The following is a 72,089-nucleotide window of genomic DNA, read 5'->3' as shown; positions in this document are numbered from 1 at the left end:
ACTTTGCTAGTTCCATTCCTATGGCGCGGCGCTTCTTATCTCCAAAGCGTCGCATAGCTTGCTTCACCGGTTTAGCCCCCGGATTTATGTTGAGGTAGTGCTCGGCGAGTTCCCTAGGTACTCCGGACATGTCAGAAGGTTGCTATGCGAAGATATCCATGTTAGCGCGGAGGAACTCGACGAGCGCGTCTTCCTATTTGGGGTCCATGTTGGCTCCGACTGAAACCTGCTTGGAAGAGTCGCCTTTAATGAGGTCGTGCTTCTTGGTTTCTATCGCGGCCTTGAAGGAGGTTTTCTGCTCGGAGATCTGCTTCTTGGTGGTCTGCATCTCAGTCGGATCCACCGCGGCTCTGTAGCCTTTCAGCTCTTCTCCAGATATCACAGACTCTGCGAAGGCGGCTTCGCCCAACTCGCACTCATGAGCCTTTTTATAGTCTCCGGATACGGTAATCATACCTTTAGGACCCGGAATCTTGAGCTTGTTGTAGATGTAGCACGCTCTTGCGTGGAACTTGTGGTAGGTGGGCCTGCCGAAGATGACGTGGTAGGAGCTCTTGAAGGGCACAACTTCAAACGTGATCTTCTCTTCGCGGAAATTATGAACATCGCCAAAAGCCACGGGAAGTGTGATGCTGCCGAGGGAATTCGCCTTCTTACCCGGAACTACGCCATGAAACTCAGTGGTGCTGTGTTTGAGCTGTTCCTTGGTGAGGTTCATCCGCTCTAGAGTCTCCAGGTACATGATGTTCAGGCTGGCTCCGCCATCCATGAGGCACTTGGAGAAGTCATACCCGTCTATGCGGGGACTTACAACCAAGGCGTAGCATTCCTTTGGCACAATTGCGGGGTGATCCTTCCTATCAAATGTGCGCGGGATTTCCGACCACCTGACGTACTGCGGCACAGCCGGAACTATGGCGTTCAGGATCCGGGTGGCTGACTTGGAGGCGCGTACCGTTGGTGTCCCGAGGAAAGTGTGGTAAGCCCCCACGCTCTTTTTATCGAATGGATTGGATTTACCTGCGGATCCTGCCTTGGGATCCGGCGAGTTATCATCCTCATCCATCGCCTCGGAACTATCTTCCTCTTTGTCCTTGTTCTTGCCCTTGCCACCTTTGCCGCGTGGGCGGTGCTTCCGGGCGCGCTTGTAACCTGCCTCCGGGTCGTTTTTTAGATCATTGACCCACTTGCAGTTGCGGTTGGTGTGAGTGGACTTCCCTGTAACCGGATCCAGATGGGCCAGGCAGGGCATGTCTCTGTACTCCTCGTAGGTTTGCGGGGCGCGGGATCCGCCAGCTGTGACCTCGGAGGTATGCTGCTGACCCCTGCCGGCTCCGCCTCCACGTCCACGTCCTCTTCCGCCTCCTGAACCTCCGCGTTGAAACGCCATGGCGACCATCTCGGATCCGCCACTCTTCTGGTCATCAGGGTTCTTGCGCTTATGGCTGCTGCTGCTACCGTTGTCACGGTTTTTCTTTTGTTGATGCAGGGGGATTGCTGTAGCCGCGAGATCACCGCCTGCGTCGTCATCGGCGGCAGTGTGATCGCTGGCGATGGTGATCATGTCGTCCAACGTCAGTTTGTTTGCATTGACCAAGCAAGTTAGCTTGTGTCGCAGCAATCCTCCTCGCTGCAAGCCCCCAATGAAGGCGTGCATTGTTGTGCGGTTGTCGACGTTCTCGCACTCGTTTCTGCATGCCAACCATCGGGTGAGGAAATTCCTCGATGTTTCGCCCTTCTTCTGGATACATGCCTGCAGGTCGCTTGTTGTGGCAGGTCTCTTGTAGGTGCCCCTGAAGTGTTTCTCGAAAGCGTTCTTCAGGTCAAACCAGCAAAAGATGGAATTCTTCTCGAGGTCGCTGAGCCAGATCCGGGCTGGACCTACAAGGTACAACTGAAGCATGCGGCAAGCGATGTTAGGGGTTCCTCCGGCGAAGGTTACCGCATTATAGTAATCCTCAATCCAGGTATCCGGCCTTTCGGTGCCATCATAATGCTTCAGATTTCCGGGTAGCTTGAGGTTCATCCTTGGCTTTGGTTCCTCTTGAATCATCCTGCCAAAGCACTTCGGACCAATGTAGTCGGTTCTGTATTCGTTAACGCGATCCCGCGCGTCGCGCGGGCCGTGGCGAGGGGACTTTGAGCGAGAGCGAGATCTCCGGCCATTGCCTCCGCCTCCACCTCCGCCGCCACCGCTGGGTGGTGGTGAGGGAGACCTGCGAGGTGGGCGGTCTGATTTCTTGCTTCCGCCATCTGATTCTCCTCGGCCTTCCCGGTGCTGGCTCCGGCTCCTGTGGCTGTCTTCGCCATGGCGCTGGCTGCCCTGGTCGTTCCGGCGAGGCTCCGGGTCGTGGCTCCGGCGAGGCTCTGGGTCACGGCTCCGGCGAGGTTCTGGGTCGCGGCTCCGGCGAGGCTCTGGGTCGCGCTCCTCATTCCGACTCCTCCTGGGCTCGGGCTCATGAACATTGTTCTGGTTCCGGCGAGGGTCCGGCGAGCGCTCCCTGTTTCTGTTTCTTGGCAGCACGTTGTCGCGGATAATAATTCCACCATGCCCTGGGGGCCTGGTGTTTCCGGCTGGACTACGGCGGCGAGGGGGTCGCGGGTAACCGTTGGGCGGAGGAGAAGGATTGCGATATTTATCTCGCCCAGGATACATTGCATCCTTTCCCTTCCTTGGATCTGACGAAGGCGTCTTTGACGGAACGGGGATCGGATTTGGGTGTTCCCTGGTTCTTCTTCTGCGCTCCGAGGATCCAGTGTGTGATTCGTCATCGGGATGCCGATCGGCGCGGGCGTCCTTCTGCGCGGTAGATACACAGTTATCTGGATTGGATTCCAATGTTGTGGGTGTACTTCATGGGTGTACCATCGACAGTGCCTAGATCCGGCAAGCCCGGGTGGCCCACAGACGGTGATGAGGCATGTGGCCCATCGGGCGGCCCAGTTGCTGTTGATCATGCAGGAAGAAGTCCAGCCCAGGATCAGCAGGCCGGATCCGTACCGACCTAGGAGTGACCCGGATCCAGGGAGGCCCATGAGGAACCCGGATCCAGTACGACGTGTATGGAAGGCGGATCCGTGACGTGCACGGCAAGATATTGTACCGTAGCTAGGCTATCTGTAATCCGGCTAGGACTCTCCTTGTAAACCCTAGATCCGTGCGCCTTTATAAGCCGGATCCCGGGAGCCCTAGAGGCACAACCACAACTCATTGTAACAACGCGAAAGCGCCCAGATAATTCCAGACAAGCAGCAGTAGGCCCTGTCATCGTGCAGGTGTTCCGAAGCTGGGTAACTCGCGAACCACCGTCCCGTGTGCACTCCGCCCTATGGCCCCTACTTCTTCTCCCCCTCGTGAGGATCCCTCCTCCGAGGTACCGTCGATTAGGCAACGACAGTTGGCGCCCACCGTGGGGCCTGTGGCGTCTGGAGGCCGGAACCGGGAGGGTTCCGCCATGGGAAGCTACGACGACACCATCGCTGTGGGGCGCGTCCTTTACGCCGGAAATCTGCCGATCGTCCCTTCGGATGAGTGCTGGATTCCGGCTAGGACAAACCCCGTCAAGCTCTCCATCGTCCCAATTGGCGGCATACACATCTTCATCGGGGAAACCGTCGATTCCGACGGAAACCCAGCAGTAAATGCGCGAGACGCGACCGCCGCAGAGCTGGACGCTGTCGCGAAGATCCGATCTGAGATGCAGGAGCTTCCCAAAGAAGATTCCGCCTTGGATCTGGAAATTTCAAAGCCCACCCCATCCGCCCCGGAGCCGGAAACAAAGGTGGAAGACCAATACAGATCCGCCTGGGTTTCCCAGGTGTTAGAAAAGCAGAGGTGCCACTTCGTACACTTCTTGGCCCATACCGCCGGAACCGCCCCTCAAGAAGACGGAGCTGGTCCTGAGCAGGTAGAGGCACCGGAAAACGGCGCAGATCCGGATCAAGCTCAGCTTGTCGGAGAAAGCGAAGCTCCGGTTGAAGAGTCGATTTTGGGCAATCTGAGCCCAATTTCCGGCGACACCCCGTCCATGGAATCTGATGACTTCGTTCGCAAGATAAGGGAGTACGGATACGGCGATCAGCCTGAAGTCGACTCCGCCCAGCCCAAGCAGGTTCTCGCAACGGTAGCGGCCCCGGGACAAAGCTGGATCCGGAGACCAAGTCAGCCAATCGACCCCCAACCATCCCATCAAGGATCTCCAATGTCTCGGGTGCGACCCCAAAGGGATTCTCCCTCGGAGGAAATCTTGTCGGCGAGAGGAGGTGGCCGCGCGAGCAGTTCTTAACACACCTATAACCCCGGGCGACGCCGCAGATCTGGAGGCCCTAGAGACCGCCAGAAAGGAAATGCTGGCCACAGCCAAGAGGCTCGCCGATACCGAAGCTGCGTTAAGGATAGGAAGGGCAGATCATGCAGCCTGGACGGAAAACTTTGAGAGACAGGACCGCGAGATTGCTGCCACACTCGAGCAGGTCAAGAGCATGAGGGCTGAGTGGGAGGTAAAGATGACCTATGCGCAGGCGGAGGCCGATCGAATTGTTAGAGAAGCAATTCCGCCTCGCAGAATACCCTTCAACACGCCCGCAGATCACCAGCCATGGAAACTCCCAAGGACAACATACGTAAAGCAGCGGAATTGCTGAAGAAGAAGGACGAAGAAGTTGACATCAACTATCTCCGCACACTTGTCGCTTCAGCAATGCAAGAGCAGAGCAAGGCAGATACTTCGCGCAGGTTGGAATCCAATCCGGATAACTGTGTATCTACCGCGCAGAAGGACGATGAATCGCACACCGGATCCTCGGAGCGCAGAAGAAGGGCCAGGGAGCACCCAAATCCGATCCCCGTTCCGTCACAGACGCCTCCGTCAGATCCAAGGAAGGGAAAGGACGCGATGTACTCCGGAAGAGACAAATACCGCAACCCCTCACCTCCACCCAACGGTTACCCGCGACCCCCTCGCCGCCGTAGTCCAGCCGGAAACACCAGGCCCATAGGGCATGGTGCGCTTGTTATCCGCGACAACGTGCTGCCAAGAAACAGAAACAGGGAGCGCTCGCCGGAACCTCGCCGGAATCAGAACAATGTTCACGAGCCCGAGCCCAGGAGGAGTCGGAATGAAGACCGCGGTCCAGAGCCTCGCCGGAACCGCGATCCAGAACCTCGTCGGAGCCGGGACCCGGAGCCTCGTCGGAGCCGTGACCCGGAGCCTCGCCGGAACGACCAGGGCAGCCAGCGCCAAGGCGAAGGCAGCCACAGGAGCCGGAATCAGCACCAGGAAGGCAGAGGAGATTCAGATGGCGGAAGCAAGAAGTCAGACCGCCCACCTCGCAGGTCTCCCTCACCACCACCTAGCGGTGGCGGCGGAGGTGGAGGCGGAGGTAATGGCCGGAGATCTCGCTCTCGCTCAAAGTCTCCTCGCCACGGCTCGCGTGACGCGCGGGATCACCTTAACGAGTACAGAACCGACTACATTGGCCCAAAGTGCTTTGGCAGGATGATTCAAGAGGAACCAAAGCCAAGGATGAACCTCAAGCTACCCGGAAATCTGAAGCATTATGATGGCACCGAAAGGCCGGATACCTGGATCGAGGATTACTACAATGATGTAACCTTCGCAGGAGGAACCCCTAACATCGCCTGCCGCATGCTCCAGTTATACCTTGTAGGTCCAGCCCGGATCTGGCTCAGCGACCTCGAGAAGAACTCCATCTTTTGCTGGTTCGACCTGAAGAACGCTTTTGAGAAACACTTCAGGGGCACCTACAAGAGACCTGCCACAACAAGCGACCTGCAGGCCTGCATCCAGAAGAAGGGCGAAACATCGAGGAATTTCCTCACCCGATGGTTGGCATGCAGAAACGAGTGCGAGAACGTTGACAACCGCACAGCAATGCACGCCTTCATTGGGGGCTTGCAGCGAGGAGGATTGCTGCGTCACAAGCTAACCTGCATGGTCAATGCAAATCAACTGACGTTGGATGACATGATCACCATCGCTAGCGATCACACCGCCGCCGATGACGACGCAGGCGGTGATCTCGCAGCTACATCAATCCCCCTGCACCAACAAAAGAAGAACCGTGACAACGGCGGCAGCAGCCATAAGCGCAAGAACCACGATGACCGAGAAGAGTGGCGGATCCGAAATGGTCGCCATGGCGTTTCAACGCGGAGGTCCGGGAGGCGGAAGAGGACGCGGACGCGGAGGCGGAGCCGGCGGGGTCGGCGGCACACCTCCGAGGTCACCGCTGCCGGATCCCGCGCACCGCAAACCTATGAGGAGTACGAGAGACATGCCTGCCTGGCCCATCTGGATCCGGTTACAGGGAAGTCCACTCATACCAACCGCAACTGCAAGTGGGTCAATGATCTAAAGAACGACCCGGAGGCCGGATACAAGCGCGCCCGGAAGCACCGCCCTCGCGGAAAAGGTGGCAAGGGCAAGAACAAGGACAAGGAGGACGATAGTTCCGAGGCGATGGATGAGGATGATAACTCGCCGGATCCCAAGGCAGGATCCGCAGGAAAATCCAACCCATTCGACAAAAAGAGCGTGGGGGCTTACCACACTTTCCTCGGAACCCCAACAGTACGCGCCTCCAAGTCAGCTACCCGGATCCTGAACGCCATAGTTCCGGCTGTGCCGCAGTACGTCAGGTGGTCGGAAATCCCATGCACATTTGATCGGAAGGATCATCCCGCAATTGTGCCGAAGGAATGCTACGCCTTGGTTGTAAGTCCCCGCATCGATGGGTATGACTTCTCCAAGTGCCTCATGGATGGTGGAGCTAGCCTGAACATCATGTACCTGGAGACTCTAGAGCGGATGAACCTCACCAAGGAACAGCTCAAACACAGCACCACTGAGTTTCATGGCGTGGTTCCGGGTAAGAAGGCGAACTCCCTCGGCAGCATCACACTTCCCGTGGCTTTTGGCGATGTTCATAATTTCCGCGAAGAAAAGATCACGTTTGAAGTTGTGCCCTTCAAGAGCTCCTACCACGTCATCTTCAGCAGGCCCACCTACCACAAGTTCCACGCAAGAGCGTGCTACATCTACAACAAGCTCAAGATTCCGGGTCCTAAAGGCATGATTACCGTATCCGGAGACTACAAAAAGGCTCATGAGTGCGAGTTAGGCGAAGCCGCCTTCGCAGAGTCTGTGATATCCGGAGAAGAGCTGAAAGGCTACAGAGCCGCGGTGGATCCGACTGAAATGCAGACCACCAAGAAGCAAATCTCCGAGCAGAAAACCTCCTTCAAACCCGCGATAGAAACCAAGAAGCATGACCTCATCCCAGGTGACTCTTCCAAGCAGGTTTCAGTCGGAGCTAACATGGACCCCAAATAGGAAAGCGCGCTCGTCGAGTTCCTCCGCGCTAACATGGATATCTTCGCATGGCAACCTTCTGACATGTCCGGAGTACCTAGGGAACTCGCTGAGCACTACCTCAACATAAATCTGTAGGATAACGTTGCATAGAAAACAAAAAATTTTCCTACCGCGAACACGTAATCCAAGCCAAGATGCAATCTAGAAGACGGTAGCAACGAGGGGGTATCGAGTCTCACCCTTGAAGAGATTCCAAAGCCTACAAGATGAGGCTCTTGTTGCTGCGGTAGACGATCACTTGCCGCTTGCAAAAGCGCGTAGAAGATCTTGATCACGATCGGTTCCGGCGCCACGAACGGGCAGCACCTCCGTACTCGGTCACACGTTCGGTTGTTGATGAAGACGACGTCCACCTCCCCGTTCCAGCGGGCAGCGGAAGTAGTAGCTCCTCTTGAATCCGACAGCACGACGGCGTGGTGTCGGTGGCGGTGTAGAAGTCCGGCGGAGCTTCGCTAAGCTACGCGGGAAATATGAAGTGGAGGAGCAAAGCTAGGGTTTGGGAGGGGGTGGCCGGCCACTCAAGGGGGGCGGCCAAGCTATGGTCTTGGGGTGGCCGGCCCCCTCCCTTGGCCCCTCATTATATAGGTGGATCCCAAGTGTTGGTGTCCAAGTCTTCGAATAAGACCCGAAACCAAAACCTTCCATAGGAGGGGGCAAACCTAGCCCAACTAGGACTCCCACCCAAAGGTGGGATTCCCACCTCCCATGTGGGGGGTGGCCGGCCCCCTATGGTGGAATCCACTTGGGACTCCACCCCCACTAGGGCTGGCCGGCCATGGAGGTGGAGTCCCTTGTGGACTCCACCTTCCTTGGTGGTTTCTTCCGGACTTTTCTAGAACCTTCTAGAACCTTCCATAGAACCTTCCGCGACATTTTATTTCACATAAAATGACATCCTATATATGAATCTTATTCTCCGGACCATTCCGGAACTCCTCGTGATGTCCGGGATCTCATCCGGGACTCCGAACAAATATTCGAACTCCATTCCATAATTCAAGAACTACCATTTCAATCATCCAACTTTAAGTGTGTCACCCTACGGTTCGAGAACTATGCGGACATGGTTGAGTACTCACTCCGACCAATAACCAATAGCGGGATCTGGAGATCCATAATGGCTCCCACATATTCAACGTTGACTTTAGTGATCGAATGAACCATACACATATATTACCAATTCCCTTTGTCTCGCGATATTTTACTTGTCCGAGGTTTGATCTTCGGTATCACTCTATACCTTGTTCAACCTCGTCTCCTGACAAGTACTCTTTACTCGTGCCGTGGTATGTGGTCTCTTATGAACTCATTCATATGCTTGCAAGACATTAGACGACATTCCACCGAGAGGGCCCAGAGTATATCTATCCGTCATCGGGATGGACAAATCCCACTGTTGATCCATATGCCTCAACTCATACTTTCCGGATACTTAATCCCACCTTTATAGCCACCCATTTACGCAGTGGTGTTTGATGTAATCAAAGTACCTTTCTCGGTATAAGTGATTTACATGATCTCATGGTCATAAGGACTAGGTAACTATGTATCGAAAGCTTATAGCAAATAACTTAATGACGAGATCTTATGCTACGCTTAATTGGGTGTGTCCATTATATCATTCACACAATGACATAACCTTGTTATTAATAACATCCAATGTTCATGATTATGAAACTAATCATCTATTAATCAACAAGCTAGTTTAAGAGGCATACTAGGGACTTCTTGTTTGTCTACATATCACACATGTACTAATGTTTCGGTTAATACAATTCTAGCATGATATATAAACATTTATCATAAACATAAAGATATAAATAATAACCACTTTATTATTGCCTCTAGGGCATATCTCCTTCAGTCTCCCACTTGCACTAGAGTCAATAATCTAGATTACATTGTAATATACCTAACACCCATGGCATACCGGTGTTGGTCATGCTTTGCCCTAGGGAGAGCTTTAGTCAACGGATCTGCTACCTTCAGAGCTGTGTGTACTGTGCAAATCTTTACTTCTCCATCTTCGATGTACTCGCGAATCGAGTGGTAACGCAGCTTGATATGCTTCAGCCTCTTGTGTGACCTGGGCTCTTGTGCATTGGCGATGGCACCCATGTTATCACAGTAAATGATTAATGGGTCCAATGCACTAGGAACCACACCGAGCTCTACAATGAACCTCTTCATCCATACCGCTTCGATGAAGCCTCTGAAGCCGCTATGTACTCGATTCTGTTGAAGACTTCGCCACCGTGCACCGCTTCGAGCTTGCCCGACTATCGCGGCACCATTCAATATAAACACGTACCAGATTGTGACTTAGAGTCATCGGGATCGGTGTTCCAACTTGCATCGGTGTAACCGTTTACAATGAGCTCTTGGTCACCTCCATAACAAAGAAACATATCCTTAGTTCTTTTCAAGTACTTCGGGATATTCTTGACCGCTGTCCGATGTTCCATTCCTGGATCACTTTGATATCTGCAGTCAAACTAACGGCATGTGCTATATCCGGTCTAGTACATAGCATGGCATACATGATAGATCCTACTTGCTGAGGCATAGGGGATGTTACACATCCTTTCTCTTTCTTCTGCCGTAGCCGGTCCTTGAGTTTTACTCAATACCTTGCACAGTAACATAGGTAAGAACCCTTTCTTACTTTCGTCCATTCTAAACTTCTTTAGAATCTTGTCCAGATATGTACTCTGTGATAGCCCTATTAGGCGTCTTGATCTATCTCTATAAATCTTGATGCCTAATATATACGATGCTTCACCAAGGTCTTTCATTGAAAAACTATTATTCAAATAACCCTTAACACTGCTTAATAGTTCTATATCATTTCCGATCAATAATATGTCATCTACATATAATATCGGGAATGCTACGTAGCTCCCACTCACTTTCTTGTAAATACAGGCCTCTCCATGACACCGTATAAACCCGAAGTCTTTGATCACCTTATCAAAGCGTCGGTTCCAACTTCTTGATGCTTGCTTCAGTCCATAGATTGAGCAGCTGAAGTTTGCATACTTTGTCGGCATTTTTAGGATCGATAAAACCTTTGGGTTGTACCATATACAACTCTTCCTCAATGTCTCCATTAAGGAACGCCGTTTTGACATCCATCTGCCAAATCTCATAATCGAAAAATGCAGCTATTGCTAACAAAATCCTCACAGATTTTAGCTTCGCTACAGGTGAGAAAGTCTCATCGTAGTCAATTCCTTGAATTTGTCGGAAACCCTTTGCGATAAGTCGAGCTTTATAGACAGTAATATTACCATCAGCATCTGTTTTTCTCTTGAAGATCCATTTATTTTCGACAGCCTTTCGGCTATCAGGTAAGTCTACCAAAGTCCATACTTTGTTATCATACATGGATCCCATTTCGGATTTCATGGCTTCTTGCCATTTGTTGGAATCTGGGCTCATCATCGCTTCTTCATACGTCGCAGGGTCCTCATCATTGTTATCTACAATCATGACATTTAGACAAGGATCATACCAATCAGAGTGGCACGTTCCCTTGTCGATCTGCGAGGTTCGATAGTTTCCTCGTTCGAAGTTTCATGATCATTATCATTAGCTTCCTCTCATTGCCGGTGTAGGCGATGCAGTACAACTTCCGATCTGCGCTACTCTGATCAACGAGTATAGATTCATCAATCTCATCGAGTTCTACTTTTCTTCCAGTCACTTCTTTAGTGAGAAATTCTTTCTCAAGAAAGGTTCCGTTCTTAGCAATAAAGATTTTGCCTTCGGATTTGTGATAGAAAGTGTACCCTATAGTTTCCTTAGGGTATCCTATGAAGACGCATTTCTCCGCTTTGGGTTCTAGCTTGTCCGGTTGTAACTTCTTTACATAGGCTTCGCAACCCCAAACTTTCAGGAACGACTTAGGTTTCTTATTAAACCATAATTCATACGGTGTCGTTTCTACGGATTTTGATGGTGCTCTATTTAAAGTGAATGCGGCTGTCTCTAATGCATAACTCCAAAATGATAACGGCAAATCAATAAGAGACATCATACTACGAACCATATCTAAGAGAGTTCGATTACGACGTTCGGACACACCGTTTCGTTGAGGTGTTCCCGGCGGTGTCAATTGTGAAAGTATTCCGCATTTCTTTAAATGCATGCCAAACTCATAACTCAGATATTCACCTCCACGATCAGATCGTAGAAATTTGATCTTCTTGTTACGTTGATTTTCTACTTCACTTTGAAATTCCTTAAACTTCTCGAAAGTTTCGGATTTATGTTTCATGAAATAGATATACCCATATCTACTCAGATCATCTGTGAAGGTTAGAACATAACGATAACCACCGCACGATGCTACGCTCATTGGTCCACATACATCTGTATGTATGATTTCCAATAAGTCAGTAGCTCGCTCCATCATACCAGAAAATGGAGTCTTTGTCATTTTACCCATTAGACATGCTTCGCATCTATCAAGTGACTCAAAGTCAAGTGATTCAAGTAATCCATCGGTATGGAGTTTCTTCATGCGTTTCACTCCAATATGACCAAGACGAGCAGGTGCCACATATAAGTAGAATTATCATTAAGTTTAATTCGCTTAGCATCAATGTTATGTATATGCGTATTACTACTATCGAGATCTAATAGAAATAAGCCATTCTTTTGTGGTGCTCGACCATAAAAGATATTATTCATAAAAATAGAACAACCATTATTCTCAGACTTGAATGAATAACCGTCTTGCATTAAACAAGATCCAGATATAATGTTCATGCTCAACGCAGTACATAATAGCAATTATTTAGGCTTAAAACTAATCCCGAAGGTAGATGTAGAGGAAGTGTGCCGACTGCGATCACATTGACCTTGGATCCGTTTCCAACGCGCATCGTCACTTCATCTTTCGGCAGCTTGTCGTTTATTCTTTAGTTCCTGTTTCGAGTTACAAATATGAGCAACCGAACCGATATCAAATACCCAGGTACTAGAACGAGAACCGGTGAAATGAACATCTATAACATGTATATCAAATATACCTTCTTTCTTCTTCTTGACAAGGCCGCTCTTCGGATCAGCCGGATACTTGGAGCAATTACGCTTCCGGTGTCCCTTCTCCTTGCGATAATAGCACTCAGCATCGAGGCTTAGGGCCGTTCTTAGGTTTCATAGGAGGCGTGGCAGCTTTCTTGCCACCCTTCTTGAATTTTCCCTTAGACTTGCCCTGTTTCTTGAAACTGGTGGTCTTGTTGACCATCAACACTTGGTGCTCTTTCTTGATCTCAATCTCGGCAGCTTTTAGCATGCCAAAAAGTTCAGGTAACTCCTTGTTCATGTTACGCATATTGTAGTTCATCACAAAGTTCTTGTAACTTGGTGGCGATGATTGAAGGACACGATTAATCCCCGATCTGTTAGGAATCACTATTCCCAAGTCACTGAGTTTCTTCGCATGCCCGGTCATGGCGAGCATGTGCTCACTAACGGAGCTGCCTTCTTCCATCATACAGCTGAAGAAATGTTTCGATGCTTCATAGCATTCCACTGCCGCATGAGTCTCGAATATAGCTTTCAGCTCATTCATCAACTCATGAGGATCATGGTGCTCAAAACGTTTTTGAAGATCGGATTCCGGATCGCACAGATGGCACACCGAACTTGAGAGTACCGAGTTTTCCGAGTCGCGTAAACAGCTTTTACTTCATCGGATTCATCTTCTGCAGGAGGGTCACCTAGCGGTGCATCAAGCACAAATTGCAGATTTCCGCCGAGAGAGGAAGATCCTCACATGACGGAACCGGTCGGTGAAGTTGCTACCGTTGCTCTTAAGTTTCTCTTTCTCTAGGAACTGATTAAAATTGATTGGGGACGCCATCTCTACAACATATATTTGCAATAGTTTAGACTAAGTTTATGACAAATTGAGTTCAAATTTTAATTCAACATAATTAAAAACCTAAGTGAACTCCCACTCAAAACAATATCCCTCGCATTGTCTTAGTGATCACACGAACCAAATCCACCGCACCTAAACCCGATCATCACGAGAAAAGGTGTGATTTCAATGGCGAACACTCAAAGTGTTCATCATATCAACCATATGATTCATGCTCTACCTTTCGGTATCACGTGTTCCGCGACCATGGCGGTACAAGCTAGGCTCGTCAAGGCCACCTTAGTATCCGCATGTGCAAAAGCTGTCTTGCACCCGTTATATGTACTTATTGAATCTATCACACCCGATCATCACGAGGTGCTTCAAACGACAAGACTTGGCAACGGTGCTACTAAGGATGAACACTTTATTATCTTGAGATTTTAGTGAGGGATCATCTTATAATGCTACCGTCGCGATCTAAGCAAAATAAGATGCATAAAAAGGATTAACATCACATGCGCTCATATGTGATATTATATGGCCCTTTTGTTCTTGCGCCTTTGATCTTCATCTCCAAAGCACGGATATGATCTCCATCATCTTCGTGCATGATCTCCATCATCGTCGGCGTAGCGTCAAGGTCAATGGCGCCGTCTTCATGATTGTCCTCCATGTAGCAACTATTACAACTACTTTGAAATACTACTCAACATGAAATTTAAAGACAACCATAAGGCTCCTGCCGGTTGCCACAATACAATAATGATCATCTCATACATATTCATCATCACATTATGGCCATATCACATCACCAAACCCTGCAAAAACAAGTTAGACGTCTCTAATTTGGTTTGCATATTTTACGTGGTTTAGGGTTTTCGAGAGAGATCTAATCTACCTACGAACATGAACCACAACGTTGATACTAATGTTTTCAATAGAAGAGTAAATTGAATCTTTACTATAGTAGGAGAGACAGGACACCCGCAAAGCCTCTTATGCAATACAAGTTGCATGTCGAACGAGGAACAAGTCTCATGAACGCGGTCATGTAAAGTTAGTCCGAGCCGCTTCATCCCACTATGCCATAAAGATGCAAAGTACTCAAACTAAAGATAACAAGAGCATCAACGCCCACAAACCATTGTGTTCTACTCGTGCAACCATCTATGCATAGACACGGCTCTGATACCACTGTAGGATAACGTTGCATAGAAAACAAAAAAATTTCCTACCGCGAACACGTAATCCAAGCCAAGATGCAATCTAGAAGACGGTAGCAAACGGGGGTATCGAGTCTCACCCTTGAAGAGATTCCAAAGCCTACAAGATGAGGCTCTTGTTGCTGCGGTAGACGATCACTTGCCGCTTGCAAAAGCGCGTAGAAGATCTTGATCACGATCGGTTCCGGCGCCACGAACGGGCAGCACCTCCGTACTCGGTCACACGTTCGGTTGTTGATGAAGACGACGTCCACCTCCCCGTTCCGGCGGGCAGCGGAAGTAGTAGCTCCTCTTGAATCCGACAGCACGACGGCGTGGTGTCGGTGGCGGTGTAGAAGTCCGGCGGAGCTTCGCTAAGCTACGCGGGAAATATGAAGTGGAGGAGCAAAGCTAGGGTTTGGGAGGGGGTGGCCGGCCACTCAAGGGGGGCGGCCAAGCTATGGTCTTGGGGTGGCCGGCCCCCTCCCTTGGCCCCTCATTATATAGGTGGATCCCAAGTGTTGGTGTCCAAGTCTTCGAATAAGACCCGAAACCAAAACCTTCCATAGGAGGGGGCAAACCTAGCCCAACTAGGACTCCCACCCAAAGGTGGGATTCCCACCTCCCATGTGGGGGGTGGCCGGCCCCCTATGGTGGAATCCACTTGGGACTCCACCCCCACTAGGGCTGGCCGGCCATGGAGGTGGAGTCCCTTGTGGACTCCACCTTCCTTGGTGGTTTCTTCCGGACTTTTCTAGAACCTTCTAGAACCTTCCATAGAACCTTCCGCGACATTTTATTTCACATAAAATGACATCCTATATATGAATCTTATTCTCCGGACCATTCCGGAACTCCTCGTGATGTCCGGGATCTCATCCGGGACTCCGAACAAATATTCGAACTCCATTCCATAATTCAAGAACTACCATTTCAATCATCCAACTTTAAGTGTGTCACCCTACGGTTCGAGAACTATGCGGACATGGTTGAGTACTCACTCCGACCAATAACCAATAGCGGGATCTGGAGATCCATAATGGCTCCCACATATTCAACGTTGACTTTAGTGATCGAATGAACCATACACATATATTACCAATTCCCTTTGTCTCGCGATATTTTACTTGTCCGAGGTTTGATCTTCGGTATCACTCTATACCTTGTTCAACCTCGTCTCCTGACAAGTACTCTTTACTCGTACCGTGGTATGTGGTCTCTTATGAACTCATTCATATGCTTGCAAGACATTAGACGACATTCCACCGAGAGGGCCCAGAGTATATCTATCCGTCATCGGGATGGACAAATCCCACTGTTGATCCATATGCCTCAACTCATACTTTCCGGATACTTAATCCCACCTTTATAGCCACCCATTTACGCAGTGGTGTTTGATGTAATCAAAGTACCTTTCTGGTATAAGTGATTTACATGATCTCATGGTCATAAGGACTAGGTAACTATGTATCGAAAGCTTATAGCAAATAACTTAATGACGAGATCTTATGCTACGCTTAATTGGGTGTGTCCATTATATCATTCACACAATGACATAACCTTGTTATTAATAACATCCAATGTTCATGATTATGAAACTAATCATCTATTAATCAACAAGCTAGTTTAAGAGGCATACTAGGGACTTCTTGTTTGTCTACATATCACACATGTACTAATGTTTCGGTTAATACAATTCTAGCATGATATATAAACATTTATCATAAACATAAAGATATAAATAATAACCATTTTATTATTGCCTCTAGGGCATATCTCCTTCAAAATCCGGGGGCCAAACCAGTGAAGCAAGCTATGCGACGCTTTGGAGATAAGAAGCGCCGCGCCATAGGAATGGAACTAGCAAAGTTACTAGAAGCAGGTTTTGTAATAGAAGTTATCCATACCGATTGGGTCGCGAATCCCGTCCTTGTACCCAAAAAGAACACTGAAATACTAAGAATGTGCATCGATTACTCTGGCTTGAACAAACATTGCCCGAAGGATCCGTTCCCCTTGCCGCGCATTGACCAAGTCATTGATTCGACGGCGGGGGCGGAACTTCTGTGTTTTCTTGATGCGTATTCCGGGTATCATCAGATCCGGATGAAGGAATCCGACCAAAAGGCGACTTCATTCATTACCCCCTTTGGTACTTACTGCTATGTTACTATGCCTTTTGGTTTGAAAAATGCAGGTGCTACTTACCAACGTACGATGCAGCGGTGCCTGAAGGACCAAATTGGCCGGAACGTGCACGCTTACGTCGACGACATCGCGGTCATGACCCGGAAAGGATCCGACTTGATCAGCGATCTCACAGAAACCTTCGACAACCTCCGCAGGTACAAGATGATGTTGAATCCGCTGAAGTGCGTCTTTGGCGTGCCAGCCGGAAAACTCCTTGGCTTCATAGTCTCTCACAGAGGCATTGAGGTTAACCCGGAAAAGATCAAGGCAATCCTGTGCATCAAAAGGCCAACTTGTCTCAAAGATGTGCAACGACTAACTGGTTGTGTTGCGGCAATCAGTAGGTTTGTTAGCCGTCTTGGCGAGAAGGCACTACCTCTGTACAAGCTGCTGAAGAAAACAGACAAATTTGTCTGGGACGACGCAGCTGATGCAGCTCTTCGAGGGTTGAAGGAAATACTCACCTCCCCACCTATCTTGGCAGCTCCAGTAGAGTCAGAGCCAATGCTCCTTTATCTGGCAGCTACCAACAAAGTCGTCAGCCTCGTCATCGTGGTGGAGCGAAAGGAAGAAGGTCATGAATATGATGTCCAGAGACCTGTCTACTACATTAGCGAGGTGCTGACGGAATCAAAACAGAGATATCCTCACTTTCAGAAGCTAGCTTATGGCGTGTTCCTAGGCAGCCGGAAGCTGAGGCATTATTTCCAAGAGCACCCGATGCGATCGTGAGCAAGGCTCCGCTGTCAACAATTCTCAACAACGCCGACGCAACAGACGTACGGCTAAATGGGGCATCGAATTATCCGCCTTCGACATCGCTTACAAGCCAAGGACTGCGGTAAAATCTCGTGTTACGCAGATTTCGTTGCAGATTGGACGAAGCTCCGGATGCAAGTCTGGAGCCGGAACCGAAACATGGGTCATGCACTTCGATGGATCCAAGCAGCATCAAGGCTCGGAGCCGGAGTCACCCTGAAGTCCCCTACCGGAGAAGAACTGCAGTACGTTCTGCAGATCCACTTCGAAGCCACAAACAACATGGTGGAATACGAGGCTCTACTACACGGTCTGCGCATCGCTAAGGAAATTGGGATCAAACACATCATATGCTGTGGAGATTCCGACCTGGTGGCACAACAAGTAGCCGGAACCTGGAACGCCAGAAATTCCGTCATGGCGGCCTGCGCGAAGTATCCGCCTTGCTTTGCTGCTGCATTGCTGAAGCGACAAGTGTGCGGAGGTAGTTGATATCGACCTCTTCGTCCTTCTTCTTCAGCAGCTCTGCGGCTTTTAGCATGTTGTCCTTCGGAGTTTCCAGCGGCCGATGCTCTGCGGGCGTGGCGAAGTTGATCCTGCGAGGCGGAATTGCTTCTCTAACAATTCGATCGGCCTCCGCCTGCGCATAGGTCATCTTTACTTCCCACTCTTTCGCCATGCTCTTGACCTGCTCGAGTGTTGCTGTAATTTCACGATCCTGTCTGTCGAAAGTTTCCGCCAGACCTGCAGCTTTCTCCCTTTCTTCCCTTAATGCGGCTTCGGTATCGGCGAGCTTCTTGGCTGTGGCCAGCATTTCCTGTCTAGTGGCCTCTAGAGCCTCCAGATCTGCGGCGTCGCCCGGGGTTATAGGTTTGTTAAGAACTGCTCGCGCCACCACCTCCTCAGCTGACAGGATTTCCTCTGAAGAAGAATCCCTGTGGGGTCGCACCCGAGACATTGGAGATCCTTGTTGGGATGGTTGAGGGTCGGATTGGCTGGTTGGCTCTTCAGATCCAGTTTGTCCCAGCGCTGCTACCGTTGCGAGAACCTGCTTAGGCTGGGCGGAGTCGACTTCAGGCTGATCACCGAAACCGTACTCCCCTAGCTTGCGAACGAAGTCATCAGACTCCATGGAGGGGGTATCTCCGGAAATTGGGCTCAGATTGCCCAAAATCGACTCTTCAACCGGAGCTTCGCTTCCTTCGGCAGGCTTAGCCTGATCCGGATCTGCGCCGTTTTCCGGTGCCTCTACCTGCTCAGGACCAGCTCCTTCTTCTTGAGGGGCGGTTCCGGCGGTATGGGCCAAGAAGTGTACGAAGTGGCACCTCTGCTTTTCTAACACACAGGAGACCCGAGCGGATCTGCATTGGTCTTCCACCGTTGTTTCCTGCTCAGGGGCGGATTGGGTGGGCTTTGAAATTTCCAGATCCAAGGCGGAGTCTTCCTTATGAAGCTCCTGCATCTCAGATCGGATCTTCGCGACAGCGTCCAGCTCTGCGGCGGTCGCGTCTGCGTTACTTACCAGTGGGTTTCCGTCGGAATCGACGGTTTCCCCGATGAAGATGTGTATGCCGCCAATTGGGACGATGGAGAGCTTGACGGGGTTTGTCCTAGCCGGAATCCAACACTCATCCGGAGGGACGATCGGCAGATTTCCGGCATAGAAGACGCGTCCCACAGCGATGGTGTCGTCGTAGCTTCCCATGGCGGAACCCTCCCGGTTCCGGCCTCCAGACGCCACAGGCCCCACGGTGGGCGCCAACTGTCGTTGCCTATTCGACGGTACCTCGGAGGAGGGATCCTCACGAGGGGGAGAAGAAGTAGGGGCCATAGGGCGGAGTGCACACGGGACGGTGGTACGCGAGTTACCCAGCTTCGGAACACCTGCACGATGACAGGGCCTACTGCTGCTTGTCTGGAATTATCTGGGCGCTTTCGCGTTGTTACAATGAGTTGTGGTTGTGCCTCTAGGGCTCCCGGGATCCGGCTTATAAAGACGCACGGATCTAGGGTTTACATGGAGAGTCCTAGCCGGATTACAGATAGCCTAGCTACGGTACAATATCTTGCCGTGCACGTCACGGATCCGCCTTCCATACACGTCGTACTGGATCCGGGTTCCTCATGGGCCTCCACGGATCCGGGTTACTCCTAATATCGGTACGGATCCGGCTTACTGATCCTGGGCCAGACTTCTTCCTTCATGATCAACAGCAACTGGGCCGCCCGATGGGCCACATGCCTCATCACCATCTGTGGGCCACCCGGGCTTGCCGGATCTAGGCACTGTCGATGGTACACCCATGAAGTATACCCACAACAGTCCATATTTACGACATTCAATCTATATAGTACTCTCTCCGCTCTAAAATATATGCATTAGTCAAAAGTCAATGACCTCTATTGTTTGGCCAAACTTATAGATAATATGAACATCTAGAATACAAATCCATATCAATAGATGACCTTTAAATATAGTTTCATGGTGTACTGAAATATTCATATATATTTTTGTAATTTGGTAAAACTTGAAGTTGTTTTACTTAGCACAAAATTAGAACCACGGAGTAAAATTATTTTGAAAAGGGAGGAATAAGTACATGGTGTCACCACTCAGAAAAGAAAATTCCAGCAGGATATGAGCTTCCATGGTTACCGACAACTGGTTAATCCGGCCGAACTAGTATCGGGCGGGCACAACGGGCAGCAGAGAAATTAGTCAGATGCGCGCCATTTGACCGGTCCAAAACACCGATGCGCGCCATTTTTCTTTTGGTTGGTGCGCACCAGTCCAGCTCGGGGCGCCAAAAAAGTACAGTACGAGTAGTAAAAAACAGTGTCCCTCTTTAGATGGTGTCTTCACGTGTCGCCCTTCTGCTTCCGGCGACAGTGGGACGCTGTCACTCTGCCACTCCACTGAAATAGATCATCGCACCCAAGGAGGCGATGCAGTGAACTGTATGGTTTGGTAGAAAACATAAATAGCGGAACCGTTCCTTACGAGTTACGAATCTACCATTTCCAAACGATCCATTTTTGTCTGTCGGACCGGCGAGGATTTATGGTTCTAGATTGGGAAGACGTGGTCCACTTTTAGAATGCCCATAAAAAAGTGCTAGCCAGGCCGAGAATGCACTTTTGTAGCTCGGGCTACCCATAGATCATTTTCTTAACGTATGCAAATTTCATTTTAAATATGTTAAAAAAATCAAAAAATAATGTGTTGTAGACAATATTGTAACCTACAAGTGTGTAAATTTTCAGAATGAAATATGGTGTATTTTGGGCTTAGCGAAAATAACAAATATTTATTTCGGAATTGGTGAACGGTAATAAACAGTAACTAAAATCTAGATTTTGTCATTTTGTGAGATTTTTTATTTTTACTGAGGGCAAAATATAATGTATTTGAGTCTGAAAATTTACACACCGACTGATTACAACATTCTCTGCGTCAACATATTCTTTTCGAAATTTTCGAAAACTTTGATATCAAATTTTTTTGAAGTTTGCAAAAAGAAAAAAAAACGGACTACATGTAACGCGGGCTACATTTGAGGTTTTCGTAGCCAAACCATCACTTTCAATACCCGGCGAGAACCAACATCAAATAGCTAGAAGGACAGTGACATACCCAACTCGTTAGAGATCAAATTTCATATTTAATACTTTCATGTTTGGATTAGCTTTTCAGACTCTGTATTTTGGAGATGCTCATAGGTAAGGTGTACTTACTTTGATATGAGTGAGTACGTGTACACATTTGTGAGCATCTATATTTGTACTATGTTTCGCAAAACAAATCTAGTAAGCTATTGTGATACAAGTTATTACAAAACTAACACTAAAATAAACGAGAAAATATTGAGGTCTTCAAGCTCTTTTTTCTTCAAAGATATAATCTTGCATTTTTCTGAGGGCTCCAGTAGAGAAAACGACATAAATTCCAAGCAATAAACATTTATATACCAATGGAGGTTCTTTGATTTGTTTTCAGCATCAATACAAAGGCTACGCGCTCGTTGACACCTTCGATCTGGCTTACGGATGTAGTATAGTAACTTATTTTCCTCAAAGATCTAGATTTATCGAACCTTGGAAAATAGTTGATGATGGTTATGAAAAGTTTATCTTGCGTTTACTAAACCTTTCCAGTTTACTATGTATCTAAGGTTGTATCGATGGATGGAGATAGGCCGGGGTTGAATTTTCAGCTATAGCTATATATGCATACATATGGGATAAAGATAAAGTTAAGCGCGTTCATGTGATATAATAAAATATAATTCATGGGCAGCACATCCATAAATACTATGGGCAGCACATACATAAATACTACTGCCCTTGGAAGCCACAAGCATACCATACAGTCTCTTGGCCCAACCGACACTGTTTACCACTTATCTCACCTCAAATCTTGAATAATTCTCGAGCTTTTGGGTACCTGACAAGTTCTTGATTGAGGTAAGAGACAATGATACAAAATATAAATCTTCTATTGAAATCACAACACAATATTTCCATGTATTCACATAATTGTTGCGAGGCTAATCCTCAACTCGCATTCCGTGAGAACTACTCACTCATAATAACAAGATCAATAAAAGAAAACATTGTGGAATTACTTAGACTGATACCAAATAATTTTACAAGGTCACCAATCGTGAGGATATCCTAGTTACAAGCTATGCCTATGACTATGAGATGGAGATGGAAATGGGGATGATGAACAATGGTGAATGTGAAGCGGTGGATCTTCCTCGATATGTTTCTGATGCAATTGAAGAATGGCGGCTCTCTATGCGGCGGCTGGAGTCTTGAAATATATAGGCGCCTTCACGAAAATTGATTGGTGACCTGGCGAAGGCAGTACCAAGTGGTAAGGACATGAGATACGGTTAGGTCACAGCCGTACCGGTGCTCGTTAACACTACATAAATCAGCTTTTCAATCCCGGTTGACTTATGAGTATTGGAAACTCGTGATTCTTTCCTTTTAGCTCCAGATTTCACCATAAAAAACTTGGTTCCTGTATCAAACAAGGGTTTGCATATTTTTGCAATAATTAGCCATTAGTTACAAGGCTAGAGAGATTTTTTTTAGTTATTTGACTTAATATACGATTTAAACGCGGAGAAAGATGGTTGTTTTCACAGCCATCACTCGACGCATCCATTAAAACAATTAACCAACTTCGGTAGAAGTACCAACACCAATATTTGCGAAACAGTCACTAGGAAGACGATTGTACAAACAACACCATTACCGAATACGTAACATCCGGGACAAAACTTGTGAGGACCATCATCCTCTTGACAACCTTGCAAGAAATTCCAAAATCGATCTCGCGAATCAAGATCTGATAGACCGTACCAATAAAATTCTAATCTTGATGCCGTGAAGGAGATTTGTCGTCAAACGATGGATCGAATATCACTGACTGTATACGATGACATCTCCCTAACAAGGACATGGAAAACAAAATGGCAACCATAGCTCATCAAAATCTCTTGAAAAAACCAGTTTTTATTAAAAAATCAACTCATAGATCGGGTTCCCCGCCCTTCCTAACATCGGTGAAGCTAGCCGAAAACTAACTTATGGAGGAGGCCGGGGTGGAGGCAGCAACTAGGTTTAGGGTGTGTTTGGTTCAGCTTTTAGAACCAACTTCTGCGGTGGAAAAGCAGAACGTCAACCAAACGGGTAAATTCCCGTAGCAGATTCTGCAAACGCAGCTGCTTCTGCTAATGTAATTTTCGCAGCAGGGAGACCCCAGCTTCTATCGCGGTGAGATTCTATTCTTTGATGGAAATTACCCACTGCCACTGGTAAGTCATGCCGATTGGGGCATATTTTGGCTCATATGTTTATAGGCACTACAAACAAAAATAGAAAAATACTGGGTGTACAACCAAACATTCTATGTTCGGTCACAAAGTTCCGTGGGAAAAATATTTTATGACGCCTATGTAAAATAGATAAAAAAATTGTGTGCGAATATAGAATATTTTGATGTGATAACTTTTAGACATTTTAAAATATAATTTAGGCAGGTGAAAAATAAAGCGACATAAGACGTGGAGCCTACACCCAAGCACAAGTCCTTGGTTGTAGCCTCGGGGGCTACTTCCATCGGGAACGCTGTTCGCGTGCCCGATGAAATTATAAAAAAGAGAGAGAGAAAGAAGAAGAAAAGATGATATTTCGAGTTATATACATAACTCTACATATACTCCCATCGGGAGAGAAATATAAGTCATCCGTTGACTCAATAAAATGTGCTATTCCAACAGCCGAAAAAGCACTCGACAATATATTCTCAGAACGCCAAAGTTGCGAACAATTTCTGAATGCCGCAAAACTTTGCGAAGGTAAGACCCCGGATCCGTTCTGTGTGGCGTGGCGCCGTCTCTGACGTCGGTTTGCTACTTTTATCCGTATCAACAGATACGAAGAAAAATCCTAACTTACGCGTTAGGTACCCGATAAATATGACTGGGACTTGACAGAATGGTAAGACCTTAAGTGGCACCTGTCAAAGTTTACACCAGTATCCCGAGATCATGTCCAGGGATGTGATCTTGAAGTAGGTTTTTGCGGATTTCCACTAGAGCAGTTAACTAGTACCTGATCCGTCAGATGAACTAGCCCCAACTACCATTATCCATGTACAATATAGAAATTTGTATGCGAAAACATATGATAAAGTTTAGAGTTATCGAATAAAAATAAAGGTGGAGATTTTCCCTGATTCTACGATTCAAGCAAAATCTCGGGGGCTACTGACATAGGCATCCCCAATAGGCCTGCCGAAGATGGTACCCGGGGTTTATTGAAGGCCCACGACCCGAAGGATAAGAAGAATTCGGAAGCCCAACTTGTTAGTTAAGGAAAGCTAGAGTTGTATTAGGGAAGAACACTTGTAATATTATGGGAGGAGTTGGAAACCTTCCCGAACTCTGTAACTTGTACATCAAGAATCCCTCGGCTCCGCCTCCTATATAAGGGGGAGTCGAGGGACAAAGAAAGCATCGAATCATTGTCTCAAAAACCCTAGTTTTCATATCGTCGAGTACTTTTCGGCTGAAACCTTCGAGATCTACTTGCCCTCTACTTCTAACTAAACCCTACTCTACAACCCATAGGCATTGACAAGTTAATACCTTGTCAGTGGGCGCTATCTATATTTCCATCTTGGGTTACACTTTTCCCTACAGAGTCTTAATTAGCATGTTACTATGTGACCACCAATTTTAAGGGACAAAATTGCCCACTTCATGTCATGGACTAGTTGTGTTTTAGGGTCTCAAGTGGAGATAAAAAAAAACCATGTTACCATCGTATCACATGACCCAATAATGACTCTACAAAGTACTCGCCCCGCTTCAATGGATAAAAGCTATTTTTTATAATAAAAAGTCAAACAATGTAACATTTAATAAAAAAATAAAAATAAAATCATGATATTTAATAGATATAATATGTACATATATTTCATGGTGTATTTAATGGTGTTGATTTTGGATTGGACATAATAATATTTTTTCCTAAAAACTTGATCAAACTTCACATAGTTTGATTTTTTTAAAATATAAGTTTTATTCATTAGAATGAAGGTAGTAATAAATCTAAATTTTTATATTACCACACCTATGATAGTATACAATATAGATGTATTAACATACTCCCTGGGTTAGAGATTATAATGCAAGATGGCAGATCACCAAGATCAAGAAAGTCCATGAATCCTACACATTAGTTCATTAATCCTACTTCATGCATGAGAGAAAATAGAAAAAAAAAAGAACATACATGGAAAGTGAGGACAATAAATAAGATAGATCTTATAATTTATATTAACAACTAAAAAATGGTCTCTCACCAAATAATTCTAACGAAGGAAATAGATTAGTAATATATGCATGTTTCTACACTACGTTACTCTCCGGTGTAATAGCACTTCTAAACGGATGGTGTATTTTACATCACCGTAAAACAATATAGATCACTGATGACCCACAAGTATAGGGGGTGTATCGTAGTATTTTCGATAAGTAAGAATGTCGATCCCAACGAGGAGCAGAAGGTGTTGACAAGCAGTTTCGATGAAGGATTCACTGTAAATGCTCACAGACAAGTATTCAGAGGGTTTTGATGTAGCAGATGAATAAAGTACGAGTAAGTAAAGTGCGAGAGAATTAATTGCAGCGAGTGGCCCAATCCTTTTTAGCACAAAGGACAAGCCGGTTTGTTTACTTATAATGACCAAACGTTCTTGAGGACACACAGGAATTTAGTCTAGTGCTTTCGCTTCATACAACTGATTAATCTTCATTGTTTTGATAAGTGTTGTGTGGGTAAACATATGCTAATGCACCGCCCTTCCTAGGACTAATACATACTTGTGATTATACCCCTTGCAAGCATCCGCAACTACAAGAAAGTAATTAAGATAAATCTAACCACAGCCTTAAACTCTGAGATCCTGCTATCCCTCCTGCATCGATATACCAACGGGGTTCTGTGTTTCATCACTCCGGCAACCCCGCAATTGGCAAACGAGTACAAGATGTATTCCCCTAGGCCCATAAAGGTGAAGTATCATGTAGTCGACGTTCACATGACACCACTAGAAGAATAACACCACAACTTAAATATCATAACATTGAATATTACTCAACCATAATTCACTACTAACATTTAGACTTCACCCATGTCCCCAAGAACTAAACGAACTACTCACGAGACATCATATGTAACATGATCAGAGGTGATATGATGATGAATAACAATCTGAACATAAACCTTGGTTCAATGGTTTCACTCAATAGCATCAATAACAAGTAGAAATCAATACCGGGAGAGTTTCCCCTATCAAACAATCAAGATCCAACCCAAATTGTTACAGCGGTGACGAGGTGCAGCGGTGGAGACGGCGGTGATGGTGATGGTGATGGAGATGATGGTGATGGTGATGGTGATGGAGATGATGTCCAGCTCGATGACGGTGATGATGGCGTCGATTTCCCCCTCCGGGAGGGAATTTCCCCGGCAGATTTCAGCCTGCCGGAGAGCTCTTTTCTCTCTGGTGTTTTCCGCCCCGCAGAGGCGGCTGTGACTCTTCGCGACTATCCTCTGGAGCTTAGGTTTTCGGGACGAGGATGTACACGAAGGAGAGGAGGCCAGAGGGGGCTGTGGGCCCCCTCCCCACATGGCGGCGCGGCCAGGGCAGGGCCCGCGCCGGCCTATGAGGGGGGCCCATGGCGGCCCTCCTCGGCTCCTCCTTCTGGCTCTCTTCGTCTTCTGGAAAAAAAGGATTTTTCATATAATTTCCGTCAATTGTTGATCTTCCGGAATATTGCATTCTGACGGCGCTTTTTCCAGCAGAATCCTGACTCCGGTGCGCGATCCTCCAATAATCATGAAACATGCAAAATAGATGAAATAACATAAGTATCACCTCTAAATATGAAATATATCAATGAATAACAGTAAATTATGATATAAAATAGTGATGCAAAATGGACGTATCAACTCCCCCCAAGCTTAGACTTCGCTTGTCCCCAAGCGAAACTGAACTCGGTAAACAGGACCACGTGTTTATGGAGTGAAGAGTCGATAAATAAAATACGGACAAGAAGCATCATATTAATTCACACAAGACATTCTAGTGAACAACTTCCTCATATAATTCAACTCGAAACAAGTAGAAGGTAATCACAATTAAAGGTGCACAAGAAATCATAATTGGTGATGGCAAACTTCGTTCTTGGTCAGAGAACAATTAACAGATTATGTTAAAGCTTATATGGCATAACTTGCATACTCAATCATAATAGTCTCCTCATAATCATTGATAACTTTCAAAGCTATATTCATTCAGATAAAACTTGTACTAAACAAGGAAGAGTAGAAGGCATGATGAAGTAGATCACAATATAAATGGTTTGATCACAACAACTCAAATACTTGCTTAAGATGGAGGGAAATAGGTTTACTGACTCAACATAAAGTAAAAGACAGGCCCTTCGCAGAGGGAAGCAGGGATTAAATCATGTGCTAGAGCTTTTTCAATTTTGAAATCAGATAAAGAGAATAAAAGTAAAGTTTTGAGAGGTGTTTGTTGTTGTCAACGACTGGTAGCGGGTACTCTAACCCCCTTGCCAGACAAACTCTCGAAGAGCGGCTCCCATAAAGTTTTATTTTTGGTTGACACTCCTTCCAACCTTTGCTTTCACAAACCATGGCTAACCGAATCCTCGGGTGCCTGCCAACAATCTCATACCATGAAGGAGTGTCTATTTATTTTAGTTTTATTTAGATGACACTCCTCCCCTCCTTTGCTTTCTCAAGCCATGGCTAACCGAATCCTCGGGTGCCTTCCAACAATCACATACCATGGAGGAGTGTCTGTTTGTAAAATTATGAAGGTTAATTAATCGGGGCTGGGAACCCCATTGCCAGCTCTTTTTGCAAAATTATTGGATAAGCGGATGAAGCCACTAGTCCATTGGTGAAAGTTGCCCAACAAGATTGAAAGATAAAACACCACATACTTCCTCATGAGCTATAAAACATTGACACAAATAAGAGATAGTAAATTTTGAATTGTTTAAAGGTAGCACACGAAGTATTTACTTGGAATGGCAGAAAATACCATGTAGTAGGTAGTTATGGTGGACACAAATGGCATAGGTTTGGGTTAAAGTTTGGATGCACGAGAAGCATTCCCTCTCAGTACAGGTTTTTGGCTAGCAAGGTTGATTAGCAATCATAAGAGTTGAGGGAAACAAACAAATATACATGTGATAGAAACAATCATGCATCTTCCTTGTAAGCACAAACAATTTTAACTTCAGAATAATAAGCTAAGAGCTAACAAGAAAGAAAGACAAAGAAACAACATATCTACATGTATTTCTCTTTTCTACTTAAACCTCAAAGTGTTGTTGCTATTGACCAATGCTAAGTTTGCCAAAACCAAATAGATTTACTCAATGCTCCCAAAGTGATACCAATAGTAATAACAAGATCAATCATATAATAGAGATTGCAAACTAAAATAAGATGTGCAATATGTAAATGATAAGACTTCTCATTAATATTCCATAACGATAACTCACACCAAGGGATACATAGACAACCAACTAAGGAGAGATACTTCCACACTGCAACCCATCTTATATGATAACTTCCCTACTCATGATATGACACTACTTGATAGTAAAAAAGTAAAAGATAGTGATGATGTGATACCGCGGCACTCCCCCAAGCTTGGGACAAACCAAGGGGATGCCAATACCGATGATGAATTACTCCTTCGGTGGTGGTGATGATGAATTCCCATCATCAGACTTCCAAGGAAGAGGCTCTCCATCAACAAACGACATCTTGGTCTCGGGAATCCTGAAACTAGCAGCATAGCTTATGTGTTTAAACCTGTTTTCATACTCACAGTTTTGATTCTGAACATAATAGAGTTGAGCTTGGAGTCTGTTGGTGGTGTCGTGAAGCGAGAGGATGTCGTCCCACAGCTTTGCAGTCTCCTTCTTGTGTCCATCAATAAGTTCAGACACAATCTTGTGGAAGATATCCACCTCACGCTCAGCCATCTTCTTGTAGTTGAAGACCTCTTGTTCTAGCTTCTCCATCCTGTCTTCCAAGCTTCATTCTCCTTTAGGACCCTGGGCATCTTTGATCTGCAACTCCCCATCAACGAGCAGCAACTCCTTGGGGTGCATCTTCAGCTCGTTCATGTACGGGTTGACGACGTCCTCGAGGAAGTTGTCCTTCGGAGTTCCCGACGAGGACATGATGGCTCTAGATCCGAAGCAGATCCTGGCAGAAAACAGCTCGAAACAAAACACGTCGAGAAAACGATATACGGACCTCCAGGGGTCCGGGGGATTATATAGCAGGAATTTTTACGATATAAGGAAAGTACCAGGTCGAACCAGAGTCGGAGAGGGGCAACGAGGTGGCCTCCTCATAGGGCGGCGCGGCCAGGATGGGGCCCGCGCCGGCCTATGAGGGCACGCCCTCGTGCGTCTCCTCCACTCCGTTTCGATCCCGTAATTTTTCATATTTTCCAAAAACAGCAAAAACATTGTTCGGAAAGTAAAACGCGAACTTTTTATTACCAGTACTGTTACCTATTCAAAGTCAAACTCTGCCAGACTATCAATTTGACCTTTGATGAAAGCTTCCGGAGTTTCCACTCGAATAACATCAACATCTTCATTATAAGAATCATCTGAGATATAATGCTTGAGTCTTTGTCCATTCACCACTTGTGAGGCATCGCCTTGGAGAGAACTAATTTTAATCGCCCCTGAACGATATACCTCCTCAACGACATATGGTCCTTCCCATTTTGAGAGTAATTTCCCTGCAAAGAATCTGAGACGAGACCAATACAATAGGACTTTATCCCCGATATTGAATTCTCTTTTGATAATTCTTTTATCATGCCATTTCTTAACTTTCTCTTTAAAGAGTTTAGCATTCTCATAAGCTTCACTTCTCCATTCATCTAGAGAACTCAATTGTAGCAATCTTTTCTTACCGACTAGTTTAGGATCTTTATTTAGTTCTCTTACAGCCCAATAAGCTTTGTGCTCTAGTTCTAAAGGTAAATGACAAGCTTTTCCATAAACCATTTTATACGGTGACATCCCCATAGGATTTTTATAAACAGTTCTATAAGCCCATAGTGCTTCCTTCAATTTACTAGCCCAATTCTTTCTAGATTTATTAACAGTCTTTTGCAAGATAGATTTAATCTCTCTATTTGATAGTTCTACTTGCCCACTAGTTTGAGGATGATAAGCGGAAGCAATTCTATGATTAATACCATATTTAGCAAGAGTTTTTCTAAAACCACCATGAATAAAATGAGAACCTCCATCAGTCATAATATATCTAGGAACTCCAAATCTAGGAAAAATAATATCTAAAAGCATTCTTAAAGAGGTCTCACCATCAGCACTTTTTGTGGGTATGGCTTCCACCCATTTAGTAACATAATCAACAGCGACAAGTATATGAGTGTTACCTTCTGAAGAGGGAAAAGGTCCCATGAAGTCAAATCCCCAACAATCAAATGGTTCAATAACAAGAGTATAATTCATAGGCATTTCATTGCGTGTGGAGATATTACCAACCCTTTGACATTCATCACAGGATAAAATAAACTTCCTTGCATCTTTGAAGAGAGTTGGCCAATAAAAACCTGATTGTAGAACCTTTTGCGCGGTTCTATCTCCGGCGTGATGTCCTCCATAAGCACTACCATGACACTTACTCAATATCTCTTGTTGTTCATATTCGGGAACACATCTTCGCAGAATACCATCCACTCCTTCTTTATATAAGTGTGGGTCATCCCAAAAATAATGCCTCAAGTCATAATAGAATTTTCTCCTTTGCTGAGCTGAAAAGGTTGGAGGCAAGTACTTGGAAACAATAAAGTTAGCATAATCAGCATACCAAGGGCTATCTCGCGAGCTCACCTTTATTACAGCCAATTGTTCATTTGGAAAACTATCATTAACAGGAACAGGATCATAAGCAATATTTTTCAATCTAGACAAATTATCAGCAACAGGATTATCAGCACCTTTCCTATCTACAATATGCAAATCAAATTCTTGCAACAGAAGCACCCATCTAATAAGCCTTGGCTTAGCATCTTTCTTTTGCATTAGGTATCTAATTGCAGCATGATCAGTATGAATTGTAACTTTTGAATCAACAATATAGGATCTAAACTTGTCACAAGCAAAGACTACGGCTAACAATTCCCTTTCGGTTGTAGCATAATTTCTTTGAGCAGCATCAAGAGTCTTACTAGCATAATGAATAACATTCAATTTTTTATCTACTCGCTGTCCAAGAACAGCGCCTACAGCAAAATCAATAGCATCACACATAATTTCAAAAGGTAAGTTCCAATCAGGAGGTTCAACTATAGGGGCAGTTGTTAAGGCTTTCTTTAGAGTTTCAAAAGCTTCCTTACAATCATCATCAAAAACAAAAGGTACATCTTTTTGAAGAAGATTAGTTAGAGGTTTTGATATCTTGGAGAAATCTTTAATGAATCTCCTATAAAACCCAGCATGACCAAGAACACTACGAATACCTTTAACATCCCTGGGATAGGGCATCTTCTCAATTGCTTCAACTTTAGCTCTATCAACTTCAATACCTCTCTCGGAAATTTTATGTCCCAATACAATTCCTTCATTAACCATAAAGTGGCATTTCTCCCAATTAAGAACAAGGTTAGTTTCTTCACATCTCTGCAAGACTTTATCAAGGTTCCACAAGCAATTATCAAAAGAATTTCCATAGACAGAAAAATCATCCATGAATACCTCTACAATATTCTCGCAAAAGCCATGAAAAATAGCAGACATGCATCTTTGAAAAGTAGCAGGAGCATTACATAAACCAAAAAGCATGCGTCTATAAGCATAAGTTCCATAGGGACAAGTGAAAGTGGTTTTCTCTTGATCCTTAGTTTTAACAGCAATTTGTGAAAACCCAGAATAACCATCAAGAAAGCAAAAATGAGTATTTTTAGACAACCTTTCTAACATTTGATCAATAAAAGGTAAAGGGTAATGATCTTTCTTAGTAACCTTATTAACTTTCCGATAATCAATGCACATTCTATACCCTACAACTACTCTTTGAGGTATGAGCTCATCATTATCATTAGGTACAACAGTCATTCCTCCTTTCTTAGGAACACAATGCACAGGACTAACCCATCTACTATCAGCAATAGGATATATAATACCAGCCTCAAGAAGTTTTAATACCTCATTTCTTACCACATCCTTCATCTTAGGAATTAGACGACGCTGATGTTCAACAACATGCTTTGCATCATCTTCCATATTAATGGCATGTTGGCAAATAGAGGGAGAAATCCCCTTCAAGTCATCAAGAGTGTAGCCAATAGCTCCTCGGTGTTTCTTCAATATTTCCAATAACCTTTCTTCCTCAATCTCTGAAAGCTTAGAACTAATAATAACAGGATATATTTTCTTATCATCAATATGAGCATATTTAAGATTATCAGGCAATGGTTTTAAATCAAAAACAGGATCTTCTTTTGGTGGTAAAGTTGTACCTAGATCTTCTACAGGCAAGTCATGTTTAAGAATAGGTTGACGAAGGAAAATTTCATCAAGCTCATTTCTTTCTTCCCTAAAAACTTCACTCTCACTATTCTCCAAATGTTGTTGCAAAGGATTATTAGGAGCAAGAGCAATAGATGCACACTGTTCAACTCTAAAATCATTATTAGGCGAATCAGCTTTATAAGGAGTTTTGGCAAATTTAGAGAAATTAAACTCATAAGATTAACCAACAAATTTAGTCAAATTTTTTTCTTTCTTGCAATCTATAACAGCTCCACAAGTATTTAGAAAAGGTCTACCAAAAATGATAGGACAATACTTACTAGCAGCAGAACCAAGTACCAAAAAGTCAGCAGGATATTTAATCTTACCACATAGAACTTCCACATCTCGAACAATACCAATTGGAGAGATAGTTTCTCTATTAGCTAGCCGAATAACCACATCAATATCTTCAAGTTCACAAGAAACAATTTCATGCATAATCTCCGTATAAAGCTCATAAGGAATAGCACTAATACTTTCACCAATATCGCATAAACCATAATAACAATGATCACCAATTCTAACAGATAGCATAGGAACACTAGTTTTCCTAGACTTATTAGGATGTGAAACAATATTGGAAGCATCTTCACAGAAAATAATATGACCATCCTCCACATTTTCAGTCACAAGATCTTTAACTATTGCAATAGCAGGTTCAACTTTTATTTGCTCTTCAGGTTCTATATGTTTCTTTTCATTTTTATTAACCGCACTATTTATAACAGAGTACTCCTTCATTTTAGCAGGGAAAGGAGTTTTTTCAATATAAGCTTCAGAAATAACATGATCAACAGTTTCAATTACAACACATTTATTTATAGATGAATCAATTTTATCTTTATACGGTTCATGATACTTATCAAAGTTCTTCTTAGGCAATTCATAATGAGAGGCAAAAGCTTTATAAAGATTTGCAACGACTTGAGAATCAAGACCATAAGTAGCACTAATATTACGAAATTTATCAGTATCCATAAAAGCTTCAATGCATTTATAATCATATTTTATACCAGACTCTCTATCTTTGTCGTTCTCCCATCCTTCAGTATTCTCCTGGATCCGATCAAGAAGGTCCCTCTTAAACTCTTCTTTGTTGCGTGTAAATGATCCAGAACAAGAAGTATCTAGCAAGGTCTTGTCTTGAAAAGAAAGTCTTGCATAGAAATTATCAATAATAATATTACCAGGAAGCTCATGAATGGGGCATTTGAGCATTAAAGACTTCAATCTCCCCCACGCTTGGGCAATACTCTCTCCATCATGAGGCCAGAAATTATATATGCGGTTCCGATCCTTGTGAATTTCACTTGGAGGATAGAATTTAGAATAAAATCGGGGCACAATATCATTCCATTGAAGAGAATCCCCATTATTCAGTAATTTATACCAATGCGCCGCTTTACCAGACATCGATATAGAGAATAGCTTCTTCCTTACTTCATCCATAGCAATACCTGCACACTTGAATAAACCGCATAATTCATGTAAGAACAGTAAATGATCTCTAGGATGGATAGTTCCATCCCCTGTATAACGGTTATCCACAACACGTTCAATAATTTTCATAGGTATTTTGTATGGAACTTCTTCCTCACCTGGCGCCTCATCCACTACCTTTGCAGTAGTAGTAGATTTTCCAAATAAAAATTCATGAGAAGATCTCTCCATAATGAATTATAGCAGCAGGCAGGAATAAAATCAGCACTAACAGTAAAAGTTTCCCTTACCAATTTCACTTACCAATAGCGCTTCACTCCCCGGCAACGGCGCCAGAAAATAGTCTTGATGACCCACAAGTATAGGGGGTGTATCGTAGTATTTTCGATAAGTAAGAATGTCGATCCCAACGAGGAGCAGAAGGTGTTGACAAGCAGTTTCGATGAAGGATTCACTGTAAATGCTCACAGACAAGTATTCATGGGGTTTTGATGTAGCAGATGAATAAAGTACGAGTAAGTAAAGTGCGAGAAAATTAATTGCAGCGAGTGGCCCAATCCTTTTTAGCACAAAGGACAAGCCGGTTTGTTTACTTATAATGACCAAACGTTCTTGAGGACACACGGGAATTTAGTCTAGTGCTTTCGCTTCATACAGCTGATTAATCTTCATTGTTTTGATAAGTGTTGTGTGGTTGAACCTATGCTAATGCACCGCCCTTCCTAGGACTAATACATACTTGTGATTATACCCCTTGCAAGCATCCGCGACTACAAGAAAGTAATTAAGATAAATCTAACCACAGCCTTAAACTCTGAGATCCTGCTATCCCTCCTGCATCGATATACCAACGGGGGTTCAGGTTTCTGTCACTCCGGCAACCCCGCAATTGGCAAACGAGTACAAGATGTATTCCCCTAGGCCCATAAAGGTGAAGTATCATGTAGTCGACGTTCACATGACACCACTAGAAGAATAACACCACAACTTAAATATCATAATATTGAATATTACTCAACCATAATTCACTACTAACATTTAGACTTCACCCATGTCCCCAAGAACTAAACGAACTACTCACGAGACATCATATGTAACATGATCAGAGGTGATATGATGATGAATAACAATCTGAACATAAACCTTGGTTCAATGGTTTCACTCAATAGCATCAATAACAAGTAGAAATCAATACCGGGAGAGTTTCCCCTATCAAACAATCAAGATCCAACCCAAATTGTTACAGCGGTGATGAGGTGCAGCGGTGGAGACGGCGGTGATGGTGATGGTGATGGAGATGATGGTGATGGTGATGGAGATGATGTCCAGCTCGATGACGGTGACGATGGCGTCGATTTCCCCCTCCGGGAGGGAATTTCCCCGGCAGATTTCAGCCTGCCGGAGAGCTCTTTTTTCTCTGGTGTTTTCCGCCCCGCAGAGGCGGCTGTGACTCTTCGCGACTATCCTCTGGAGCTTAGGTTTTCGGGACGAAGATGTACGCGAATGAGAGGAGGCCAGAGGGGGCTGTGGGCCCCCTCCCCACATGGCGGCGCGGCCAGGGCAGGGCCCGCGCCGGCCTATGAGGGGGGCCCATGGCGGCCCTCCTCGGCTCCTCCTTCTGGCTCTCTTCGTCTTCTGGAAAAATAGGAATTTTCATATAATTTCCGTCAATTGTTGATCTTCCGAAATATTGCATTCTGACGGCGCTTTTTCCAGCAGAATCCTGACTCCGGTGCGCGATCCTCCAATAATCATGAAACATGCAAAATAGATGAAATAACATAAGTATCACCTCTAAATATGAAATATATCAATGAATAACAGTAAATTATGATATAAAATAGTGATGCAAAATGGACGTATCAATCACATTGACAAAAAATTACATCATGATAACTTCTGCGTACAACAGATGATGTATTTTACATCACCGTTGTGACAAGGAAGCGGTCCTAGTGTGCTTCTCCTATCTCGGTTGTGTTGGCGCTCCTAACCTATCCGATGGAGGTTGTCCTTACTTGTGAATAGAAGGGGGCGACGACGACCTGGTTTGCATCGGGGCAAGGAGGGGGCGACAGGGGCCTAGTTTGAGATTCCAACAGATCGGAGCCAGCGAGGGGAATGTCGAGGGCAGCACGAGTTCTAGTGACGCCATTCATGGTCTTCCGGTGGTGGGCGACGATCATAGCAAGGCAACACACTCGCAGGTAAAACTCCAGCTCGGCGGTTGGGGCTTCTGCCTGCCCTATTTTGATATATATACATCACCTCCACAAAGTGATGTATATTTATGTCACTTGGCCCAAAATTTACATGTAAAAATTATACATCAGTGAATAGGTCAATGTCATCCGATGAAAACTCATTTTTAATCATATATGATGCAAAAATATCATCGGTTAGAGATGCTCTGACTAGTTGTAGTGGAGGAGAGATAAGATTAGAATAACATAGGTGGATACTATATCATAGCGCAAGTTCGAGAAAAGTTAATGCAGATCTTGTACACATATTTTGTATTGAGATTTTACAAAACAATAAATTTAGAAGATTTTGACACTACTCTATAATTGCACCCAGTATAGGAATAATATCATAGACGCATGATAGTACTATACGATACTATGCACTAGGACCAGTTTTAATGGTGTGTAACTAGCTTTTTTCTTTTACTTTTTTTTTACTAGAACGGTGAGTAGCTAGCTGTTTCGTCTAACGATTGATTTTACAGTTGGCGCCGCATATCCAGGGCCAATCCATCTAGCCACTGCTGAAAATCAGGCGCAGAACCGAATCCGATCATAAGCAAGTCCTACAAAAAAGGAAGGAAAGGCCCCGAATTCGACCGAAATCCGGAATCACATTACACCTCTGCAGATTTGTATCCTGCTCCCGCATTCAACCGGGGACTAAAATCGGAAGCAGATCATCATCATCATCAACGCGAGGCCGCCGTCCGACTCAGCCAACCAACAACAAACCCCACCTCCCATCCCACGTCCCGAGGCCGTCGCTCGGCGCGGTTCCCTCACCCATCTCGGATCCGCCCGACCTCACCGCCGCTCTCCCCCACCCACCAACCTCGCGCCGCGCCGCGCCAAGCCCAGGCCCAGGCCCGCCGCTTCTCCCCGGAATCCCGGAGCCGACCGCGCGCCCTACCTCCGCCGCCGCCGCCGCATCCAGGTATGCACATGCGCAACCTCACCTTCGACGCCTACTCCGCTCGATCCGTCCTGAGACCCTATTCGATTCGTTTTCTCCGCGTGCAGGGGCCGAGGTTTGCGGGGCCATGCCGAAGAAGAAGCCAGTGGCGGCGGGCCTGACGGAGCCGGCGGTGCCGCCCAGGGCGGCCAGCGGGCGGAGGTACAAGGCGCTCGTGCCGTGGCGCTTCCAGCCCGGCTTCGCCAGGCGCCAGGCCAACATCCCCGCCGCCGCCGCCACGCCCAGAGGACTAAAATCAGAAGCATCTTCTGGTGCCAAGGGCTGCGGATCCGCGCCAGCCAGGGGCGCGGGAGGCCAGGGGGATCTCCAGCTGAGGCGAGGCACGCGCAGCGCAGCCGCCAAGGGCTCCGATGGCGACAAGATGGAGAGTGGCGAGTCGATGACACGCATATTGGTCGTGGATAGCTCCGATGGCGGCATTGTGGTCGTGGATAGCCCCGACGGGGGCAAACTGGAGAATGGTGCCGCAGAGGATTGCCAGTCGAAGAGAGGCGCACTCGGTGAAGCTGCGAAGACCTCTGCTGTCAGCACCCCTCTCAGCGGTGCCGGAAGCGACAAGAGAGCCACTCGCAGTGCGGCCGCGAGGAGCTCCGATGCGGGGAAAGTGGAGTCCGGCCCTCGCAGCGGTGCCGAAATGGATGGCCAGTTTAAGAGAGAGACACGCAGTGCGGCGGCGAAGAGCGCCAGTGGGGGGGAAATGGAGAGCAGTGCTCACAGTGGCGCCAAAAAGGGTTGCCAGTCCAAGAGAGGCACAGACAGTGCGATCGTGAAGAGCTCTAGTGGGGAGAAATTGGTGAATGGCGCTCATGCCGGTGCCCAGAAGGATGGCGGTGAGATCTGCATGTCCGAGGGCTCAGAGAAGTCCCATGTGGACGAGAGTGTGACCGTGAAGAGCTCTAGTGGGGAGAAATTGGAGAACAGCGCTCACGCTGTTGCCCAGAAGGATTGCGGTGAGATCTGCATGTCCGAGGGCTCAAAGAAGTCTCATGTGGATGGGACTGCGACCGTGAAGAGCTCTAGTGGGGAGAAATTGGAGAACGGCGCTCACGCCTTTGCCCAGAAGGATGGCAGTGAGATCTGCATGTCTGAGGGCTCAAAGAAGTCTCATGTGGACGGGAATGCGACCGTGAAGAGCTCTAGTGGGGACAAATTGGAGGACGGTGTTCACGCCGTTGCCCAGAAGGATTGCGGTGAGATCTGCATACCCGATGGCTCAAACAAGTCTCATGTGAACAGGAGTGGGTTAAAGAGAAGCTGTTCTGCTGCAGATCTTGTGGGGGAGGAGCCGGAGGGCACGGGAAACAGGGCTGCCAAGAAGTTCAATGTAGCAGCCAAAGGGTGCAGCTCTGCTGGTCCTGTAGGCAATGACAATGTCAGTTATTGCCGTAAGGGGCGGAAAGAAATAGTGCCATGGAGGTTCCAGATTGGGTACAAGCGGTCATTCTCGACAGCTTTCTGCTCCAATGGTGGATCTCCTGAAACTCCGGAATACAGGGCTCAAGGCAGCTCAACACAGTGCACTTCAGGAACTAGGAGTACTGTGAGGTGCTACGCAAGTCCCCATTCTGGTGTTAGAGTTTCAGCTGTGCGCAATTTCTCCTCAGGGAAAGGTGAGAAGGAAACCAGGACTGCGTATAAAAAGATGAGATCTGACAACAATGATCATAATCAGGGAATGCCAGAAACTGGAGTTTCTTCTGCTAGGAAAACCGTCATGACAAATTTGCAGGATTTTCAGTTAATTTACAAGAAGCTTTTGCATGAACTTGACAAGTCAAAGGAAGCACTTGACCTACAAGCTTACAAAATCTTCAGAGACAGGTTCCCTGTACAATATGATGATAAGAGATATGTTGGCAATGTGCCTGGAGTCCATGTTGGTGATATCTTTCATGTAAGGGTTGAGCTTTGTGTTGTCGGTCTTCATCGCCCACACCGGATAGGGATTGATCATATGAAGGACGCCAATGGTACTTGTATAGCTGTTAGCATCGTGGCATATGCACGGTTTTCTGATATCAAGAAAAATTTGGATGCCTTGGTGTATTCTGGATCAACGACAGCTACAATCAATCAGAAGATAGATGGTACCAATCTTGCACTGAAGAAGAGCATGGATACTAACACACCAGTCCGTGTTATCCATGGCTTCAGCACTAAGGGAAACGGCCAACGGAAGATGCTTATATATGGGGGTTTATATCTGGTTGAGAAATACTGGAGGGAGAGAGAAAGCGAAGATTGTTATGTTTATATGTTCCGCCTGAGAAGAATGGCAGGGCAGAAACATATTGACATTGAAGAGATTCTGAAATCTGCACACACTGAACCATATGATGGTGTTATCATGAAAGATATATCCCAAGGGCTGGAGAGAATCCCGATACCTGTTGTAAACTCAATATCTGATGAGTGCCCAATGCCCTATGTCTACATGTCACGCCTGAAATACCCTCGTAACTATCAGCCAGCTCCTCCAGCAGGCTGTGCTTGTGTAGGTGGATGTTCAGCCTCAAAACGGTGTGCTTGTGCAGCGAAAAATGGTGGGGACATCCCTTTCAATGATAAAGGCCGTATTATAGTAGCGAAGCCTCTTGTTTATGAGTGTGGACCTTCTTGCAAGTGTCCTCCTACATGTCATAACAGAGTCGGTCAAAAAGGCATGAAATTTCGGCTGCAAATCTTCAAGACCAAATCAATGGGTTGGGGCGTGAAAACCCTGGACTTTATACCATCTGGAAGCTTTGTTTGTGAATATATTGGCGAAGTTTTGGATGATGAAGAGGCACAGAAAAGGATGACTGATGAGTACTTATTTGCTATAGGGCATAACTATTATGATGAAGCCCTTTGGGAGGGTCTGTCAAGATCTATACCCTCACTTCAGAAGGGTCCTGGTGAAGATGAGGATGCTGGTTTTGCTGTCGATGCTTCAAATATGGGCAACTTTGCAAAATTTATCAACCATAGTTGTTCACCCAACCTTTATGCACAAAATGTCCTCTATGATCATGACGACAAGAGTGCGCCTCATATCATGTTCTTTGCCTGTGAGGATATTCCACCCGGTCAAGAGCTAGCATACCACTACAACTATGCAATTGACCAGGTTCATGATGCCAACGGTAACATCAAGAAGAAGAAATGCCTTTGTGGTTCTGTAGAGTGTGATGGCTGGCTGTATTAGGTTTAGAGTGTGATGCCTTTGTGCCTCTATGGAAGTTACTGTATTATCATTCATCCTTCTTCTAGCTTTCTGTATGTCCAATAAGTATCATCATTTAGGCTTCAAAAGAGCGCAAGGTTTCCCTTATTTCCTGATCCGATCATTGGTAACTTGATGAATCTATCTGTTTAGTACTTATAGTTCTAGTTTTCATGATGAAGATAGTTCTTAGATATAATGCAGCAATATTTTTTGTTCTTGATTTATTTTCTGATAACCCCTCCCAGTATGGTTCTGTGATTAATATTTCTGTGTTTCCTCCAGTTACTAGAACTTTTTGTAGAAAAATTCCAGCACATGTTTTTAGGTGGAGATCCCTGCCCTGGAGCATCATAAGAAAAGAATGTGATATCATGGTGTACACTTTGGAAAATTACTCTCTGTCCTTCTATAATATTTGTTACAAGTTTATTTTCAGGAAAAAAAAAATAACATTTACATGTCATCACTTCTGAAAAAAGAAGGATATATTGATTTTCCATTATGCTGTGGAAGAATTTACATGAATGATGGACCACTGTTTGTCTTTAAAACTACTGAAGAATCAATTGTTCTAAAATTTTATATTCATTGAACTGGTAGTAGGAGCAATCACATATTCACATATCAACAAAGATTTGAAAACCCTTAAATTTTCTATTGATCTAGAATCCAGATTTACAGTTTTTGACAGGTTAATAGCAAGAATTTGCCAGAAAATGAGCCCAGTCTGGAGTCCAGCCTAGAACTTGTTTGGTTAACCTTGGTATTGACTATCCCTGATTACTTGATTCAGAACATGCATGCATTGTTGATCCTGGAAGCATGATTCCTGACATGTGAGCCTGCATACAAGTGTCGTGAAGTCGGAAGATGGAATGGTAAGGGTGAGTTTAATGTCGTTGCTTACTTATACTTGTCAACAATATTTGTGATTTCTGCCCCCCTTTTCCATGGTTTTATAGTTCCAAATGCATTTGCAGCTGAATAATAAAACTGATTCATTTTCATAGATACAAGTGGAAGGTGTCCCAAACCAGTTAAAAAGTGTCCGTTCCTAGTCCTTTCTGTAGATTCTACCTTATGGATAGTGAAGTCCAGGGTGTTATATGCTTGTGTCTACAGGCAAAACCTTTGAATCCCAAAGCTTTCATATACCCTGTTCCAATGTGTATGTCTCTATGCTCATAATGAGAAGGAACTTTCTGGTGGAAAAGCTTTATGGGCGAAGAAGATACGGGTCATGCCATTTATGACCTGTCCTACTGCTTGCATCTTGTTATTGGAGAGCAGCTGCACTAGCCTGAATATCATTTCTGCTGAATACTCTGTTTGCTCCAGGCGTCCTAATTTCGTTAAGCTCTTTTTTTATGTGTGGGAATTTCGTTACTTCGTTACTCTGCAAATTATCCACGTTTGGCTTTACAGCTTTGAGTCTGTGACCATGAACCATTAATGCTACAGGCCTCACATGGCTATAGTATATATTCAGAAGCAAAGTTCCATTATGAAATGAAGCAACTATGGCTCTGTGAAGTTATTGTGCTCCCTACAGATCTAAAGCAACGGTTGAAGCGCTGGAAGCCTCGTCATTGGGAGACCAGTCGAAATCATCGACGATTTTGTGAAGCAGTGCAACAAGGAGTTGTGCTCAGCTTGGATAATTGCGGGTATTGCTAAGCTAGGGTAGTTGCGGGATAACTGTACTTCTCACTCAACGTTCTCGAAGCAAAAGCCAGGTGTTGATTCAAGGTTGTGAAACTCTGACGTGATCATGTAATTTTGCACTTTAGGGTGATGTGGTCTTTTGTCTGCAGAATCTTGAACTTTTCAGTAGCGTTTGTGTTGTGTATCAGTATGTGCTGCTGAGGTTAAGCGTTCTGTTGAGTGCCAAGCTACCAACTGCAGACTTGCAGAGTGTATGCATGTTTCTCTCAGTGGAAGGGCATGTGATATTTTAGTATGAACAACTCTGGCTTTTAGTGTTTGTTTTTTTGTCTTTATAAAACTTGAATCTGTAACCCGGGCACGATGCATCTTACCTCAGCAAAGAAGAACGCACCCGCCTGTTCTGTTCCTGGGATTTTGCTGTGAAGCGACATGACGGTGCGCAATGTCAACTGTTCAGTCATGATCTACCATAAGAGCACCACCAGCAAATCTTGAATATCCAAACATAATCATTTTTGTTCATACTGAAATATGATACTTGCTGCGAGTATATACAAAGATGGCACACATTATTCAAGGGCCAACATCCAGATCGAGCTACGATCATTTCTGCTCACACTGAAATTCCATACTAGCTCTTGCAAGATAACAAAGTTGAACCAGAGATGACCACATTGTCCTAAAACACCTGAAGACCCAGATCGTTGTACTGCTACTATGCAGTGTGCTGGCGTTCTTGATCACACCACGCCATCGCCATGCCATACAGACGGCCCGAAGTCAGTTGCCGCCGCCGCCGCGGCCTCCGCGCGGTGGCCGTTGCGCCCCGCCGCCGAACCCTGCGCGCGCGCCCCAGCCTCCGCGGTCGCCCCCGAACGCCCCACCACCTGCTCCCCAGCCGCCGGGCCCGCCGCCCCATCCGTACCCGCCGGCGTGACCGCCAGCCCAGTCGTATCCGCCGCCCCAGCCGTACCTGCCAGCGTGGCCGCCAGGGCCACCGAAACCGAAGCTTCCGCGCCCGCGCCCGCTTCCCCCTCCGCCTCCACCACCGCCGCCGCTGCCGTAGCCGAACCCAAACGCGGTGCCGCCGGGGCCCTGCTCTGAGCTGTGGCCGTAGGCCCAGCCGCCTCCAGGCCCCGAGGCCCACTCCCAGTCGTAGCTCCACGAGCCGCCGGGGCCGGAGCCCCGCCGTGAATCAGAATCGCCGGTCCATCCTGGCGGCAGCGGCGCCCGTGGCCGTGCCTGCCCGGGCTGGGGACCCCTCGGATTGTCCATGTCTGATGTCGTTGCCGGCGCGGCGGCGCCTGCGGGACTGCAGAGATCGAAATTCACAAATGGAGAGAATAGAGTAATGGCTGCTGAGACTTCTGGGTCTTGGGCAGGTGTCCAGGTCTTTGTTTTCGCTGGAAGTGAATTGCCGCTTCGTTTGCCAAAAACATTTCGATCCAGAATGCAATCATTTACTCCACTACCTACCATCTCGTGAGCAAACAAATGAAACGGGTGCGGCTCGTCTGCAGTAATATTACTACTGTATGCGTACAGTACTTGAGAGAATCGACCATCAAATTCCATCCAACGAAATCAGACGGCAAACCCGACGAGGCCGACATTTCCGGCCGGCCGGTGGCCGGGGCAGCCTGCGCGTACTGCTGGTTGCTCATTGCCGGACTTGCAAATATGTTTCGTATTGATTTGCAGCTAGCACAAAATGTTAATCCCTGGTATAATACGAAACAAGCGAATATTTCTTCCGATCCAAAAGTATAAAGTAAAACTGTCTAGATTCACACGTACGTAGACGCGTTTTAGTGTCTAGATAGAGTATATGAATCTAGACAAATCAGGGACAGTATTTTTTGGAACAGATGAAGTATAAAGGTAATGGTGTTTCAGGAAAATTCCACACTCAGTTGCAAAATTTATTTTACCATGTAGCTCCTACAACGATGAGCTTGCGCGGAGACCGGCCTAGCCTTCCTTCGTCTTCATGGACGTGCCGGCGACCGGTCCTACTGCAGCGGCAACCCTAAGACAGGCGGCGGCCATGACAGATCAGCCGGGGTGTGGGTTTGCAAGCCGTGCAAAAGTCGACGGACTGGCCCGAAGGAGGTCGCTGGCTAGAGTTTTCGGTGGCGGAATCGACATGGCGGCTCGATGCCGGCGACAGTAGCTTGGCCTCCAGCAAGCGAGGCGGAGACTACGGGGTGTCGACGACCACCAACGATGGTGCGGTGCCAGAAAATTTACAATCGACCTCTTGGTCAAATAGTAAAAAGTTATAAGAGTCGTGGATCAGTCACCTTTTTTTTTTACGCTAGTATAGGAGTGCTCACATAAGATTTTTGGCGCCAAGATAAAAGATATGACTGATTTTCCCTCCATGACTACTTAAACGCACGGAAGTTTGTTTCAAATGCTGTGTCTATCAAGCAATGCGAGGAGGTTCGTTGGATTGAATTTAAGGGTTGATTCTCTCAAGTACTGTACACATACAGTAGTAATATAACTGTAGAGGATCCACGCCCGAATGAAACAGTTCCCGTTCATAATTAACTCACGGTTCTAGGTTTAGTTAAAGTTAAAATTTGTATTTTTTAAAAAATATCTAGAAAACATCTACAACTAAAATTTACCGCATTAGAATCGTAAAACTTATATTTTAAATTATATGCATTTGGTATTATGAATGTTAATATTTTTTCCCCTTCTATTCTCGATTAAATTTTACATTTTTCTTGCTTCGGCTAAACCGAGGACGGTAGGTCACTATGAATAGAGGGAATACATATATGAAATGTCACATGAGCCTTATTTTCGAAGTATGTACATTACTCACTATTAGTTTTGTACAACATAAAGAAAAAACCAATATGGCAATATATAGTACCTTGTCTAAGCTCATACTTGTTTCATGATTTATTTTCAAAACCAAACGGTTCCTTTTGTAGGCGCACGCAAAATAGTATTATTGTGTTACCTTGTGCATCGTTGTATAAGTTACCTTTTTTTTATCGCGTATATGATCCACTATTTATTGCAGGACAAATGTACAACTTTTGAAATTCAAAATACCTCCTTCAACATGTAATGGAGCAAGTTGAGCCCTCTTAGGGCATGGCTAACAAGACTAAAAAAGAGAGAGGATCAAATATCTCAAGTAGAGGAGGTGAAGACGTGACTACAAATTTTAACAAATTTCTTGATTTTTTTTCAAGAACACGCACAAGCTGCGCGTGTCTTCATTCATTAATATGGAGAAGACGTTTTTATTTACAAGAACGAGCGCAGATCACATGTCAATATGTCTCTCCACACCCGAACCCACACTGTCTACCTAGGTTACTCCTCCCAAAACCCCACTGTTCGCTGCACGACCCCATAGCCCGACGCGCTTCCATTGCTCAAACTCCATTGTGATCCGTCTGCAAAGCTCCATGGGTAGAACCGCCACCTTGTCGAAGGTCCTGGCATTCCTTTCCAGCCACAGTTCTGATATGGATATCCGGGCCTGGTACTCTAGGACATCCATTGATATGATAATTAGGTCTAAGGTTGTACCAGTATTCTATTATAGTCTTGTTATTAGGAAATAATAATGTAGGCAGGTCATGTGGTGGGCCATCTAGGGTTTTAATAGAGTCTGTTAGACTTGGGCATGTCCAAGTCGAACTAGGTTAGGCCCAATAAGGGGGGCCGGCCGGCCACCTCTCCCTCATATAAGGAGATGGCACGGTTAGGGTTTAGGGTAGAACAAGTTTAGTCTAAAGTTTAGGTCATACCTAGTTGCGTGTGTTCACGTGTATCATCCCTCCGGGGGTACGGCGCTGCCGTTTATCTATATTATCCGCTGTGAAGGTTCTATGTTCATCAAGGATTGTCTAGCTCAGATTTGAGGCGTATCATTCATCGATCCGTTGCTTGCTGGATTCGTTCTCTCTTCTCCAGGATGCGTTCATCGCGTTGTTGGGAGGATTCTCTACCCCAGGTTCTCGCTGTGAAAGATCGGGCATCAATAAGGAGGATCCAATGGGTTGCTCCCACATCAAGTTCCCTGACGACAAGGATCACCAGGGCATTCACCTCTCTTCTGGCTGGAACCGGAGTGCCCTCCTGCAGCCGCTTCCACCAATCATGGATTGCATCATGCGCAACTGGGGTGTGGTGATGCAATCTCCTCGCAAGCAGGAGGTGATACCACACTTCCCTGGAGTACGAGCATTGAATCGTCAAATGCTCGATTGTTTCCGGTTCTTGACAGCAGAGCGGGCATACCGGTGAGTGTTGCAGTCCCCTCCGCACGAGCCTGTCCGAAGTCCACAACCGATCCCTCAACGCCAGCCATAGGTGCATCTTGTGCTTCAACGGCGCTCTCGCGGCCCACAGTTGTTTGGCGCCAGCCATGTCTGTTCTACCCAGGAAGAAGAGGGCATAGGAAGATTTTGCAGAATCTATTGCACCGTAAAACCTTGGAGTTTCTCCCGGACCTGCAGATATTCCACCAACGCCACAACGAAGAGACTGCCCTAGAAAGCCCTCACCCATTCGTTCTGCTGCAAGGCCATTGCCACCGAGTCATTTCTTCGTGCAGGTTTGATAAGTTTGATCAGATTTGGAGCCAATTGTCCAATGCTGGCCTCATTCATCCACCTATCCTGCCAAAATCTAATTCGCTGACCGTCCCCAAGTGTGCACTCCAGCCCTGTCGTGAACAACTCCTCGGCAACCTCGGGCAAAGAGAACCGCAGCCCCTTCCAGGGCTTGTCTTCCTCCGCACGCTCATGCCATCTCCATCTCGTCCTTAGTGCCAAGTTGAGTAAATTTTCTTGATTTTAGGGAAGTACAGATATAAAGGTCATCTAAAATAAAAATATGTGTCGACAATATGGCAAGATTACTCCAACAAGCAAGATAAACAAGCTAAGAAATACTAGAGCAAACTAAAAATAGGAAAAAGACTAAGGGTAGAAATAATCAGGCTACGATCACTGATGCTGCTCCGGTGATGGCGTCAGACAATCTTGCCGAGCGTTGTTGTGGAAGCGGTTGGGAAACCCCAAGAGGAAGGTGTGATGAGCACAACAACAAGTTTTCCCTCAGACCAGTAGGAGAAAGGAGTGACTTCTGAAGGTGTTGCTAGCTGACTAGTGGTAGGGCGCACTACCGACATCAGCAACAACGTGGAACCTGCACACAACACAACCAAAGTACTATACCCCAACTTGCAGTGAGGTTGTCAATCTCACCGGTTTGCTGAACACAAAGGATGAGATGTATCGAGTGAAAAGAGATGTTTGCAGAAAGTAAACACAACAGGAATTGCAGTAGATGAATTTATCAGTGTAAAGAAAATGGACCGGGGTCCACAGTTCACTAGAGGTGTCTCTCCATAAAGATATATAGCATGTTGGGTGAATAAATTGCAGCTGGAAAATTGACAGAATATCGACCATACATGACAAGATGATTACTATGAGATTTAATTGGGCATTACAACATAATACATAGACCGTAATCCAACTATGTCTATGAATAATAATCCACCTTCCGGTTATCATCTGAACCCCTTTCAGTATTAAGTTGCAAGAAACAGATTATCGCATTAAGCAATGTCTGTAAAGTAAACAATAGAATTACCCTTGGATAAAACATTGTTGTTTTTTCCTAGTAGCAACAACACATCTACAATCTTAGAAGTTATTGTCACTCTCCCAGAAAACTAGAGGCATGAACCTACTATCGAGCAAAAATACCCCCCCTTGGAGTCACAAGTATCTACTTGGCAAGAGTATCCACTATCAATGGAGAGCATGCAAGATCATAAATAACATATGTCATGAATATATAATCGACTCAACATAGTATACAATATTCATCAGATCCCAGCAAACACAACATGTAGGATTACATAAGGATGATCTTGATCATGTAGGGCAGCTCACAAGATCTATACATGAACCAAAAATTGGAGAAGACAACCATCTAGCTACTGCTATGGACCCATAGTCCAGGGATGAACTACGCAGGCATCACTTCGGAGGCGGGCATGGCGATGTAGATGCCTCCGGCGATGATTTCCCCCTCTGACAGGGTGCCGGGAAGAGCTTCAGAACCCCCGGAGATGGGTTCTACGATGACGGCCGCGATTGTACTTTTCGTTGATGGAGGCTCGGGTATCCAGGGTTTTCCCGAGAAGATGTATAAATAGGCGGATGATTTAGGTCGGTGGGGTGCATGGGGGTCCCACACCTCCCCTTGGATCGGGCTAGGCCCAGGTCGCACCATGGGGTGGTCTGGCCGCCCTGGGGCAACATAGTCCTTCTCGTATTACATCAAGACTTCCTAATACATCTATTTTCCATATCAATGCTTATTGGGCTTCCGAGCTTCAAAGACTTCGGGTCGTGGGCCTTCAGTTATCCCCGGGTACCTTATTCGGCAGGCCCATCTGGGATGCCTATGTCACTAGGACACCTTTAAAGTTCAGAGGGTGACTAGATACAAGTAATTTAAGAACAAGCAATAGTACAATCATGAATCAATCAATAATAATTTTGGGAGTATGCACATTGCACTAAGAATGACAACTATGCTCTCTTAATCGGTGCATAAAGTAGAAGATGAAGACTCAACATAAAAGTAAAAGATAGACTCCTTACAGAGTAAGATAGATAAAAAAATTTATAAACCTTCCAAAAAGTATGATACTTATTAGCTTTGAGCTCTAATTGCCCCTATCATGAGCATCTTGAATGGTTAAAGTTAATGTGAGTCAAAAAAAAAAGCTATATGCTTGCAAATCACAAGTTGAAAATCTCATGCCCCTTGAATGCAAGTACCTAAACCTCATGCTACTCAACTTAGGTCCCAAATAAGTTCTTGTCATTATAAGTATACATATATCATTGAGAACCGCCAACGGGGTACCTCTTGCCCGATGATAGGGAGGTACTCTTGTAAGAGCAATCCCATGCCAAAATGATAAGACACGCAGACAATGAGCATCTTAGCAATTTTTATTTACTATGAATATAGCTTTTTATTGCAAATGCTTCATAGAATGCTCACTATGCTTTAGCTGTAAATTTCCACCATGAATGATGCATGGCTTAGATTAGAGGCCCAGACGTTTCCCTAACTCATATACAAACTCCATGTACTTACAAGTATCCATTTTATTTCGCACAGCTAGACATCCATAAACAAAAGAACATGACATCAACTAAACATAAGTGCAATGTCGAAAGTGTTCCCCATGAAAACATGGTTATACTAACTCCCAACTTGCAATTTGCAAACATATAAACTTCAAATATAGGCACAATGATCAAGTTTGTTAAGTGCAAGAAAGTAAATGTGCCATCAAGTTTGTGAGAGCTTTACTGACTAATTTTCTCATGCTAAAATTTAATTTGGAAGATAAATAAAAAACATGATGAATTACTTGGAATAGCAATAATGCTACTAGGTAGATATGGTGGACACGATTGGAAAACTTTTTTATGGTGGTTGGATGCACGGGTAGAATTCATACTCCGTACAGGCGAAAGCTAGCAAAATACTGGGAGCGACCAACTAAGAGAGTAGTAATGGCCATAATCATGCATAGCGACAAAACATTATCAAAGTATAAAGTGATATTACAAGTCAAAAACTAAATGATCATAGAGGCTTTTAGTTGACTGGTTATAGTCATAACATGGTATAAGCATGCGCCAAGTCAACCCAATAAAGCATCAAAGGAGAATACCACAATATTATGATATTATGATGGAAACAACACATGATTTTTTTAATGACACATTATGCACTATCAGCCATTTGAGACAAGTCATGCTACAACAATAAATACTAAACATATGACAAGAGTAACATCCAACATAACATGACAAAGTCTATGCCACAGTCTAGACAAGCTTCCTTTTGCATCACTATAGTGATGAAACATTTTACTCGTATCCAACACCAATCAACTTATTTGAAATAAGTCTCAGAGATGAAATACATTAAGGACCAGAGAGCTAATCATACATAAATAAAAAATACTAACAAGCTTTGAACAAAATTTGAGTGAAAGAACAAGAGCTAAACGCAGTACCAGAAAACTAGTACACTCGCAGAATAATAACATAAAAAACTAGAGTGTTCTATGCAATTAAAACAGAGCAGGTCTTTCTCCAAAATAAATGTGCTGGGATCCAACATATGCTACAGCAAACAACACAAAATTAAAATAAAAACAAAAATAAAGACGCTCCAAGAACAACACGTGGCGAATGAAGCAATAAAAATATAGCGCATAGAGAGATGACTTGTTGCTTTGTTGATGAAGAGGGGATGCCTTGGGCATCCCCAAGCTTTGACGCTTGTACCTTTTGAATATTTCTTGGGGTGCAGGGGCATCCCGAAGCTTGAGCTTTTGTTCATTCTTCATCTCATCACATCATTCTTCTCTCCCTACACTTGAAAACTTCCTTCATACAAAACTTCACACAGTTCTTTATTAGCAGCATTAGTACAATCAAAATAAACAAATCTACTTGGGTTCATTACTAACATATATCAAGCACCTATTAAAGCATTAGCTATTGTAGCAACCTTTAAAAAAGCTCTTTGACCAGAAGAACTAAAAAAGAAAGATATTTAAGAGGCGAATGCAAATAGTGCATAAATCTGTCAGCACAGAACAACAAGTAAAAAAGATCGATTTTTTTTTGAAAATCGTCTGTTGCTCATATCGAAAAGTGGTCAACTAACGAAAGTTAGATAATAAACTAGGGCATATGCATAAAAATGACAGCTCAAATTACGCTCTGGATATTTTTACGAATTTTTATGGAAACAACACACAATCTGTTTTCAGGACAATAACTTTCCCAAATCTTACTTTCTATCTATTAGAGGCTATTCTTGGCAGAAAAATGAAATAAAAATGATAAGGAGAGGTTATTACAGAGGTAATAACTTCCAAGACTCAACAAAAAAATAAAAATAAACAATGTGTTATCTCCCAAGAGTGCTTTTCTTTTATGACTTTCAGCTAGGCGCAGAAAAAGAGCAAGCATCAAGTATTATCAAGTGAAGAAGCATCAAGATCAATCACTTCCTCTAAAACACAACTTGTCAAAATAGGCACTTTAGATTCTAAACATTTGAGCAACTAAAGACAAGTCAAATAAAGTTTGAGCAACTAAACGTGTTTATCATTCCAAAGAAACAGGGATGATAAAAATAGAACGTTAAAATAAGAAGGCACAAGCAAAGAAGCTCTCTAGCTAGGGGATTTTTTTTACTATCCATCGTAGACCATGTAATACCCACACTCTCTGTAGTCCACCATGGACCAAAAATTACCTCCACTGTCCCTCCCACCTACCATATCTAGGGTAGACTTGGTTATTTATCAAGAACCCCTATAGGTTATAAATATTTGCCCATGTACTCCATTTACTATCACTTGAGTGAAATCAAAGGGTAGGGGGGCACTAGTTCTCTAAGAGGCATTCGTGGACCCTAGGGTTAAATCCAAGAAGTCGCGCATGCATGCCTCAGATGGATGCTCAGTAAGAGTGTCTTGGAGTTAGCCTCACTAAGTCGCCTACATCTCGAGCCTTCTACTAAGCCTCCCTCGAATCCTTGCCAACATAGAGTTTGGTATTTTCATAGGATACATAGCCATGGGGAGTCACCACAAGTGCACCTCTTGGCCAGTTCATCGTGGACGTCGTTCCAAGCCAGGTCATCAATATGTTCCGGTACACCTTGAACGTTTTTCTAAAAAACACACCAATTATGAAATTCGGAAGGAGAAAAGTCCCAAAATGTGAAAACCTAAACGAAATTGAGATCAAGGAAATACCAAGTGTACATACATACCGGCATCCCAGACAAACTATAAAGATCACGCGCGACGTCCTAGATCTGGTTTGGTACTCGCCATGACCCCTCCAGAAGCTTTTGTGGAGAGACTAGAGATAGAAGGAGACAGAGAGGTTGCAGACAAACGACATAGTGTGAGACATGGGAGAGTATGGTCGTGGGAGGGAGAGCTTGAAATTCCCCGATAAAGGTGCTAGTGCCGGGTAAACTCATATTGGCTAAAGTGAAAAAGAAGAAAATGGTAGAGAAATTCGGCATGGTGCTCACTAAACCTCCATAATATCTAACAACACTTGAGGGGGATTAAAAAGAAATGCACAAACATCGGAACATTGTCCACCAAGCCCATCAACATAACATTTTTATGTACACAATAAGTCCCCATGCAAGTTGCAACAAATTTCAAAACTCGCGGTCATTCCCTCTGGTACTCTTAGCTCTAGCCGTTGTTGCGTAGCCTTATAGTGTTATTCATGGCTTTGGTGTCGCGGTAAAATGGAAGGAATAAGATGTTGCGGGACACTATAAGATATTTGTGGGGACACTGGCATTTTTTTCTTCAACAGAATAAAAATTGAAATTTTGATAGTTGTTTTGTTACCAAAAACAAGCTGAAATGGATGGAGTGGAAATGTGGCATCTACAGACACATGGAAGAATTGGAGTGGCATTTATCTGATTAACCCATTATTTATTTGGGACGTAGGAAACATAGCGGTGGACGTGAAGGAAAGAGGACTAGAGTTGCTGAGGTGAGGCCATAATTCCATAAAGAAAGTTGTGAACCAAGATGAGAAAGTGAAGACGGAAGAACTAATTAAGCCGATGAAACTAAGGTTGTAGCCTTTGTCGGTGGAGGTTAACATTTAGCTGAGACAAATGATGGTATCTTTTTGCATGTAGTTAAACATACAAAATCTTTTAGATTTGTAGATGTTTCAACTGTTTGTATGGCAATTGCAAACCATGGGTGGCTAAGAGCATCTCCATAGGCACTACGGTTACTAAGTTCAACAACAACATCAGATAGGGCGTTTTGGGGCGTCGGTAGGCGCGACCACCCTTTTTGGAACGCTTTCAAAGAAATATGGGCCCCAATACAACCATATTTGATATTTGATATTTTTATTTGAATTTAGTATCACAGAACAGCCAAATTTACAAACATCAATTCAACCAAATTAAATTATTCAACTAAATAAATAAGATTATTCCACCAAATTCAAACATAGTAATAGAATAGAGAAAGGAATAACTTAAATAAATTAACATATGAGAAGTTCAAATAGGTGAAGACTCATGCAGCATTTCCTCTCCTCATCCGTGAATGCTCGACTAGATCATCTTACAGTTGTTGATGAATGTGTTCGCTGCAAATTTTGTGATGCATTTTCGGAAAGCTAAAAATTTGGTTAGCAGTTGGTGATCAACTTCGGCTGGAGGGCCCTGGCAATCATGTGTATGATCATCATTCTCTGAACTAGCTTGCTCACTCCTCTCGATGATCATGATGTGCATGATCACACAAGCATTCATGACCTCCCACATCTGAGATATTGATACTTGAAGATCAAGATATCAGGCGATTGCAAAACGTTGTTGGAGCGCACCAAATGCCCGCTCGACATCCTGCTGATAACTCTCCCCGCACTTGGCAAACCAAGATTTCTTCTATGTGGAAGGGTCACTGATTTTTTCACAAATGTTGACCATTTTGGATAGATGGCATTGGCTACATAGTACACTTTGTTGTATGAATGGCAATCGATCTCATAGTTTACCTCACCAGCATGGCTTTTAGGAATTCTAGCAAATACCGGAGAGCGTTGCGAACACTGATATCATTGTGAGATCCCGACATGCCAAAAAAAATGCTAAATCCACATGTCATAATCTGCCAAGGCTTGAATAACCGCGTTGCACTCTCCAATATGACTTTTTACATTCATGCCAAGCAAATGTACAATTATTCCATCCTTGATGCATGCAGTCGATGCTTCCAAACATTTTAGGAAATCCTCTTGCCGTGTGTTTTGTTCCAAGATAAGATTTGTGTCTTCTTTATTTGGCACTCTCTAATAGAATGTCCAAACATTGCGACGATTGTCTGGCAAAACTTGCACACAATGTACTGGTCCGGTGCAATCTTTTTTTTTGTAGAGGAAGGATTCATCATACTCCCTCGGACCAATCACAATCTTCATGACTTTGTTCATTTGGAAGCGACGCCGAAAGTCCTTAGGTGTATGTGTTGGATTGTCGTCAAAAGAGTCAGCCTCAAGCATCACATCGCCCTGCATCCGCTGCATGTCCTTGCTTCTTCATCCCCTTCAGGGTGTTGCGTTTATCTTCGCTCGTAAATGAAGAAGACAAGACATGATCATCAACTTCTCTTCTTTATCTGTAGCGTATTGAATTCATCTTGCATGAACTGATGCATCATTATTTCATGTTCGTTATCTATAGTCCATTAATCGAACAATGAAGCAATTAAATACAGTTTACTCCACCAAAAAAAGAAAATCTTCCAAAATTATGTACGTAGGCACCTGGTCGAACATGTTGTGGGCGGGGTGTGCACGATGCGCTGCTGGACGCCTGCTGGTCGGAGAGCCGCACCACGCATTGAGCTGCAGGGGTGGTCCAAGCGGCATGCAAGGGGTGGTTGCAAACCACCAATGACAACACAATAAATGGTTTGGCCAGAGAAGGGGCGGCAGATGGCTCGATCATCGAAGGGAGGCTTCCTAAACTGCGGCAAAGCGAGGATGGTTAAGCGGTGTTTAATGGGCAGCGAGGGTGTCGTGGCGTCAAATTTGTAGTGGAGCCGCAGGAGAGAGATGCGGTGAGATGGGAAAATGGCTGGGTCGTTGGCAAGTGGCTCCCACCTGAAAGAACATTTCCCGCCCTTTTGGGTTTTGTGTGTTTGACGTCAACACTATGTATATTTTTATGTGTGTTGATGTAGACAGGTACAAGCCATCAAAAATTATGTTGGATCAGTGTATTGGTTTTGCTGTTCTGAAGTTCTGCAGGTTTTCTGTATCTGGCGGAAGTTCCGGCCTAATCTGGCGGAAGTTCCGGCCTGACTTTTTCAGCAGAAGCTTCTCAGCGACGTCTGTGCTCAGGTTTTCTCTTTAGGACCGGAAGTTCCGGTGGAGTTGGCCGGAAGTTCCGGTCAGCGGAACTTCCGCCCAACTTCCGGGCAAGTTCCGGAATTCCGTGTTTGTGGCTCAGTATAGTCCAGTAAGGTTTTCGCAAGTTTCCGGAACTTGGCCGGAACTTGGCCGGAACTTCCGGCCACCGGAAGTTCCGCCCAAGTTCCGCCCCTTCTTTTGCTTTGCAGGAATTTTATCAAGGGCGGAAGTTTCGGCCAGAATGGCCGGTACTTCCGGTGGAAGCCGGAACTTCCGGCCATCCTGGCCGGAACTTCCGGTGTAAGTGGATTCGTCCCCAACGGTCAGATCTGAAAGCTCCACCCATATAAATAGCTTTCTTCTCCAAAGGGACAAGTTGCTCAATCATTGCAAGAAAAATCTGCCAAGCTTCACCACCATTAGAGCCACCTCAAGAACACAAGATTTGCAAGATCTCCTTCCTTCCCCAACCAAAGCTCTTGATCTTTGGGGATTCGAAGGAGAAGACACCGATCTACATCCTCACCGAAGCGTTCTTCATTTCCCCCTCTCTTGTTTGAGGGATTGATACGTCTCCAACGTATCGATAATTTCTTATGTTCCATGCCACATTATTGATGATATCTACATGTTTTATGCACACTTTATGTCATTATTATGCGTTTTCCGGAACTAACCTATTGACGAGATGCCGAAAGGCCAGTTGCTATTTTCTGCTGTTTTTGGTTCCAGAAAGGCTGTTCGGGCAATATTCTCGGAATTGGACGAAATCAACGCAAAACCTCCTATTTTTCCCGGAAGGCTCCAGAACACCGAAGAAGAGTCGGAGAGGAGCCAGGGGGCCCCACACCATAGGGCCGCGCGGGCCAGGGTCTGGCCGCGCCGGCCTAGGGTGAGGCCACCCTGTCAGCCCTCCTGCGCCGCCTCTTCGCCTATATAACCCCTTTCGACCTAAAAACGCAGTACCAATTGACGAAACTCCAGAAAGACTCCAGGGGCGCCGCCGCCATCGCGAAACTCCAATTCGGGGGACAGAACTCTCTGTTCCGGTACCCTGCCGGACGGGGAATTGCCCCCGGAGCCATCTCCACCGCCGTCTTCACCGCCATCTTCACCGCCATCGCTGCCCCCATGATGAGGAGGGAGTAATTCACCCCTGAGGCTGAGGGCTTCGCTGTAGCTATGTGGTTCATCTCTCTCCCATGTACCTCAACACAATAATCTCATGAGCTGCTTTACATGATTGAGATTCATATGAGTTTTGTATCACAATTTATCTATGTGCTACTCTAGTGATGTTATTAAAGTAGTTCTATTCCTCCTGCACGTGTGTAAAGGTGACTAGTGTGTGCACCGTGTGGTTCTTGTCGTAGGCTATGATCATGATCTCTTGTAGATTGTGGAGTTAATTATTACTATGATGGTATTGATGTGATCTATTCCTCCTACATATGCATGAAGGCGATAGTGTGCATGCTATGTTAGTACTTGGTTTAGTCTTTTGATCTATCTTACACTATAAGGTTACTAAATATGAACAAATTGTGGAGCTTGTTAACTCCGGCATTGAGGGTTCGTGTAATCCTACGCAATGCGTTCATCATCCAACAAAAGTGTAGAGTATGCATTTATCTATTCTGTTATGTGATCAATGTTGAGAGTGTCCACTAGTGAAAGTGTAATCCTTAGGCCTTGTTCTTAAATACTGCTATCGCTACTTGTTTACTACTCTGCGTTACTACCGCTTGTTTCTTGTTTTCTTGTGTTACTCTTTGCTGCAATACCACCAACATCAACTACACACCATCAAGCTATTTTACGGCACCGTTACTCTGCTCATATATATTCATACCACCTGTATTTCACTATCTCTTCGCCGAACTAGTGCACCTATTAGGTGTGTTGGGGACACAAGAAACTTCTTGCTTTGTGGTTGCAGGGTTGCATGAGAGGGATATCTTTGACCTCTTCCTCCCTGAGTTCGATAAACCTTGGGTATCCACTTAAGGGAAAACTTGCTGCTGTTCTACAAACCTCTGCTCTTGGAGGCCCAAAACTGTCTACAGGAAAGGAGGGGGAACGTAGACATCAAGCAATTTTCTGGCGCCGTTGCCGGGGAGGAAAGGTAAAAGGCACTCATACTCCGGTTCTAGGTAAAGTACTTTTCTGGCGCCATTGTGTTTGTGCTCGAAGCTATTTCCTTTAGATTCTGCAATTGCATCTTTTTGTTTCTTGTTTACACTAGTTAGGCATAATGGAAAACAACAAAAAAATTAGTGAGCTTTTTAATCTTTTTCCTGATTTAGAATTGTTTGATGCGAAAATTAAAAAACCTATGGAACCTTATTTGCATGCTAGTAGCGATGTTATTAGTATGAATGCAATTACTGCTAATGCTATGAAGAAGTCTAAGCTTGGGGAAGCTAGTTTTTGTGGTCTTTTTAGCTTCCCATCTTTAGGGGAGAAAATTTGTTCTGATAATACTTTATCTCCCATATGCGATAACTCTAATAATGCTTCTGATATTTTAAATCCACCTGCTGAAAGTATTCCGTATAAAATACCCATGAAAATTATTGAACGTGTTATGGACAACCACTATAAAGGGGATGGAACTGTCCATCCTAGAGATCATTTACTGTTTTTGCACGAATTACGTGGGTTATTCAAGTGTGCAGGTATCTCTATGGATGAAGTGAGGAAGAAGCTATTCTCTGTTTGTATCTGGTAAAGCAGCGCATTGGTATAAATTGTTGGAGAATAGGCATTCTCTTGGTTGGGAGGAAATTGCATCTCTCTTTTATTCTAAATTTTATCCTCCGCATGAAGTGCATATTGATAGGAATTATATTTATAACTTTTATCCTCGTGATGGAGAGAGTATTTCTCAAGCGTGGGGGAGATTGAAATCTCTAATGCTCAAATGTCCCATTCATGAGCTCCCCCGTAATGTTATTGTTAACAATTTTTATGCGAGACTTTCAGGACAACACAAGGACTATCTGGATGCCTGTTCGGAGGGATCTTTCACAAGCAAGGAGATTGAAGCTAGGTGGGATCTTCTTGATCGGATTGAGGACAACGCTGAAGGATGGGAGAACGACAAAGGTAAAGAGTCAGGTATAAATTATGATTATGAATGCATTGAAGCTTTTATGGATACCGATAAATTTCGAAATATGAGTGCTACTTATGGTCTTGACTCTCAAGTTGCTGCAAATCTTTATAAAGCCTTTGCTTCTCATTTTGAATTACCTAAAAATAATTTTGATAAGTATCATGAACCTTTTAAAGAGGCTTGCATGAAGAATGAAATTGTTGTTAATTATTGCAATAAGCATGCTCAAACTCCTAAGAATGCTATTTCCTATAAGCATGTTAATTTTTGTGGAATACATAGACCTTGTGGAATTAATCAAATCAAAGATGAATATTGTATCCATCATGCTAATGAAAAAACTAGAAAGTGGTTTAGGGCTCTAGATGATCTTGGTAAAAAAGTTTGTGCCCTCTATCCTTTTATTTGTGAAGTTTGCCATGAAGTGGGTCATTTTAATTTTCAATGCTCCTCCTGTGATATATTGAACCCAATGAGTGCTGCAAATTTGTATTGTGATGATGAAATTACTCCTAATCAGCATGATGAACTTACTTTATTTTTGGGGTGTGAAGAATTGTCGAGAAAAATCTCTTTGTTACATATGAGTGATCTTGATATTGATGATGTCCTGCATGGGTGTTTTTCTTATTGCATTGATAATAGCCATACAAATACTTACATACAAAATATCTTAGAAGATGACACCTTGCCAAAATATGATAGGACTGCTGTGTGTTTTCAACTAATTAATGAAAAGGAGGGATTCCCCCAAGTTTCTTCTATTGTTTCTGAAAGTAAATCAGGTTATGCGGACAAGCCACCCTTCAAGCCTCTTCCACCTAAAGAAGGGAACGAGGAGAAGGAAGAGAAGAAGAAGAAGGGAACGAAGAAGAAGAAGAAGAAGAAGGGGAATAAAAAGAAAGAGGTAACATCATATCCCAGTATATGAGATAACAATAGGTAACCGTAAGTATGTTGCTCCTAATGATTATTGTGATAATGAATCTGAATATGATGATCTTCCTATGCCCTTTACATACATTAGCAATCATGATTTGAATGAGCACACCACTTTTGATATTACAAATCTCTGGGAAATTGATTCTATTTCTTATGATGACACTATGCCTCCGATCTCTAATGATTATTATAAAGAATGCTATGATGTAGGTTCTAATTATCCTTATGAAACTTGTCATAGTCATGATTGGATTACCAAAAACAATTCCCTTAATAGGCAACTTGTTTACCATGTTCAAATTCTTGATAATAATCTTGCTCCAATTACTATTAATGAGAATAACTCTTCTTATGCCAAATTTAATGATACTTCTATGCATATGAACCATGATAAGAATGTTTTAAGTGATGGGTATATTGTGGATTTCATCAATGATGCTACTGAAAGTTATTATGAGAGAGGGAAATATGGTTATATGCATCTTAATGATATTAAGTTTCCCCTCTTTATGTTGAGAATCTTGAAGTTACTCGTGTTTTATCCTCTTATGCTTGTCACTTTGTTCTTCATGAATTCATTTGTGTACAAGATTCCTCTTCATAGGAAGCATGTTAGACTTAAATTTGTTTTGAATTTGCCTCTTGAAGCTCTCTTTTGCTTCAAATACTATTTCCCGCGAATGGATTATTAAAACTGCTGAGCCCATCTTAATGGCTATAAAGAAAGAACTTCTTGGGAGATAACCCATGTGTTATTTTGCTACAGTACTTTGTTTTATATTTGTGTCTTGGAAGTTGTTTACTACTGTAGCAACCTCTCCTTATCTTAGTTTTGTGTTTTGTTGTGCCAAGTGAAGCCTCTAATCGAAGGTTGATACTAGATTTGGATTTCTGCGCAGAAACAGATTTCTATCTGTCACGAATCTGGGATTTTCTCTCTGTAGAAAAATCAGAAAAATATGCCAATTTACGTGCGTGTTCCTCAGATATGTACGCAACTTTCGTTAGTTTTGAGTTTTCTGATCTGAGCAACGGAAGTATTTATTGGAAATTCGTCTTTACGGACTGTTCTGTTTTGACAGATTCTGCCTTTGATTTCGCATTGCCTCTTTTGCTATGTGGGATGGATTTCTTTGTTCCATTAAACTCCAGTAGCTTTGGGCAATGTCCAGAAGTGTTAAGAATGATTGTGTCACCTCTGAACATGTGAGTTTTTGATTATGTACTAACCCCTCTAATGAAGTTTATGAGAAGTTTGGTGTGAAGGAAGTTTTCAAGGGTCAAGAGAGGAGGATGATATGCTATGATTAAGAAGAGTGAAATCTCTAAGCTTGGGGATGCCCCGGTGGTTCACCCCTGCATATTCTAAGAAGATTCAAGCGTCTAAGCTTGGGGATGCCAAAGGCATCCCCTTCTTCATCGACAAATTATCAGGTTCCTTCTCTTGAAACTATATTTTTATTCGGTCACATCTTATGTGCTTTTCTTGGAGCGTCGGTTTGTTTTTATTTTTGTTTTTGTTTGAATAAATGCTTGTGTGGGAGAGAGACACGCTCCGCTGGTTCGTATGAACACATGTGTTCTTAGCTTTTAATTTTCATGGCGAAGTTCCTTCTTCGTTAAATTGTTATATGGTTGGAATTGGAAAATGATACATGTAGTAATTGCTATTAATGTCTTGGGTAATGTGATACTTGGCAATTGTTGTGCTCATGTTTAAGCTCTTGCATCATATACTTTGCACCCATTAATGAAGAAATACATAGAGCATGCTAAAATTTGGTTTGCATATTTGGTTTCTCTAAGGTCTAGATAATTTCTAGTATTGAGTTTGAACAACAAGGAAGACGGTGTAGAGTCTTATAATGTTTTCAATATGTCTTTTATGTGAGTTTTGCTGCACCGGTTCATCCTTGTGTTTGTTTCAAATAAGCCTTGCTAGCCTAAACCTTGTATCGAGAGGGAATACTTCTCATGCATCCAAAATACTTGAGCCAACCACTATGCCATTTGTGTCCACTATACCTACCTACTACATGGTATTTTCCGCCATTCCAAAGTAAATTGCTTGAGTGCTACCTTTAAAATTCCATCATTCACTTTTGCAATATATAGCTCATGGGACAAATAGCTTAAAAACTATTGTGGTATTGAATATGTAATTATGCACTTTATCTCTTATTAAGTTGCTTGTTGTGCGATAACCATGTTCACTGGGGACGCCATCAACTATTCATTGTTGAATTTCATGTGAGTTGCTATGCATGTCTGTCTTGTCTGAAGTAAGAGAGATCTACCACCTTATGGTTAAGCATGCATAATGTTAGAGAAGAACATTGGGCCGCTAACTAAAGCCATGATCCATGGTGGAAGTTTCAGTTTTGGACATATATCCTCAATCTCAAATGAGAAAATTATTAATTGTTGTTACATGCTTATGCATAAAAGAGGAGTCCATTATCTGTTGTCTATGTTGTCCCGGTATGGATGTCTAAGTTGAAGAATAATCAATAGCGAGAAATCCAATGCGAGCTTTCTCCTTAGACCTTTGTACAGGCGGCATAGAGGTACCCCTTTGTGACACTTGGTAAAAACATGTGCATTGTGATGATCCGGTAGTCCAAGCTAATTAGGACAAGGTGCGGGCACTATTAGTACACTATGCATGAGGCTTGCAACTTGTAAGATATAATTTACATGATACATATGCTTTATTACTACCGTTGACAAAATTGTTTCATGTTTTCAAAATCAAAGCTCTAGCACAAATATAGCAATCGATGCTTTTCCTCTATGGAGGACCAATCTTTTACTTTCAATGTTGAGTCAGTTCACCTATTTCTCTCCACCTCAAGAAGCAAACACTTGTGTGAACTGTGCATTGATTCCTACATACTTGCATATTGCACTTATTATATTACTCTATGTTGACAATATCCATGAGATATACATGTTACAAGTTGAAAGCAACCGCTGAAACTTAATCTTCTTTTGTGTTGTTTCAATGCCTTTACTTTGAATTATTTCTTTATGAGTAACTCTTATGCAAGACTTATTGATGCTTGTCTTGAAAGTACTATTCATGAAAAGTCTTTGCTATATGATTCAATTGTTTACTCATTGCATATACATTGTTTTGATCGCTGCATTCACTACATATGCTTTACAAATAGTATGATCAAGGTTATGATGGCATGTCACTCCAGAAATTATCTTTGTTATCGTTTTACCTGCTCGGGACGAGCAGAACTAAGCTTGGGGATGCTGATACGTCTCCAACGTATCGATAATTTCTTATGTTCCATGCCACATTATTGATGATATCTACATGTTTTATGCACACTTTATGTCATTATTATGCGTTTTCCGGAACTAACCTATTGACGAGATGCCGAAAGGCCAGTTGCTGTTTTCTGCTGTTTTTGGTTCCAGAAAGGCTGTTCGGGCAATATTCTCGGAATTGGACGAAATCAACGCAAAACCTCCTATTTTTCCCGGAAGGCTCCAGAACACCGAAGAAGAGTCGGAGAGGAGCCAGGGGGGCCCCACACCATAGGGCCGCGCGGGCCGAGTGCAGCCGCGCCGGCCTAGGGTGAGGCCACCCTGTCAGCCCTCCTGCGCCGCCTCTTCGCCTATATAACCCCTTTCGACCTAAAAACGCAGTACCAATTGACGAAACTCCAGAAAGACTCCAGGGGCGCCGCCGCCATCGCGAAACTCCAATTCGGGGGACAGAACTCTCTGTTCCGGCACCCTGCCGGACGGGGAATTGCCCCCGGAGCCATCTCCACCGCCGTCTTCACCGCCATCTTCACCGCCATCGCTGCCCCCATGATGAGGAGGGAGTAATTCACCCCTGAGGCTGAGGGCTTCGCTGTAGCTATGTGGTTCATCTCTCTCCCATGTACCTCAATACAATAATCTCATGAGCTGCTTTACATGATTGAGATTCATATGAGTTTTGTATCACAATTTATCTATGTGCTACTCTAGTGATGTTATTAAAGTAGTTCTATTCCTCCTGCACGTGTGTAAAGGTGACTAGTGTGTGCACCGTGTGGTTCTTGTCGTAGGCTATGATCATGATCTCTTGTAGATTGTGGAGTTAATTATTACTATGATGGTATTGATGTGATCTATTCCTCCTACATATGCATGAAGGCGATAGTGTGCATGCTATGTTAGTACTTGGTTTAGTCTTTTGATCTATCTTACACTATAAGGTTACTAAATATGAACAAATTGTGGAGCTTGTTAACTCCGGCATTGAGGGTTCGTGTAATCCTACGCAATGCGTTCATCATCCAACAAAAGTGTAGAGTATGCATTTATCTATTCTGTTATGTGATCAATGTTGAGAGTGTCCACTAGTGAAAGTGTAATCCTTAGGCCTTGTTCTTAAATACTGCTATCGCTACTTGTTTACTACTGCTGCGTTACTACTGCTTGTTTACTGTTTTACTGTGTTACTACTGCTGCAATACCACCACCATCAACTACACACCATCAAGCTATTTTCTGGCACCGTTGCTACTGCTCATATATATTCATACCACCTGTATTTAACTATCTCTTCGCCGAACTAGTGCACCTATTAGGTGTGTTGGGGACACAAGAGACTTCTTGCTTTGTGGTTGCAGGGTTGCATGAGAGGGATATCTTTGACCTCTTCCTCCCTGAGTTCGATAAACCTTGGGTATCCACTTAAGGGAAAACTTGCTGCTGTTCTACAAACCTCTGCTCTTGGAGGCCCAACACTGTCTACAGGAAAGGAGGGGGAACGTAGACATCAGGGATCTCATGCTAGTGTTCCTATTTGGTTCCCTAGTTGATTTGTGTTGATGTATTGTTGTTGATTGTTGTGTTGTAACAGATTTGGGAGCCTCCAATTTGGTTGTGGATGTGTGCCCCAAGAACCTTGTAAAGGCCCGGTTTCCGCCTCGAGGAAATCCCTTAGTGGAAGTGGGCTAGGCCTTCGTGGCGTTGCTCACCGGAGATCTGAGTGAAGCCTTCGTGGCTGTTGGTTTGGCTTTCGTAGCAACCACACTCCTCCAAACGTAGACGTACCTTCTTGCAAAGGAAGGGAACTACGGGAATCATCTCCGTGTCATCGCGTGCTCCACTCTCGGTTACCTCTATCCTATTCTATCTCTATATTGCTTAGATATATCTTGCTTAGTTGTTAGCCTTGTCATATAGGTAAATTCACTTAGTTGCATATCTAGAGAATTTACCTTTTGTGTCAAGCCTAAATTGAAAAAGAACTAAAAATTGGTTAGCACCTATTCACCCCCCCTCTAGGTGCGGCATACGATCCTTTCAATTGGTATCAGAGCCTCGGCTCTTATTTCGGGCTTAACCACCTAAGAGTATGCCGAACGAGGAGTCCTCGGAAGGGACCGCCACGACGGTATCCATGGAAGACTTCAATTCGTTGAAGTCCTCCATGGAAGCCCAAATGGAAAGCATGAAAAAGATGATTGCCGAGCTTTTGACTCCGGCCCTTCCCAAGGCTCCTAGTGTAGAGGTAAAGGACACGGGTGCGTTAGATGAGGGAAATGCTTCGGAATTACCCTCATCTACCAAACCCGTGGAAGGTGATAACTTAAACACTATCAAATCTCCCATTACATCTCCTAGGGGAACTAGTGGGGGTGAGAGCTACAATCGAGTACCTCCACCTTTTCTATCTCCCGATATACCGGTTCCCCATCCCCATTTGAACATTCGGGGCGATCCACCTAAGTTTTCTATTGATAATTTCGATACTTGGCAATTTGAGTTCCGCTCTCATGTTTGCAGTGCCTCCAATGAACTTTGGAGAATAATCTTGGAAGGCTTTAAGCCATTCAACCCCGACAAGTTGACTAGAAGAGAAGCGGTTGATAGTCAACTCAACAACACCGCCTTGCACATGATTCAAACTAGTGTGGGGACAAAGGAATTGCATCGTGTTCGGAACTACACCACCGCCAAGGAAGCTTGGGATGCTTTGACCGCGAGTTGCATTGGAAGTGAGAGCACAAGAAGGAACAAGTATAATGCTCTTCGGAATAAAGCCGAAGGATTCATGAGGCTACCGGATGAAGATCATGAAGACATGTATGGAAGACTTCTCACCGTTGCCGACTCCTTCCAGAATGTTGGAGCCACTCATATTAATGACTCTTGGATCAAGGAAAAGTACATTGAGTGCATGATGCCATTTGAGCCTATTGATGTCAAGACTCTTGTCGGAAGAGAATGCTATGCCTCCCTCACCTCTCAACAAGCCGTGCACGAGATGCAAGCTCTCAAGGTGCTTGAGCAAACCTCTCATGATTCTCGCAATCGAGCACTTGGGATGTCAAAAGGTTCCAACCTTGCCTTGGCGGTCAACTCCGTTGAAGAAGTGATTCCTCAAGAATCCTATAGGGCATCTTGGAGTATGTCCTATCCGGAAGATTTGCAATGCCACTACCATGATCACATGGCCTTCCATGCAAAGCCCTTTTGGGTTGATCCATCCAAGGCCAAGGAAGACAACATCAAGAGAAACAACAAAAGTGGGTTCACTAGCTTTGGTCCAAAGACAAGATCATGCTACAATTGTGATGACAAGCGCCACTTCATTGCCGAATGTCCCTATGAGAATAGAGAGCTTCATAATGGGAGGCTCATTCCCAAGGACAAGAGCAAAGACACAAAGGGCAAATATCCAAAATCCCCCAACAAGAAATTCTACAACAACAAGACCAAGAAGGGCAAGAGGCCCTCAAGAGTTGTGCTTGTAACAACGGGAGAATATTCTTCCGATGAAGTGGGAAGCTCTAGTAGTGAGGAAGATGAAGAAAGCTCAAAGGAATTGGCCGCCATTGTCACCACCAACATTCCCTCTTCATCTCTCTTTGACTCTCCCAATGAGACTCCTCATATCAAGAATGCACATTGCTTCATGGCAAGGTCCTCCTTGGACACATCTATTGTGCTATCAACTCAAGAAGAGTACACCTCCGGAGATGATGATGTTGATGATGAAGAAGATGCAACCTCTAATGGATTGGTCGCTCTTGCCTCCCTCTCCACTAGCTCTTCATCACCAAGTGAATTCCCCAATGAGGTCATTCATGTGGAGGAAGAAAGTTGCCTCATGGCTAAATCCTCCGAGGTATCATCCCCTAACCCCTCTATGCCTAACATATCTAGTGATCTAGGGGTTGATGATGCTAGTCTAAAAGTGAAACAAGAAATGCTAGAGTTTGATGATTTCATTCTCAACCTACAAGGTAACACTAAAAAGCATGTTTCAAATCTCAAGGTTCGTTTAGCTCAACAAAGTGATATTCTTGAGAAAAAGGGTCAAATTGAGAGATAAGACTCTCTTGAAATCCATGCTCTTAAAAATGCTCTTGAGGAATGTCAAGAAACTATAGCTTCCCTTGAGGAGAGGCTAGAAACTCTTGAAGATCCTTAAGATAAAATTAACAAGCTCACTAAAGCTAGAGATCTTGCTAGAGCTAAGACTAAAGTGCTTATAAAGGAAAAGGCCAAATTTGGTGTTGATCATGAGAAACTTGTGAAGGATCTAGATGAACTAGACAAGGCTCACAAAGCCTTGAAGAGTGAATACTCTCTCCTCTCCGAGTCTTATGAGCAACTTCAAATTAGGCTTGCTTCATATGACATACCTAGTACCTCTACTCCTTCATGTGATCATGCAAATTTTATTGAGGAAAATGCTAGGTTGAAAGATGAACTTGCTAAGGCCTCCTCTCCCCAAAGTAAACTTTCTTTGGATGATCTTTTGAGTAAGCAAAGGTCAAACAATGGGAAGGAGGGACTTGGTTTTAATACCAAGGCTAAAAAGGCAAACAAGAAAAAGACCAAGCCCGCACATGAGAAAGCTAATTGTGAAACCCGAAAGGGCAACACCATTAATGATGATGGTGCGGGAATAGATAACCCTCACTATGTTCTCTTTAAAGATTATTATGGTGATGTCTATGCTAAATATGTTGGTCCTTATGATGGTTATGTTGCTTGGTCTATTTGGGTTCCAAAGACCCTTGTTGCTAACAAAAGAGGACCCATTGAAAAATGGGTACCTAAATCCAAGAATTGATCTCATGTAGGACTATGCCGCCGGAGGTTCAAAATGGGTACTTGATAGTGGATGTACAAGTCATATGACCGGCGGCAAGAACCTCGTCAAGGAGTTGAGGCCCAACATAAATAATATCACCGTCTCCTTTGGCGATAATTCTACATCCGAGGTATTGGGTTTTGGCAAGGTTGTGGTTGCACACAACATTACCCTTGTGGATGTCATGCTTGTCAAAACCCTTGGTTACAATTTGCTTTCCGTTTCCGCCCTTGGCAAGATGGGTTTCGCCGTCTTTATTGATAAAGATATTGTGGTCCTCTTGTGGAGCAAGACTCTAAAAGTCGCATTCGTTGGGTATCGCGAACACAACTTGTATGTGGTGGACTTTTCGGGGACCACCACGTCAAGTGCGATGTGCCTATTCGGAAAGGCGGACGTGGGTTGGTTGTGGCATCGCCGCCTAGCCCATGTCAACATGAGAACTTTGCAAAGTCTTCACAAGGGGAACCATATTGTGAGACTAATGGAAAATGTGTCTTTTGCCAAAGATCGTGTTTGTAGGGCTTGTGTTGAAGGCAAAATGCATGACTCTCCGCATCCAAGCAAGACCATCATCTCTTCCAAGAGGATCTTGGAGCTCCTTCATGTGGATCTCTTTGGTCCCGTTACTCATGCAAGTCTTGGTGCGAAGAAACATTGCTTGGTGATTGTCGATGACTACTCAAGATACACTTGGGTCTACTTTCTCAAGACGAAAGATGAGACTCAACAAATATTCATTGACTTTGCTACCGAGGTGCAATGCCCACACAACCTCCTCATTATGGCAATAAGAAGTGACAACGGCTCCGAGTTCAAGAACTACACACTCAATGATTTTCTTAGTGATGAGGGGATTCGTCATCAATATTCCGCTACTTACACCCCTCAACAAAATGGTGTTGCAGAGAGGAAGAACCGGACTCTTATGGATATGGCAAGGTCTATGATGGCGGAGTATAAATCCCGCTATAACTTTTGGGCCGAAGCCATCTCCACTGCTTGTCACTCCTCCAACCGGCTCTATCTCCGCAAGGGCTTGAACAAGACTCCATATGAAATACTCACCGGGAACAAGCCTAATATCTCATACTTCAAGGTGTTCGGGTGTAAGTGTTTCTACAAAATCAAAGGAGTTCGTTTATCTAAATTCGCTCCTAAAGCTTTGGAGGGTATATTTGTTGGTTACGGTGCCGAGTCTCACACTTATAGAATCTTTGATAAAGCCTTCGGGATTATCATTGAATCTTGTAGTGTGAGGTTCGAAGAAAATGATGGCTCCCAAGTGGGGCAAGTTGATGTTTGTGCAGGTGATGAAATACCTCAAGATGCCATAGTAAGAATGGGTGTGGGATTTTTCCGCCCCGTTGAGGGACACGGTGTGGCGTCTCGGGAAGGACTATGCTCTACCACGGTGGAGCCCTCATCTTCTCAACATCAACAAACCCCATCAAGTGAAGCAAATGATGCACCAACCCAAGAACAAGAACAAAACCCTCCCTCTAGTGTGCAAGATCAAGGACAAGATCAAGGACAAGATCAAGGTCAAGATCATCCAAGAATTCATGATGGTTCCGACGAGTATCCATTCGATATTTGCTCCGCACCAAATGATGTCCAAGATCAAGCACATGATGTTGAGCACTCACAAGAAATTGTAGTTGCTCAAGTTGAAGGTCAAGACGGGGACCCAAAAGATCAAGTTGATCAAGTGATACCTCCAAGGCCAAGAAGAACCAAGGAGGAGATCGAGGCCCGTCGTCTAGCAAGAAGAGATAGGAACCTTGAGCTTCGTGATCACACTCATGATAAGGTTCTTGGTGATATAAGGGCAAAGGTTTCCACAAGAAGGCAATTGGCTAATTTTAGCAACCATCATGCTTATATCTCCTTAGTGGAACCCAAGAAAGTATTTGAAGCCCTTGAAGATTCGGATTGGATGGAAGCTATGCATGAAGAACTCAACAACTTCAAGCGCAACAAAGTGTGGACCTTAGTAGAGAAGCCAAAGGAGTGCCGCAATGTTATTGGCACTAAATGGATATTCAAGAACAAGCAAGATGAGTTTGGCAATGTTGTGAGGAACAAGGCAAGATTGGTAGCTCAAGGGTTCTCTCAAGTTGAGGGAATTGACTTTGGAGAAACCTATGCTCCCGTGGCTCGCCTTGAGTCCATCCGTATCCTTCTTGCTTATGCATCACATCATAACTTTAAGTTACAACAAATGGATGTGAAAAGTGCATTTCTTAATGGTCCTTTGCATGAAGAAGTTTATGTTAAGCAACCCCCGGGTTTCGAGGATCTCAACTTCCCTAACCATGTCTACAAGCTCGATAAAGCTCTTTATGGTCTCAAACAAGCTCCTAGAGCTTGGTATGATCACCTTAAGGAATTATTGGTAGACCGTGGGTTTGATGTTGGGCTAATCGATCCCACTCTTTTTACTAAGAGGGTCAATGGGGAGCTTTTCGTTTGCCAATTATATGTTGATGATATTATCTTTGGCTCTACTAACAAAGCTTTCAATGATGAATTCTCAAAGCTTATGACCGATAGGTTTGAGATGTCTATGATGGGAGAGATGAAGTTCTTCCTTGGTTTTGAGATCAAGCAATTGAGAGGAGGAACCTTCATCAACCAAGCAAAATATCTCCAAGACATGCTCAAGAGGTTCAAGATGACCGAGATGAAGGGTGTTGCCACTCCTATGGTTACCAAATGTCATCTTGCACTTGATCCCAATGGTAAAGAGGTGGATCAAAAGGTATATCGCTCCATGATTGGATCCTTGCTTTACCTTTGTGCATCTAGACCGGACATAGTGTTGCGTGTTGGTGTGTGTGCAAGGTATCAAGCTTCTCCTAAGGAGAGCCACATGATAGCTCTCAAGAGAATCTTTCGATATTTGGTTGATACCCCAAGATATGGTATTTGGTACCCCAAAGGCTCAAGTTTTATTCTCAATGGGTACACCGATGCGGATTGGGCGGGAGACAAGGATGATAGGAAATCAACCTCCGGGGCTTGCCAATTTCTTGGTAGGTCCTTGGTGTGTTGGTCATCTAAGAAGCAAAATTGTATATATCTCTCCACCGCCGAAGCCGAATATGTTGCCGCCGCAAGTGGATGCACTCAATTGTTATGGATGAGGCAAACTTTAAAGGAATACGGTGTCATTTGTGACAAAGTGCCTCTATTATGTGACAATGAAAGTGCTATCAAGATTGCCTATAATCCGGTGCAACATTCAAGAACGAAGCATATTGAGATCCGGAATCATTTCATTAGGGATCATGTTGCCCGTGGTGATATTGAACTCATCTATGTTCCTACCAAAGATCAACTTGCCGATATATTCACGAAGCCTCTTGATGAAGCAAGGTTCACTTATTTGAGGAATGAGCTAAATATCATCGATTCAAGGAGTATAGCTTGATCATCTTGCAAACACACCTTCATCTCAAAACTTTATTTGGTTTAGATATGGGCATGGAGATAGGGGGAGTGCGGTTTAAATTATTGAGCTATCCCTCCCCCCATAATGCCAACATTAAAGATTTCATTCTCGGTATATCATATGTTGATATGTGAGCTTAAATGATGAGTATTGGTTTGGACCCAAGATATATCTTCGCGGTGCCATATCATAACACTCATATATGGTGGCCTAGGCCACCGCACTCTTCTTCGTGAAGAGTTGGAGTTGTTTGGATCTTCATTGGATTTTATTGACATCTCCTTGTTTATGGGAAATCACTCATTTTTGGCTTTCATTTGATTTATTTGCAAAAATGAGTGATCATGTACCATCTCACAGTTTGGCGTATCTGTCCTAAGCCTATCTCATCTAAGACATATCCTTCACCTTCTCCAAGTGCACCTTGTTCGTGTCAAAATCCTGTTTTTGGGCACAGTTTCCTGTTCCACCGGAAGTTCCGGTCGTTTCGATCGGTACTTCCGGCCGGTATCCTTTTCGCCAGTTCAGCCATGTTCGTGTCCAGCCTGGGTGGTTCCTGAGAGACCGGAAGTTCCGGCTCCAACGAGCGGAATTTCCGGCCTTAAGTGGCCACTATATAACTGGGCCGAACGGGTGAGCAGTTCCATCTTCCTCACTTTTCCCCTTTCCAAGATCTATTTGGTGGTGCTCCTCCCCTGTGACGGCTGCTGCTCCTCCGGCCGGATCTCCCTCCTCCGGCGCTCCCCGCCGGATCGTCTCCGTGGATCGGCATCCTCTCCCTCTTCTCCTCCATGGCTCCCCCCGGTTTGTGCCCTCTCCCTCTCTATGTGTGGGTAGACCTCACTAGATGAAATATAGGGCATACTCTAGGCAAAGCTATGGTAGAAATCCTCTAGATGCCCTTCCTCTACTAGATCGTGCTTAGGATGTCGTGGTAATGCGGTTCTCTTAGCCATTGCCTCAGATCTGGTGAGAAACTGCCGCTGTTTTCGAACAGCCGGAAGTTCCGGCCCTTCACGCCGGAACTTCCGCCCTGGGCGGAACTTCCGCCGGTTCTCACCGGAACTTCCGGCCTGGCGATTTTTTCTGCTGTTACCCGATATCCTGTGCATGCTCTGGTGTTTGTCCTCCTTGCTTATGTGTTCTCTTTCATCATTCATATCATTTTGATTCCGTTATCAGGTGGTTCCAAGAAGAGAGGCAAGGATCATGTGGATGAGGTTGAGGAAGAACTCGAGCAAACCCGACCATCCAAGCTCACCGCTCGCCAGCAAGCTAC

General features: G+C 44.5%; 2 protein-coding genes across 2 annotated transcripts; one reads left to right on the top strand and one right to left on the bottom strand.

Moving 5' to 3' along the window:
- Positions 1-36,907: 36,907 nt before the first annotated feature.
- Positions 36,908-40,592, top strand: LOC127335796 (uncharacterized). Its single transcript, XM_051362532.2, has 2 exons — positions 36,908-37,240; positions 37,327-40,592. Exon 2 carries the CDS (start codon positions 37,347-37,349, stop codon positions 40,464-40,466), a length of 3,120 nt encoding a protein of 1,039 aa, XP_051218492.1. The 5' UTR covers positions 36,908-37,240; positions 37,327-37,346; the 3' UTR covers positions 40,467-40,592.
- Positions 40,593-42,680: 2,088 nt separating this feature from the next.
- LOC127330606 (uncharacterized) lies at positions 42,681-43,623 on the bottom strand. The gene has a single exon (XM_051356760.2). It carries the CDS (start codon positions 43,428-43,430, stop codon positions 42,936-42,938), a length of 495 nt encoding a protein of 164 aa, XP_051212720.2. The 5' UTR covers positions 43,431-43,623; the 3' UTR covers positions 42,681-42,935.
- Between the last annotated feature and the right edge of the window lie 28,466 nt (positions 43,624-72,089).

The sequence above is a fragment of the Lolium perenne genome, chromosome 2 (genome assembly GCF_019359855.2).
Source record: "Lolium perenne isolate Kyuss_39 chromosome 2, Kyuss_2.0, whole genome shotgun sequence".
NCBI classification, from domain to species: domain Eukaryota; kingdom Viridiplantae; phylum Streptophyta; class Magnoliopsida; order Poales; family Poaceae; genus Lolium; species Lolium perenne.
This window is presented reverse-complemented; position numbering and strand designations above follow the sequence as displayed.

What these genes read in the sequence shown, in the direction of transcription:
- LOC127335796 (XM_051362532.2), top strand. Translation starts at nt 37,347, where the DNA reads ATGCCGAAGAAGAAGCCAGTGGCGGCGGGCCTGACGGAGCCGGCGGTG.
- LOC127330606 (XM_051356760.2), bottom strand. Translation starts at nt 43,430, where the DNA reads ATGGACAATCCGAGGGGTCCCCAGCCCGGGCAGGCACGGCCACGGGCG.